This window comes from Enoplosus armatus, chromosome 6, assembly GCF_043641665.1.
Source record: "Enoplosus armatus isolate fEnoArm2 chromosome 6, fEnoArm2.hap1, whole genome shotgun sequence".
NCBI classification, from domain to species: domain Eukaryota; kingdom Metazoa; phylum Chordata; class Actinopteri; order Centrarchiformes; family Enoplosidae; genus Enoplosus; species Enoplosus armatus.
Genome location: NC_092185.1, coordinates 18512977 through 18566074, shown reverse-complemented (window position 1 = coordinate 18566074; position 53098 = coordinate 18512977). Strand labels below are relative to the sequence as shown.

At 44.9% G+C, this 53098-nt stretch overlaps 1 protein-coding gene across 2 annotated transcripts; it reads right to left on the bottom strand.

Moving 5' to 3' along the window:
- Positions 1–12154: 12154 nt before the first annotated feature.
- Positions 12155–46479, bottom strand: dusp8a (dual specificity phosphatase 8a). 2 transcript variants are annotated; one of them, XM_070907698.1, is made up of 6 exons: positions 46243–46479; positions 36566–36704; positions 14761–14927; positions 14480–14639; positions 13995–14118; positions 12155–13627 (listed from the first exon to the last, which is right to left on the bottom strand). In XM_070907698.1, the coding sequence occupies exons 1-6, from the start codon at positions 46477–46479 to the stop codon at positions 12421–12423; spliced, it is 2034 nt and encodes a 677-aa protein (XP_070763799.1). In that variant the 3' UTR covers positions 12155–12420. The 2 variants fall into 2 exon arrangements, with proteins under 2 accessions (XP_070763799.1, XP_070763800.1); XM_070907699.1 differs by lacking the exons at positions 36566–36704; positions 46243–46479 and adding an exon at positions 20501–21296.
- Positions 46480–53098: the final 6619 nt, after the last annotated feature.

Below are 53098 nucleotides of genomic sequence, written 5' to 3'. Positions count from 1 at the left end.
GATTCCTCAGTCCACTTAAACACAAACTAAATGGCCCACTGAAAGCTTGTAGCCATGTAGTATCACTCCAGCATGGGGGTACTGTTAGGTCTCAGGGTCTGTGGGCATATAATGAAGCTGCCATGGTCAGTATGCTGTGTGCCATTGTACTTTATGGGAATCTAAGGCGACACAATGTACGTAGACAATGCACAGAGGGTGATGGGTTGGGGGTCAAAAGGGGCCCAATAGCAAGTTTTTGCTCTAGGGCCCACCAGTTAATCTCCCCGTGTCTTTGCCTTTAGTGAGCCACCTGTAGTTTTCATCATTATAACTTATAGATTAGAAAGAGCCCTCCAAAATAAAACCCAGAGAAATGTCATTGGAGGCCATAAATCTCCACAGGAAGGTGTTCAAGTGCACTGACCCCTCCCTGTGAACCTGTACAGGCAGGGCAGTTACAGTAATGACCAATGTATCACTGACTAAATGATTATATACTCTCAGCTACGATGTCCAGAGGCAGAAGAACCCAATTTTTATGTCCTCACCCACTCAAAAGTCGTTAGTTAACTGAGGACCCCGTCTGCCATTCAACTCTCAGTCAGGCCAGATGACATTTGAGCAGTTAGTGTAGATTAACATGACACTTGTTCTGCTTCACTGGTCCTACTGTTTTTATGCCACTTTATCAGCCACTCTCTGTGGACAGAGAAATAGTGCTGAAACAGTTGATTAATTGATCAAGAGAAAATTAATTTCCAACCGCTTTGATGATTGATTAATCTTTCAAGTAATGTATCAAGAAAAATAGCAGAACAGTGCTGGTTTCAGCTCATCAAAAGTGAGGACAACAAAACAAGACATTTGAAGACCCGTTTTTCACTATTCTGACTCTGACATTTTATCGACTAAGTGATGAGTGAAAAACATAATTGACAGATTAATGGAATGAAAGCTGCAGCCCTACAGCTAAATATGTACAAAAGACACAGGACCAGAACATTGGAAAATACAAAATGTGATTTAGTGACCCCACACTGGTCTTTATTGTTTGCCTTTTTTTTCGGTTTGGGTTCTATTTTGGTACAGGAGTACATTTAATCACATAATTCATCATGTACCCCTGCCTTAACCTCAACCCTTGACCATTCACTATATATAGCTTTTAATAGCTCTTTCCCTTCCACCATTCCCTCTTCTCTTTTCACTCATTTTCCTCTGTAAGAAAAAACATCAATCAGATGGATGCAGTTTGCAAAGAAGGGATCAATATGTACTTTGCCCTGCAAAAATGACTGGTCTCTCTTCCTGTCTGCCTCTCTCTGAGAGACCATTAGAGCAAGACGTATGGTCGTCATCAAGTCCCAACACTCCTCTCTTCCTTCTCCTTTTTCTGTCTCACCCTCTCCTCTCTAGTTCCTCCTCCTTCCCTTCCTCTTCCTCTTCCATGCTCCGCTCTGCATCCTCAGGCTTCTATAAATAACAGTAGCACACAGGTGACAGAGAGGGCATTCAGAATAGGAGCCCTGTTAACAAGAGGCAGAGCCACACGATTGGCTCGTTGACACTCCAGCGCCCTGCTGGCCTCCAATCAGTTCACTGAGAGGCGGAGTTACAGTGATGACTGACAGGAAGCTGGTGGAGCAGTAAAGCCTGATGTAATGCTGTTAAAAGCCACACGGGGGCGGTGTGGGATGTTTGTTGACACAGGCCTGTGCAGACGCCACACTGCATCAAGTCTCTTCCAATCCAGTTGTGTTGTAAATACTGGACGAATCAGCTGGTCCTGGATCTGTGGCAGAAGACATCAGCCTTCCTTTTTTGGCTTGTGTAAATTTGAATTATATTACCACAGACAGTTTAGAAAATTGAATTCTTACTGTTTCATAATTTTTGTTTAGTTTCTACAGTTCCTCAAAAGTAAAAAAGAAAGTCTAGGAATTATCAAATTTAGGCCAATTATTAAAGTATCTTTGCATTTATCTGCATGTTAATAGCTTCACAACTTTGATTAGCTGTGTTTGGGCAGAAATAGACCGCTTTTGACAGTATCTGATTCTTTTTCAAAGTCAAATCTAGTCATGCAGACAGTTTTCGCTTTGAGATATGTATTTCAGAAATTTCTGTCCCCACTAAAGTACACTGGAAGTCAATGGGATCTCATTTGTGATGCTCAAAACAATCACAAATCTAACTAATTAAATTGTTATTATTTGAAATTATTGTTATCTGCAGACTTCACTGTGAACGGTTTTCATCAGAACTACTTTCGACATAAGAAATAGTCCCTTTGAAAACTAGTGACAAAGTGTTCTGGGATTACTGGGGTGGAAGCAGAAATCTCAGAGTCCGATATCTCAAAACCTGAGCAAATTAAAACGAAACGATTTGCATGGCAGAAAAATGTTCCTGTAATTTGGGTGAAGTGACCCTTTAATGTTGTGACGGCTCACTGAGACAATGTAAAGTTATATCTGATCTGTTTGATAAGGTCAGTATTGGTACATCCAGTATATTACGTCTGTGCTCATAAGCAGCTGGTACATGTCTCCTTACCTATGCACATAAGCAGATATGGGCCTTTTTACTGAAGACACAGTACAGGTGTAAATAATAAAATTTATGATCTCGGATTCCATTTAGCGGCTTACTGGGACACTTGACTAGAACGGAGCCATTGTTACGGCCTATTACTGTTAGCAGTTACAAATGTCCTCCACCCTCTCCATTAACTCTTTTTGACACCCACGCTTCATGACACACTCCTTTCACCAAATGCATTTCAGCATGACGACAATGACCTATGTCCAGTCTGCAATGACCTAAGATCAGTCTAGGGAGCTTTGTTTACCTCTCACAAGGATATGACCGCGGTGTGTTTTCAGAAGGCCGGCTGGTGCCAGAGATGTGCTCTGTGGGAAAATGAGCTGGCCTCTGGTCAGGTGCTCGTCTGAGTTAGCCAAGGTCACTTCCTGAAATCCATCCACTCGTCAATACTGAGCCATCCAGAGGTCGATATGTTCCCATTCCACATCATCCCAGCCGGAGCAGTGCATGAGAGAGATCTGCGTCATGTCCATCCTGTATCCCACGTACCTGATCTGAGAGATGCAATAAAAAAACAACTACACAATGTCATGTAATCTAACAGGCCTCCATTTAATACTGTTTAAACAACAAACTGTTTTATGTACAGAAGTCATGGAGAGAGCAAGATATTACATTAAGATAGTTTTTTCTTTGTGTAAATCTTTTAAAACTTTTTAAACAGAAAGATTCTGTGAAAACCAAACACAGACACACCACATACCTATAGATCAGCTCTGTGCTGCCAGGGTGAGTGAGGTTTTGGCTGCAACATGACTGATATGATTTATTCATAGCTGGCAGCAGTAACTCAAAAAGCCATTAGGAGGCATTAAAACGGAGACACCTCACATTACTCTCGCATGAATAATAAATGTTTAATAGACGCAATGAGGAGTGTGTGCGCGCATGTGTGTTTGTGTGTTTACATAAATTACACAGTAACTAGATGTGACATGTGTTTTGTAGATTTAAAAGTTGTCTGCCCTCATAAAACTAAAACTATGTTTTGATTCCCGAATCCTAAAAGATATTATATATATTATATATATATAAAAACACAAATGTTTAGACAACGACCTGAAAACAAAGCTGAAGATCAGCTCGTTACCTGAATAAGTGTGAGATAATGATGATAATAAACTCACATATTAAATATTATTGAAGTAACACATTAAGTGCATTAACCTAGCTGGCGTCATGCACTCAGGCAGATTTGTGTGTGTGTCATAGACATGTTTACTGTTAGCTGTCTGATCTCATCACTGATGGATTCATTTTCAGTTTCTCAATAATGATCACATAATATAAGGTGATGATAATGGCCACTTGCATGACTGGGTTTCATACTGTCGGCACCGCCAAGTCTGTCTGCCTGTGTGTCGATTCAGTATATAATGCGTATGTGTGTGTGTGTGTGTGTGTGTGTGTGTGTGTGTGTGTGTGAGTTTGTTCTTGTGCTTGTGTCATTGCTGGCTCCACACTGACGGCTGATGTCTTGGTATATGAGTCAGTCTCAGCCACATTACTCATGTCTGCAGACGTTACCTGGCTCCAGCGCTCCCATCCTAGAGAGAAGGGGAGAGGTGGAGGAAAGAAGGGGATGGATTTGAGACTGCAGATGGAGGGTGAATCCTGTGTTGTAGTGAGAAAGATGGGATGCTTGTGGGGCGAAGGAGAAGAAGAGGGGGGCTGAGAAGAGATGTAACAGATTTAAGAAAAGAGGAAGTGAAACCAGAAGGATTAGTAGAACAAAGGCATTGAGAAGCATTTGGGATTTTCAAAAGGGGAAGCAGGAAAAGAGTCTTGCCTCTGGTGCATCAAACCGAAACCAACTACAGCAGTCTACAGAACAGTCAAAGCATCCTGTTTTAATGCAGTAAAATGTCCAAGCACAACAGTGATACAGCCCCCCCCAACCTCCCTTTGTGTTTCAAGCAAATCAGACATGAAGTCATTTTCAGCCAGAAGCAACTCAACAGAAATAGCTTGCATGTGGCTCTGAGGTCATGGGCAGAGAGAGGAGAAATGATAACAGAGCGGCAGCCACAGACACTGTGTGTCAGCAGCAAGCCGTCTGCTTTGAGTGAGATTCAGTCTTTGTCTTAGCAACATACTCATCATGTCCTTGTGCTTGTTTACAGTGGAAATGGATGTTTGTTTTCCATAATAGGTCTGTTTTAAGGCATTATCATATTTTGTGTCTATAACTTCAAATATATGCATATATTTTATTAACATTTGGTACCTGCTCCAATTTTGATATTAGAGTTGGATATTAGATGTTTATATTTGCTTTATTCTCTTAATGAAAATAATTGTAGCAACATACATTTTATGTACAAAACGTTGTTCAAAAATTGGTTTTGGACACTGTGTGACAAATGTAAAAATAACCGCCATATTACCCTTTCACATCAGGTACTGTATGTTATCAGAAGCAAAGTTTGATGCCTGATCCTGAGTAATAATAACTGTGTGATACTCCATTCCACAGTATCCACAAATTACAGCTCGATATTATTGAATCAGTCAGGAATACCTTCATGCTCAATGCCAGTGTCACCAGAAAAAGATGTTTTAAATAGCTCACAACTGATCATTCTAATGGATTACCTTCAATTTAAAGCAGTAAGAAGAGGAAACTATTAATTGAGACAACAATGCAATAGTTGCAGGCTTTCCCACGGGACCTAAACACTGAAAAGGGGACAGTTATGGTACTTAACTGGCCTTTAAATGGTTGCTTCATAAAGTCTTGTGCTGCAGCCTGAGGGTAACTGCTAACACTTACATATGTGTCAAAGTCAAACCTGTGGTTACGGTAGTCTAGTTTTAATGCTGGCCTTGATCATTTAGAGAGATGAGGCATTGTCTGACCTTGTGTCAGCAGGACCACATCCACCTGAAGCTCCGTCTTCTTCAGTGGTGGTCCGGGATGTGGTTTTGGAGTTGCAGACGCTGAGATATGGGATATGCACTGCTGTGTGCTGTGTGTTGCCGACTACAGCGTGTGTGTTTATGTGTGTGTGTGTGTGTGTTGTCGCATTGATGGGGTTTGGACCTGTGGAAAGAGAGTGCTGATGGGGCTGGTGCAGTGTGCGAGACAGATGTCAGCACCACCAGCTGCTTTAGTCAGCACTTTGAACATACATACACACACACATGCACACACTCATTGACAGTGTAGCGGGGGTGCCTCGCTGTTACATACAGTACGCAGAGAGGAAATAAAGATACACACACATTCTCTGTCTTTCTCTTCGTCCATTCATTTTGTTTCTTGGCTGAAAACAGAAGCTAAGCGAAACCTGAGGACTGACAGACTGATGCACATTCAATCTGCCGCTGGCTCGACTCGTGGAACAAAAGTATCGATCGCCTCTCACCTTCCTGACAGGGGATAAACAGGAGCTGCTGAGTTTGACTGGGAGCCAGCAGTAGGTGGCAGCAGTCAGTTACACAACACCTGCCTGAGTAATCAGAATGACTGTCTGTCTACTTTCTGCTGCTGCCCTGTGTACAAACCAAACACCCACATACTCCAAATTATATTTAACCTGTTTATAAAAACCAAGCAGGTGGGTCCCTGATTGTTACTGTAACCCATTTCTTTTGCTGTTGTTCATATCAAAGGTTCCAGACAGCACAACGCGCCCCTCACAGCCTTTCTTTGTTTTCCAGTGATTTGCCAGTCTAGACACCCCCTCTTGTCTTGCTGTAACGCTGTGGTGTGTAACACACAGGTGGCCATGACAACACTAAATGCATTAAACTGGATTACCTGAGGCCTGCTGAGCCTAAGAGCCAGGGATTCCTCCTCAACACGGGCCTCACACGCACACACAAACACACATACACAAACTCTGGCCTGCTGCTGCAGAAAAAAGCACTAATGATCTCCCTGCGTTCATTCATTTAGTTCATTTCACTGCGGTGAGTTGTAATCCATGTTGAAATGAAGATGGACTCATGAATGTGCATATGACTGCACGAGGGCAGCAGCAGGAAGAGAATATTGGACACGTGTTTGTACCAAGGTTCTTGTTGGCCTGGGATAGAGAGGGGAACTACCACAGGCTGCCCGGCCTCCCAGCCCGCAGAGCTCAAGCCTTTGCCCGCTTGCGTGAGAGATGGATTGGGATGAGGGAGAGGTTAGAGAGAGGGAGACAGACAGAGAGAAATAGTAGGACGAGCAGGCTGCCAGACTACAGGGTTATATAAGGATAAGAGTTTTCCATGGAAAAAAAGGGCAAGAAATGCTGTTGGGAGTCAGTCATCCTTGGTGACGCGTGGAAAAGTGTGGAATGCTGTGCTGACGCAACTTTCGAGCACTGAACGAGTGTAATGAGTGCGTGCTTGAGATGAAAGAGTGTGAAAAGGAGCAACACAGAGAGAAGAAAGAGTGGAAGAGAACGTGGGCATGTTCTGTGAAAATGTGTGTGTGTGTGTGTGTGTGTGTGTGTGTGTGCACATGTGTGCGAGTGGAAAAGCAGAGAGAGAGAGAGAGAGAGAGAGAGAGAGAGAGAGAGAGGGAGAGAGAGAGAGAGAGAGAGAGAGAGAGAGCGAGAGAGAGTGCCGTAGCCTGCTGACGTAACAGTTCATAACTGTTTCCATATAGAAGGCCTGGGACCAGGCGCCAGGCAGCCCCTCAGCATGGATACGTCTGGTACCCATCAGCCGATGTGAGAGGCACTCACGCACACGCACACTTACACACATGCAACACACATTCATGCACATACAAACGCAGCAGACTTTCAGTTCAATTCAAATGAGCTTTACTGGCACGAAAGGACAACATGCCAACACTAAACACGACCGTTCATTCATTCACGTACACACAAATGCACACACACGTACATGCAAACACACACATGCTGTATGGACAAGCAGCAAACAGTACATTCATACAAACATGCACATACAGACAGGTGACAGGTCAGTCAATGCAAGACATTTGATCTTTGCATTCTGGCTGGCTTTAACCTTCCCATATATTTGTTTTAGTGAACAAACAACATGTGAAATAAAGAAGCACTGATAAAGATGTACTGTAAAGATATAAATGAAAACTAAAAAAAGTGACAACTATGAGTAATTGCATCAGAAAGCTATTTCAGACCACTGAATGAGGACAGTACATTGGCAACAAGAAACCTGCTCTGAAGTGCAAACTTCAGCACAGCGGAGGGGGAGACTGCAGACGGGCAGGTTACCCGAGATGCAGATCCATATAATACGAGCTGAGGGCACCTTGAAAAACAAACACACACACACTCACACACACACACACACACATACATACAGAGGAAGCATATTGTGAAAGGATTATCTGTTATGATCCAGATGATAAATACACACACACCAACATGCCGGGCAGGCCTCTCATGTTAGAGAGAATGAAAGTGAGAAAGTGGGATTTACTGTGTATTCCATTACCGCGGTGGTCTTGTCATGGGGAATTCCCATGATGGCCATAAAATAAAGACACACACATAGAAGAGCAGAGGGACTCAGCTGGAGATGCTGGTAATGCCATTACCTCTGCCTGTCCCCTATTGGACTCAGTGAAACGCTCATTAAGATGGCATTGTGCTCACTGAAAAAGGCTAAGGGCCATCTGTTTTTTTGCATGTGTGTGTGTGTGTTTGAGTTGAAAGGATTTGCTCCATCGTCTTTGCTGCTCCTCCTTACCTCACTCGTCCGTCCCAGAACAACAAACTGGTTGTTCTGGCTAGATTGAACCAAATGGTGGGGCTTTGGGAGGGATGCTTTGTTTGGGAAGAGATGTTGTTTGATTGTGCGAGGTGAAATTCCACCATGACATCATGAAACCAAAACTGCCTTTGTTGTCGAGCCCCCATTGAGGGGAGTCGATGAATTGGCCCCCCGCTGGATTTGGATGCTGTTTTTTTTTTGTAACATTGGTGTACTCTGTGTCCTCTGGGGGCAAATACCTCTCTTTGTCTTTGTCTTTCTCACACACACCACTACCTTACCTCATTCTCTCATCCCCTGCAGGTAAGCACTGTTCAAACACATCACATCATTGGCAAACACTGCACCCTCGCCAGCCGCCCTCCCTCTCCTGTGCCCACAGACGGTCGGATAAGGAAGAGGTGGAGCAGGGAAGGGGGTGTTTGAAGACCTGAAATCCATGTGTATGTTGGGCGTGAGAAGAGGAAGCAGAGGGATAATACCAGACGTTGAGTCAATCTGAGAGAAGACAGGGAACAACAGGGTGACGTTCCTCGGAGGTGTGGCTAACAGGTTCCTTCTCTATTCCCAGACACACACATATCTATATTCTTCCATATTTCTCCTGGGAAGATGTGCCTCGGGGTCCCTCTTTCTCTTGTGGGACTGTCTCACTGATGGAGGCACAGACCAGTTGTTAGCCTTCATGTACTGAAGTGAAGTATTAAAGTACAAATGCAAGGTACTTTATTTGAGTAATTTGATTTTATGTTACTTGTACTCCACCTTTCACTTGACCTTTTTGGGAAAAATGCTTATTTTCTTTCTTGTCCAAAGTTTGACGATTGATACCACTCCCGTATTTGTATGGTAAATATGAAGCCAGCAGCAGGTTAGCTTAGCTCAGATTAAATACTGGAAACAAGGAAACAGCTAACCTGTCTCTGTAAAATCCCCACTTTTTACACTTTAGTTCTTGTACAGCTTAAACAGATAACATATAATGTGCTAATTCGTGAGCTTCACGGGTGCTTGTTGATAGATTTAGTGACTTTTGGATGGACACGACACAGCTATGTTTCCAGTCTTTAAGCTAACCTAAACTAAGCTAACCTTCTCCTGGTTGTAGTTTCATATTTAAGTACATTTAGCTGAAGACACTTTTGTGCTTTTAGTAGTATGATTTTGAATGCAGGGATTCTTATTTATAGTATTTTTACGTTGTGGTATTGTTACTTTTACCATCTTCCTTTCTTCCACCACGGTTAACATTTGTGTTGAACTGTCTTCCAATCTTATAAACAATAATTTGGTGTAAACTTCATAATAAGGCGGGCGTGCCTTTCTAGAACGCTATTTTGAACACATCTTCTCCGATAAATAATTCACCATCCCATCAGCATAAAAAAGCATGTGGCACAGTCTGAGAAAAAAAAAAAATCAATGAAGCTGTGTTGTGTGGTCAGAGTGGAGTTGGTTAAACACAAAATCAATAGCAAGACTCCAGGACTCGGGATGTCGTAATGTGTTGTTGGTCTGTTCTGTGGAATTCCCTTCGCTGCCCTGTTCATCCCCCATGCAGGCACACAACAAGAAGAAGAAGCAGAGAAGAGTTTGTATTTTGTCATGTCTGTATTTTTGTCTCATTTTCACAAAACATGTACAGGGGAAGGAAAAGCCTTTCAATAGAACCTGAGGTATTTTTGCGTCAAGCAGCCTAAGGTATCAGGATTTTCTTTTAAAAACTCATCTAAATTCATCAGTGTTCTTAGATGCGTTGCTATTTACACAACATATTAATAATAATAATAATAATAATAATAATAATAATAATAATTCGATAATGACAATTTTAGCAAATGGGACAGCCTGCATCATCTTTGTTACATATCATAAATAATTCTAACAATGTTTCTTAAAAATATAGGGAGGAGAGTGAGGAGAGGAGAAGTTGCTTGAGCCTCGGGGGAATCTATCTGAACTTACTGTAGCTGCAGCAGCCCAAGGTCAAAGGTCAGAGATCAGCAGAGAGAAAAGCTAATCAAGGGTCAAAAGGAAAAACAAACACATTTTACATTATAAATAAATAACCATCTCGCACCAGGAGAGCAAAGTTTTCAATTTCTTTCACCTCAAGATATGAAGATCTTCTTTTTTTTCCTTTCTGTTTTGTTATGTTGTTTTTATCAAAGCTTTGGAAAATAAGAAATAAGAGCAAAAAAAGACAGAGAGAGAGAGAGAGAGAGAGAGAGAGAGAGAGCGCGAGCGAGGGAGCTTTTTACGGACATGCATTGTGCTGATGTACCAGCAGCGGTGTACCCTGTGTCGGGTTTGGCTCACTGAAAGATCCCCTGAGAATGAACAAAAGGGTGTGTGTAGGGCCTACGCTTTATGTGTGTGAAAATAAGTGCATACAGTATCGGGTGTGTGTGTGTGTTGGTTTCAGCTTTTTCAGCTTTGGTGGGACGCGCTGTGATGATGATGATGAACTGGTGCTGGCTCGGAGAGGACACGCGGTGCAAGTCTTTAAATCTCAAACTTGTGTAAGAGCGTGCTTCTGTTTTGCATATAGTTGTTGTTATGCAAGGCCTCATGACACTGGCAGAAAATGTTTTACTGTATACGACTGATCAGTGTGTGTGTGTGTGTGTGGTTACTTTGTCTTTCTATAGTTAACGCTTGAGCCCTCGATTGTGATAAATCCATGAATAGATCAGAGTGCAGATCCAAACACAAAATAGAGGCTCTGTATTTGTACTATCAAGACTCAAGACTTGGCTTTCAGAGTGTCATGTTGCCAGGGTGTGAGGGGTAACTGAACTCAGTTATCAGAAAGCAGAAAAGTGCATTTCAAAGTCATACATCACTCTCCCCAAAGAAGGAACAGCACATATTGCTCACTTGAATTTGTTGAATGTGTGTATTTGTTTGAGTGTGTGTTCATAAATACCATACAGCAAATAATAATAATAATAATAATAATAATAATAATAATTCAACAAAAGAAAAAAGAAATAAAATCCACAAAACATTATATTATTTCTCATTACCAGAATGAACCAATACAATAAATTAAAACTATAACTGAACAAAAAAGTCCATTAGAAGTCCATTAAAATTGCTATATATATTCATATTGTATATATAGTATTTGTCTGTCTGTAGTCAGCCTTTCTGGTGCATGCTCAGTGGTGACTGGGAACTGTGAGAGGGGTTGGGGGGGGCCTATAAAGGAGCTGAAGGGCCATTAAACCCTCGCCCGCCACCATCCCGAAAACCTCAGTCCCATCACGCTGTTAACACTGGAAACAAGGGAGCCAAAATCAGGAAAGACACACTGTGCTTTGGGGTGGGGGGGCACTGCCCATCGCTAAGAGCCTTCAACTCAAAGTCTTTTCAGCAACAAAAAGCTGAGGATCCTTCATTGTTTCGGACACAGTACCGCCTTTAGATTGAGTCTCTCTGCCTTGTGCTGTGGTGACGTGAGGAGACGGTGCTGTTAAGGAGTCTGTTATTGTTGTTGATGTTGTTATGCATGAGTCTGTAGCAGGCAGAGCCACTGGGAACGGGGGTGGACGTAGCCGTGCGAGGTTCTGAGGCTTTCTGACACTGGGGTGAAGCTTTGGGAGGAAACATGGGACTTGGTTCAAATCACAAGCTATACACCCACTGAAGCACACTACATTGGACCGCAGGCAAGCAAGTTTGTGTCCGAACTCTGTCAAAATAAGGATATTCTATATAGGAAGGATGCAACATGACACTTGTCCTGGGTCGTTTCTTTTTATCGGTGACAGAGCTCAGAAAAATGTAAAGTTTCAGTACCTAGAGTCACCCCCTTTACCCCCCCCGCCCCCCAAGACTTTTCTTTAGATTTGTATGAGAGTTCAGGATAGTTCTGGTCTGCTAAGCACCACATCACAGGCTCTGTCTGTCCAGGTGCGAATGCTAGCTCGCTTGCTAACCTTTTCACATTAACGCTCTGCTTGTGTGTCTATTTGTCCTTCTCTCAGTTGGAGTCTTTAACACTGTCTGTGAGGGGAGCACAAAAAAAGCCTCTTGTGCTTCCCATCATATGTCCTCTTCTTGCACTCCCTCTAACCAGGTCCATTTTTGCCCCCAAGGGACAGCTCTGATCATGTCCATTATCTGTCAGGATACCTCGATGATCTCCATGCTCCCAGAGAAGCTTGACTGCTTCCCAATCTTCCCCAGTTCTTCTCGGGAACGCGTCTCGGAGATGCCTTCCTCGAACTCCATCTGACAGCTGCGACGCTTGAATTGCTTCTCCGACGCAGGCCCGCTGTTGTTCACACTGTTGGACATGGTCACTGTGGACGATGATGTGGAGTCCCGGTGGTCTCTCTGTGTCTCCCTCTGGGATTTGTCTCGTAACCGCACACCTTCGCTGCACCCAAATGCCACATACGCCGAACTACTCCCAAACCTCACCGACGACTCCTCTCCCCGTCCACCCCCTCTTCCCAGCTCCATCTCCCCCTTACTGCCCTCCTCTGCCCCAAAGTACCAGGGGGCATCTGTGGTGGGGGTGACGGGGGTGACAGGAGTGGTGGCCTGCACAGTGTCTCTGTGTTTGGTCCACATGGCCCCAGACCCCATGGTGGGCAGGGATGGTAGTGACAGGAGCAGGGAGCCCTTTAGGTTCTCGTCTAGGCTGGGGCTCTTGTGGTCCAGCGACAAGCTGAGGGACTGTGGAGGTTGGTGTGGTTGGGAGTGGACTGGGGAACTGCCAGAGCAGTGCTTGGGTTTTCTCCTGGGTCTGGATGAGGAAGAACCAGACCGATGGACTCCTTCACCCAAACCTCCAATACTGCCACCGCTGCCTGGTGAGGGGAACGGTGAATCAGAGGAGCTGGGGCTGTCTAGGACGGGAGACTGGGAGCAGACACCATTGGAGGTGCCTGTTCCTGGGCTGTCAAGCTTGCACAGCTTGGGGACGTCTTCAGAGTGTGTGGGTGCCAGGCTGGGGCAGCGGGGACTGTTAGGGGAGTAGACAGACTTAATGTCCAGGGAGAAGGAGCGTTTAAGCCGGTTAGTGTCCATAATCCTCTCTGCGGAGAGGTGTAGGCCATTGAAGCCTTGCTGGAGGGAGGTGGGTGATGGTAGCTTGGGTTCTGGTGTGATGTATGGCTCTGCCACAGATGAGTCGTAGTTGCTGCGGTGACCGTTCATCTCAACTCCATTAACCTCTGAGCTTTGCTTAGTGTTGTTTTCAGAGATCTTTTCATCAGAGGTTGACGTTAAAGCTTGCAGTAATCGCAGGCCCTTCTCAAACTCTAGCAGCTGACCCAGGAAGTTGAAGTTGGGGGATATGGACGGTCTTCGGTCCTTTACAAACCTTTAACGAGGAAAAGAGTTGGAAAATATTAGTTACAGGAAAGCAATTTTGACAAGGCCACTCTGGTAGACAGTTTGAGTACTATCCGTGGCCAAGATTTACAGTAAATCATTCTTGAGACATAATGATGTTTTTTTCTAAGTTCAGAATTACCCTAGATGAACTAGGCGACATAATCCTGTGCCAGTGTTGTCCAGACAAGGCAAAGCAAAGTCTTTTGTACACACTCGGTTCCCTGGCAGCCATCTAACAATTTAATTTCTCACGAGTGGGGGGGGATCATCTAGCGTTACTTTCAACAGTAAGTTGCTTTTTACTGGCCTGACACCTTAGCTCAGCTGGTGTTAGATGGGAGGAGCAAGCGTACCTGTAGGCATCATCTGATGACAAGCCCATTGTCTTCATGATGTATGCAATGGCGATGGTTGCTGAACGCGAGATTCCAGCCAAGCAGTGCACAATGACTCTGCAGTTTGACACCTTAGCTTTGTCTGTTGGAGGAGGGGGGGGGGGGTGAACAGGTATGAATACACATCTTTAACACAAAGTCTCTGGAGACAATCAACATCTATTGAAAGCAAACTGACGTTTCCTGGAAGAGTACAGGGGGTCATCTGAACGGACGAGTTATACCTGGTGCTATTGTTACCTAAGCTGCACGTGAACAGTTATTAACTGTGGCAATGTGCGGATATGTTGTATTGAATAACATGGCATTCTTCAACACATAACTTGAGATGAATTCTCTTCCTCCCCTTAGTGGCTATTGTGCTTCATACTGCTAATCTTCAAACTTCAATCCAACCACAATCCCAAAACATTTTTGTTTCTTTAAATTTTCCTCCCTCTTACCTATGAATTCATTAGTTTTGTCCAACCAGGGAAGCAATTTCTCGCAATAGTTGTCGTTGACTGGGATGCGCATAAAGTGGCTCTCGCTGATAAAGTCTGGCTTGGGGCAGGTGTTGCTGGCATTCAGCACATAGGTGATCCCATTCTGAGCCATCAGATCCTGCAGAAGTAGAGATACAATGAGTTTAAGGCCATGTTTTGTTGCCAGGTAACAATAACAAAGTTAGTTATCTTTCAATGGCGGTGATAAAATGAATGGCAAGATGCAAAACAAATTCTACCTTGTTGAGGACGTCCTTCTGTGAGCCCAGGTAGAGGTGTGGCAGGATGCGAGTGGGTCCTACATTAGCCACAGGCAAGCAGGGCTGGGACAAGCTCATAGGCAGAGCAGTGGCAGGTTTCCCTTCACACAGGCCGGGGAAACAGGAGGAGAAAGCAGCAAAACCTCCTGCAGAGAAAGAAGAGAAGGAGAGAACTGGTTAGGTACGCTAATGGTTTTCCACAGAGCAGTCACGCAGCACACTGGGAACTCTGCAAGGACTCCCATGAACTCATCAAGAACATTGTACCACCATTAGCAGAGCATACAGACGCTGCATATGCCTTCAGATGTGAATCTGGGCTACAATGTCTGGGTCCTGCTAAGTGCAACAGGAGCAAAAAAGAGGCTCTCTGTGCTTCTGTGTGCGAGTTAGGTTAACTGCCGGGGCGGCAAGGAATGTGCGCGTCTGGCCCTTTAAGAGGCAGGCGGCTCCACTTTTGGCATATGTGTAAATGTGTGTGTGTGTGGCTCTGTTTCCTGCATGAGCTCATGTCCTGTAGCAGTGCATTGCGTCAGGCTGGGGGAATGAGAGAGGCCACAGGTGCAGGGCCAGGACAGAGGCCCAGTAACATCCCCCTGACAACTGCACGGCACACACACACACACACGCACGGTCACACATATGCACCCACACAAATCAACAAGATGATACACTCCAATAAGACTCAATCTGAAGATATGATCACATAATCTTGCAGTCAACACATGCTCAATATTCACTCTCACTGTCTGTAATTCTGTCCACACACACAACATAAGCACAGCTTGCCCCCACTCCTGCACAAACACACACACACAAATAGCCACACTCATCATTACTCTGCAGTACTGCGGTTGTATAACTACAGGGTGGGGGCCAACAAGAAGGGGGGGGTGGAGTGAAGTGTGTGTGTGTGTGTGTGTGTGTGTTGAAGAGTGGGTAATGACCTCGCTGAGGAGTGTGTAGAAGGGAGGGGAGTGCTTCAAGGAAACCCTGAGCCCCAGAAAGGAGATTAGAACCTAATCTAGGTTCAGCCCTGCCTGACCCAATCTGGGTCGGGGCGCACACACACACACACGGTCACAGAGTGAGAGTGAGTGAGACATGACATCACTGGTCTAAAGTAGCGCACACAGCACAGCGCAGGCAGGACATTGCCTTCCGTTGTAACACACACCCAGCTGCACTACTCATGTAGCAACGGCTGGCCAACACACACAAAGAGCACACAGTGTCAGCAGCATGGACTGTGTACTCAACAGATATGAGATCTAAAAAGTAGCACAATAAAGTCGTGCAAACGGCCAGACGAGAGCAGCTTTTGGTATTCCGTGCTATTTCACAACACCACAGCTCCTGAGGCTGGCTGAAATCTCATGACCAAAATGCTATTCTGGGTGCACTGTCTCTTTAAGAGCAAAGTGAAGAAGGGTTGTCTGTTTCCAGCTATTAATGGCAACCGGCGGAGCAATGACATCAGCGCTCCACATGGGGGGTGGAGAGGAGGGAAGGATTGATGCAGAAAGAGCGATCAGATAACTCACAAGATGCAGGAAGGAAAGCTTAATGCAAAGAAGCAGCGGCTGAGGGATAGCTGCTGCACTAGCATGTGTCTAGACCAAACAGTAGATTAAACAGCCATTTGTAGTTCACAGTTTGGCTTTAGACTGCGCTGGCATGGTACAATTTCCACCAGAGTCTCTTTCTAGTGATCCTATGGGCGGTGCTACGGTGTCGCTAATTGATAAAACAGAGGGAGGAAGGGTAGTTCTTTGAAGGGTTTCTTCCTGGTTTCTCTGTTCCCAAGCTGCTGATGTGTAGCCTGTGCACACACACACAAAGAAAATAAATGGTGCTACATATAGCTCCCACCACAGGCATATACTGTATCTGTGTGAGGAAGTTCCTGGAGACAGTTAAATCAACAGGAAAAGCCTCACGTCACACAGCAACCATTTCCCTTTCTATGCGAGGACATTGTTAGAGAGTTGTTAGAAGGACAGAAGACAGGACGTTTTCCACAGCGGAGACAGGGCTTGTGTGTGTGTATTTCACACTGAAGAGAGAGTGTGTTTGTGTGTATGAAGGGAAGTGAACACATGAATGAAAACACTAAAAATATTCTTTTTATCTCGTGTGTGTCTGGTTTAATAATTACAGCCATGATTACTGTAGCTGACCTCATCTCGTGTTAAATAAACACTGAAACGGCATGAAGACTGGCGAGTGTGACTGGGAGCGTGAGTAAGGGGTTACTGGCATGAAGGGAGACTGAAGTCAGAGATAAGAGAGCAGGACTGAGTGTGCCTGCCTGTTTTTTAAGGGCTATTACATTACAGTGACATTACGTCAACACAATTACAGACACCTCCCTTGTAGTCAAAGCTTTACATGGTCGGCGCTAATGGACGTTAGTCACACAGGAGATAGCGTGTTATTGTCACCTCGTCACCTGACCCCTCTCTACTTAAGGTTGCCATGTGGACGAGGACGGGCAGTGATGTTGATGACAGTTGGCTCATCTTGTCACCCTGAGTGCTGTCAAGATGCAATAAAACACACACACACACACACACACACACACACACACACACACACACTGAGCATCCAAAGGCCACACAAATACAGTCACACAACAGCAAGTACCAAAAAACCCAAAGAGACATGGCCTCACATTCTCCAAAAGACAGGGATGACACATCCGTCCATTCCAATCTAAGCACACAAAGCACACATAAACACACTCTACAGTCACACTGAGGTCACTGAAAATACCCTGTGACACACACCAGCCCAGCTGTCCATGAAGATGACATCAGAAAGTCAACTGGGAGAGATGAGTTCACCTTCAGCGCAGCGTGATAATCAGCAGAGACTAACACACTGCTACATTAAACTCAAGGGATGAACCGAGCTGGCAGCAGAAATTGGGTTGCTCTAATATGTTTTTTTGTCAAAAGGCTTCATGTTTGCTTGAATCCTACAGTTTAGTTTGATAATTAAAAGAAACACATTTTCCCTTTTCAATCACATGCTGATGAGATGATGTCATGCCACACAAAATTACTCTTCAAACTTTTTTTTGGGGGGGGGGGCTAAATCACCTTTTGCACAGCGCTGCCTCATGTATCTTTAACTTCTGGAAAATGTACTTGGACAGGATGTGACTAACCCAGTTCTGAACACACACACAAAAAAGAAAATGTTCGGGTAGAAAGAAAACACACAGCCGGGAAAGAGGGCACTGTGTCGCCATCGGCAACACGAGCCAGCGGTGACTTCCTTTTTCCGTTTTCCTTTGCCATTTCATCACTTATGCAACTGCTTATTTTCCCCTCTTGCCCTGTCAGAGCCGAGCACTCAGGCCTCCTTTGTTCGCTGGTAGTGAGCAGTGGTCCCCCTCCTCATCACTTATTTCCTACTAACTCATTTAATATTCACATTTCCATTTTAAAAAGGTGCAAGTTATTATCCCACAGAAAAGTACGTGTTCAGCAGAAGATATTTGGATCAAATTCTGGCTCTTTGGAGTCGTGCTGAAGTGGAATCCCGGAGATATTGAGTGGACGGACAGAGACACCCAACACCTGCCTGGCTCTTATGGTTAATGGGAGCTCTGCTGTTACATCACTGCTGTTGGTACAATTGACTGCCTCGTCAATACAAGCTCACCCCCTCCCTCTGCCTCTGTGTGTGTTGCAGTCTCTGTGTAGCTTTCAGTTGCCCTCTTTAACTCGTCTGTTAATGGAGAGGGGGGAAACACACAAGACAGGCGTGTACATACACATACATACACACACACACACACACACACACACACACACACACACACACAACCATCCACAGCCTGGGGGCATTGATCTGCCTGAATGAGTACCCCGCTCCCCTCCATCGCTCTCTTCTGTGGTTCATATCGGGGGAGACATGACGCCATCCTCTGTGCCCCTCCAGCTGTCCCCTCCACTATGAGGGGACATTAGCATCTCAATGTGACCCCTCCCCCCTCCACCACCACCATCCCTCACCCTCCCAACATGACATCATTGCACACATGTCCCACTCAGCTCCACAAAGGCTGTGCTGCAGCCTGGAGAAGCCATGGGAGTGTGTGTGTGTTTTTTTTGGGGGGGCATGTCTGTCAGAAATGTGTAGATTGACAGAGCATAGATGAGCTAGAGGGATGAGGTCATCGCTTTTCACGCAGGGCGTCAGGATGATGACGGCTGGGAATGACTGTATGATTAGCATGTCATCCTGGCTGATGGTTAAACTGTGTATTGTTCCTCTATCTTAGCAGACAGATAGCGGGAGTATGTCACTTTGATCAACTGCTGTTTCAGCAGTACCGTGTTATTGCAATACAGGACTATAAACCCGCCTGTAATTCAGCCTGCATTCACAAGTCTATTTCCACAGAGTCGGGTCCAAGTGCCTCAAAATAACCTGTGACAGACACAATTCTATTTTCACCTGCTGATGGAAAATGTGTGATTCTTTTGCTAGCTTTCTCTGAGCTAACGAGTTTGACACTTGCAGCAGCAAAACCTGGCTGAGATGAACTGTACATGCACATGTGCACATACACACACACACACACACACACACACACACAAAGAAACACACACCTAACAGTGTGAAGTGTGGCAGGTGTGGAGAGCTGCTGTGCTAACTGCTTTGAACCGGCTTTCTGATATGCTCTAATATGCACACAGCATCTACAGTACATTAGTATACAAACTTTACACTCAAATAAATTTATGACCCCAAGGATCCAACTATAAACCTAGCAGATTGTGTGCAATGTGCAAATAAGTGTGGTGTGTATATAAAAAGGATTTTTCCACAGCACCATTGCTCTGCATTGCCTCATCGCTCTGTGTGAAAGGTGTTATGTTAAACACCTGCAGTGCACACTGCACACATATTGATAACATAATCTCCACAAGACACCATTCTGCAGAGAGAGTGAGCAGGAGCGAGAGAAAAGCCAAGAGCAGAGGAGAAGAAAGAGAAAGAGAAAGAGCCTTTGTGATAGTTTTACATCTCAATGACCACAGGCTGAGAGAGCATGAGCACTATGTCATACCGTGGGTCACGGCTCTCATTCCCCCCCCAGAGCCCTTTTTCTCTAGTCTCTTTCCTCTTCATCGCTTCTCGTCTTCATAATGTCATCCTCTTAATCCTCCTCCTTCCTATTCTCTCTCTCTAAACACATTAACTGTGCAAACAAAAAGGTGGGGAAACAATTAGCGGGTTTGGCTGGGTCGTATTCTTCTGTTGTAGCAGTAAATCTCACTATTGATCCAGAATACGTCCTTAAAATTTGATGCACATCTATCTTTCATTTGCAGTACGCCTGGACTGGAATACCTCAGTACCTGAGAGCCCACTGTGCCTTTGTACTCGTCTGCAGTGCACAAGCCATTATCAGGGGCTTTCCCCTCATACACATCAGCAACAGTGGTGTATTTTACAGCCAAATCACAAGCAACTTGTGTATCACATTAAATCATACTCTTCTCTATGTATAATAGCTCTGTAACCTCTGTACACAAAGGCCTACATCCTCAATATGTTACTTGCCAGAAAGGGATGTTCTCATACCCTTATGCACACACACACGCACGCACGCATGCACGCACGCACACACACACACACACACACTCACAGAAACACACACACATCACTTCTCCTGCTCTAAATCCAGGTGGATACACACCTCGTAGCTCTCTCCCTTCCTTCATTCGGCGGACCCTGATCTTCAGCCTCATGTCTGTGTCCTGCAGGTCCGGCCAAAAACAGTCCTCCGCTGGGGTAATCACCACATCCAGAGGCATCCCCCAGAACACACTCTGTCTCACGCACACACACACACACACACACGAATGGAAATGTTCTGGTGCTCCTTCCTTCAGAGATGGAGCGAGCCCTCGCCACACAAAAATGTCAGAACAAACAAACAGAAGTGTTCTCCTTAGAGGGCTGATTACAGCGAGCCACACAGTCTGAGTGTAAAAATCCAAAGTAGACAAAACTCCTGCTGTTGCTCAAGTCCACTGCTCCAGTGTCCAGGTGGTGACCCTCAAAGGACAGACCCAGAACAACAAAAACTAGTCCAAAATGTGACACGCTGCTCAAGTCCACCTATGGCCAAAATCCCATGCAATGACCACAAGAATTCCTAAAATGCTCCTGCATCAATATGTAGTAATTCTGCGTTTTTTTGAAGAACGGTCGCCACGCAGAGAGCAAGAGCAAAAACAAAAGTGAGTAGTCTGTATTGCCTGGACATAAAAGCCAGCTGTAATCAGCCTGCAGCTGGTTTACAGAGCGTCTGTGTGTCTCTCCGAGCGCTCTCTCGGTCTCTGTGAGTCCACAGCCAGAAGAGCAGCCCACTATTGTTGTGCTGCTCCACTCTCCCTGCCTCTCATTCGCTCAGTCGCTGGCTTACACTCCTCCCTCTCCCTCCCTCTCTCTCTCTCTCTCTCTCTCTCTCTGCAAAGAGGATGACGGAGCTGCACTCTCTCCTCAAGCTCTGGGGGTGAATGAGCTCACTTGCCGTGAGCTCAGACTCTACCCTCCCTCCCTCCTCCCTCCTCCTCCTCCTCCTCTGCTACCTCCCTTGCACCCTCCCTCTCTAGTGGAGCCAGCACTCCGTCATAGCTAATGTCTAAGGCATGTAACCACATTCCTTACTCACCCAACAAATATGCGGCCACCTCAGGGGCCTAGCTGCGGAGCAGGGCTCTATCAGGGAAGGATGAAGGCTAAGACACAGCTATCGGGCTGGTTAGCAGATACATACTCACTGCTAAAAGAGGCATAGTCTCTATGTTGTTGATTACAGGGAAGAGAGGAAAATGCTGGGCTTATAGAAAGAGGCTTGTGTTGATGCTGAATGTTTGCTGAGGGTTTGTGAACTTGACGGTTTCAAAGGAATAATAAATACATGAGATGCAGAATTATGCTTTTCAAATGTCCTAGTTTGTTTTCCTATTCTATTCATATCAGATGCCAATTATACATTTTCAAAACTAAAGCTTCTGCACCTCTAATAAAGTAAGGAGAGGCTGAATACCTACATTAGGTTGATTACCTTAAATGTACTGCAGCTGCAAAGTGCAGGGGGGGATTAAGACTGTGTCAGTGTGTTGAAAGCTGATTTGTCTCTGAAGGTGAGGGAATGCGTGTGACTTCACCATGTTTCCTGCACTGGCTCATGTCTAACGCGCCTGTGTTTGGACACTGTGTTCCTGTGTTTGAGGATGAAAAGGTAGGGAGGAGAGGAGAGGAGAGAGAAAGAAAGTAAAGCTGTAGAGATGGGAGGAGTAGGGGGAAAAAAAGAAATGAAAGCAGACAAAAGAGGAAGGGACGACTAGAGGTGATGAGAAGACCAAACAAGCTTGTGGTCGGCAGCCATCATCCATTTGACAGGCCACAGACTCCCGGTACTTTACTATGGAATGACAAACATGTAGGCCACAAGTCCAGCTATGGAAACAAAGCAGCTCAGGACATAACATAACGGCTGGAGGAGACTGAATGGTAACTGAAAGTTAACTAATTATCATACACATACAGCTGTTTTAAATACATTTGAAAGCCCAAAACGCAAAATTATGCATGTTAACATAGGAGACCAATTTATCTCAGTGTGTATAATCGATACATTTAACAACCATTTTGTGTCACGCAACTTCTTGCTGGTGAAAAATAGCACAGACTTTTTAAAACAGCACCTGCCATGAGCAGGCCAGTCAAATGCTCTGTCTGACTGTCTGCTCAGTCTCAGGTTGAGGCATCACGGTACACTGATTATATTCAAACCAGGTCAGATGGGCTTCAAGTACATTAAGTCATCGCCACAGTTGAGCTCCAAAAAAAGGCAAATAGGCTTATACACGCTGTCTAGTTAGGGGGCCAGCTGCATGCTGACTGACTGACCTCATCTCATCACTGTAGACCCCTGAATGATCACACACGGGTGAGAGCAGCCTTACGTCACCCTCTGTTCAACTGCGGGTCACTGATAGAGGGAGCGGGAGAGGAAATAGGTCACTTGGAGATGATGAGCTTCGTGAAAAATGCAGACATCGGTTTCGGGGGGATGTCGAACCAAGAACACACACACACACATTCAGAGTACACACACACATTTTGTTCCTCATCTGCAGCTGGTTGAAGCAGGTGTGGCACTCCACAGTGGTCAACTGGGGTCACTACACTTCAAACACACCGGTTTGAATTCACACCACGGTTTGGTTGTTCTGTCTGTGTGGCTCGAAGCCGTAAAAACCAGCTTTGAAACACACGGCTTCCTAACACCTGCAAACCCACAGCAGTGGAAGCCAGCAGCAACAAAACAAAGGAAGCGCTGATGTTTTAATGGTCAAACTCTTTTTGAGTTCCTAAAGCAAACACCATGCCCTCACTCTCTTTATGCCCCTTTCCTCCTCCTCTAGTCCTCAGCAGGGTAACAAGGCTCAGAATAGAAGGTGTGTTAATTAGAGGATTATAGCCAAGATGCTATAAATGACAGCCAGGCCTTCTTTATTGACTGCACATGTGCGCGACAGAAATAGGTAGGACGGTCACTCCGGGCACCCCCATCTCTCTGACATCTCTTAGATTTAGAGCATGCTTTTATGGTAGGGGGCTTGTTACTGGGACAACGCACAGTTTACACACACACACACACATAGAGACCAGCCAAAACAGACAGGGAGAGAAGTGGAGATGAGTATGAGATAGTGGTGTAAGACAGAAAGAGAGAAGGTGTGTAAAGGCCAAAGGGGCCTTGGAGACCGGAGCAACATGGCGCAGTGCCTCTGCACTAGAAGGTGAGTTGTGAATGGTGCAAATAGAAATGGAGGACGAATGTCGCTCATGTACAAGCAATGGTAGTCAAGACTGTTAGATGGTAGATGAACATATGAAAGACTTTATCTGCACCTAACTACTGTAGAGAAAACAAGGAAATACATGTTTGGATTAAATGTTCACATTAAGATCTAGTTTTGTGTTTGAGAAGTTGTATCCATTGTCTTTTAACACTGCCTGCAAATCTGTAACTTACTACACTAAATATTTACTTAATATTATACATTATTAACTTAATTGTATTTTTTTTTACTTCATATTGCATGTTTTTCTGTCCTAGAGGAGGAATTCCTGTTGTTCTTCCTGAGGGTTCCCACCTTTATTTCCTGTTATATGTATATATATCTGTTTTAACATGCATAACCAGTTGCCCTTTGGGTACAAATAAAGTTATTGATTGATGTGTGGAATTTAGTTTCTAAGGATATAAATTGAGGTGAAACACTTTTCAGTTTTTGGGAAACTGCGCCTCATTTTCACCAATCAGCTCTACAACGACCAATGCAAACTACAATTCCTAAAAAGTCTATCTAGATTCATATTATATTCGATGTGAAAAAAAAATCTGTGTACGTTTGTACTTATGTATCATAATATAAATAAAATACTTTTCATTTAAAACATTTTGTCAGTGCCTGTACCCCCTCCCCTCCCTCCCCAGTGAGACAGGCAGCGACAGGAGCGTCATCCTACACCACAGATCATCTGTCAGGATATCACAGGAAAGAGAGACGTCATTCTCCGGACAGGGCAGGTTAGGGTGATGAAGACTGTGAGTTAATGTGTGTGTGTGAGTTCATCTTTGTGTGTGTGTGTGTGTGTGTGTGTGTGTGAGTGAGCGAGTGTGTGTTGCAACCATGTGTGACGAGGATGAACGGAGGAAGGTGAGAGGAAGACAGAGAGGACATTGCAGCAGGGGTTAGGGACGGGGTAGACAGCTATTTGCTCCAATATGTGCAAACACAAGCACATGTGCCCATGCACAAGTGTGTACTGGTGTGTGTACATGTGTGTGTATTGGTAGTGCTGGTTGTCAGGGGATCAGTAACAAGGCTGCTCTTGCAGTGATGTAATGCCTACAGGAGAACACAGCTGCCATGCCTGGGGGGTGAGGTAGTCACCAAGGGAGGGAGAGGGGAGGATGGATGGAGCAATTGATGGAGGGGGAGATTAGGTAGCTGGGGGTGCTGGAAGTGATGAGAGGAGGGGGGGGGGGGTTGAATCCATAGGGAGATGGTAGCTGAAATGATGTGGTCATATCACAAAGGGACATTAGTGGTGCAGTGGGTGATGGGGTGTGTGTGTGTGTGTGTGTGTGTGTGTGTGTGTGTGTGTGTGTGTGTGTGTGTGTGTGTGTGTGTGTGTGTGTGTGTTTGGGGCTCGGGATTGAACCTTAATACTTTTTGAATGCAGACTGAAATGTATTCGTGGCATAAAGTACATCAGGAAGTGTCAAGTATTGACTCTAAGGCTAGTTAATTTATTCTTCTATTAGATATTTATTGATCTAAATCAGGAAATGTTTTCTAATTTAAGAGCAAATGTCTTAATTGAACACTGATGCATTGAGCTGTTTGGCATACTTTTTTACGGAAAAAAAAAAATGTTAAAACACGTTTATGCTTCGATTATATTATATTATATTGAAACTCAGCTATCGCACTGCACCAATATCAAACATTTCAAAGATATCCAGAACGAGTGTAAGTGTGTCAATATTCTCTCCTAATCCATGCACCTGCCCACCTACTTCCTCAGCTTACACTTCTGTTTTCAGACATAACGGCAGCTGGTAACTTCAAAAAGAAAGGCTGAGGAGGTGAAAACGTGGAGGAAACCAGAGGAAGATGGAGGGAAGTGCTTCTTATAAGAGCAGGCGGGAGGAGGGTGTATGAGATTAAGCGAGCACTGATGCACTTCTTGGTCATGTGTGTGTGTGCTCGCACATGAGCTAGTTTCATCTCTATCTGTGCAGCCTGGAGGGAGGCCTGCTTGCATCAGTCATGCAGCAGACCCCCTGCCCTCCAAACAACTTAACCCCCTGGAGGAGCTCAGCAACCCAGGGCTACTGCACTAGTAAATCTATCTCACTGGCAAGAAATTAGTTTACACACACACACACACACACACACAGATATATAAACTCAAGCACATTTACAAAAGACACACATATAGGAGAGAAGCTATCAAACACACCAAGGGGGGCTTTCAAGACCAGACGGGCCCTCATAAACCAGATGAACTACTTAAAAATCCCAGTTGGAGATGTGTGTGCGGTGTGTGTGTGTGTGGAGAAAAAGGGGGGCTGTTAAGCCTCAATATGAAATGCTGCTGGCCACTGCAGGCATGTGCTTACAGTGTGTTTGCATGCACATGAAGCCTGTGCATTCACTTTGTCTAAAGGTGGGAGTGTATACAGCGAATATTAATTTCTGCCGAGAGCGAGACGGCTCACAGCTGTTTTCAGAGGTTGTATACAGTATAGATGAGTTTGTGTGTGTGTGTGTGTGTGTGTGCGTGCGCGGAGGGAGTGAGAATAAAGGATAAATATGAGCAGGAACCATGCACATCAGTCTGCAGGAATGAAAAGATGAAGAGTGTGTGTGTGTGTAAAAAGAGAGTGCACACTCTGCCCTCGTCTGATTTCCCCAGGGGTGAGTTTGTCTACACAGGTTCACTTGAGCATAACGGATGGTTGTTTCATTCTAAATGCTAATGGCCTGAACTGGGACGCACAGGGTTTCCTCGCAGCACTTGAAGGCAACAACACGCTGAAAGCACACCTCACTTTTCTCTCTCTCTCTGTCTCTCGCATGTAGGTAGTACACTTGGTAGCAGTGTAATAGCTGCGTTGCTCCGACAGAGAGGAGCTGACAGTGGATCAGTTGATTTTTAATGAGCTTGCACCGCTGCTACATGTGGACTGACAGGCAGGTCTCAGATCAGTTCAGTGTTAATTAGCTCCTACCGGCGCAGCAGGCAGGCTGACAGACACACTGTCCTAACACCAGTGCTGGAAGCCACGCCATCTGGTCCTCTGTTGGTTACACACACACATACACACACACACACACACACACACACACACACACACACACACACACACTCCTCAGTGTCTACCAGTGTCTAGTCTACCTGTCTCACAATTAGCTCAAACACTCTCAGACTGCACCAGGGTGTTTCTCTGTAGTCTCTCCAGAGTGTCTGTCTGTGCCTGTCGCCGGGCGGTATGATCAGTTTCCCCCAATATTCTTTTACACAACAACTCCTATTATCTCATCAGCACACGCAGCATGACTCATGGCACAATGAAAGGCGTGAAATGTGTAAAAAGTCTCAGTTTTCAGTCCCAGTTTTTCCACTGACCACAAATGCGTATCAGTGCTGGAGGGAATAATTATTTTCAGATCATTCTTTTCCAAACAGAAATGGAAATGAAATATATTTCAGCTGATGTTCTAGTGAGATAACATTTTCCTGAATGAGTAGTTAAAGAAACTCGCACAAATACTGATACTAAATCAAAGCTTATGGAACAGATTTTTGTGAACTCTTAGTCGTTCATCCGTGCCCTCTTCCACACAGACACGCAACAGGACTAAGGCGTTACACCCTCTGGAGACTGTATTTGGGCGTACAGGACATGGTGACAGGGGCTATCGCAACACCCGCGGTCAGGGACGGCTTTCCTGCCATTAAAGGCCCTGGAGACGGCGTGTGTGTATGTGTGTGTGTGTGCGTGAATGTGTCACATCCACAACACTGCAGTGACATCACTCCACCAGCTACAGAAGAACAATAGAGAAGGAATGACGCAATGTTGTGAGAGGAACTGGGCAAGATGTTTCTGTGTGCGCCAACGCCTTCGTGATGCCTTTTAAATGATTTTTAAAGCTGATGGTGGGACTTCTGAGTTTTTGTTTTTGTTTTCCCTAAATCAAAAGACACTGTAGTACACTGTAAGTATAAATACACAAACAATCAAGACACGGATTTGTATACATACATGCTGAGTTCCCTAGGCGTCTCCCTCTTTCGCCCTGGGGAGCCCTGATGTCACTTTATCAGAAACAGGAAATTGTTACACAACAGAAGGGGAAGTGGCCTCTCTGTAGGCTGCCTTCATCTGTGCTTGTGTGTGTGTTTGTGTATGAGTGTGTTTATGTGTGTGCAGAGGGAGAGATATCAGGAGGAACAGGGATGATCACAAACTGCTGCATTCCTGAATCTGGGGCCTCGGGCTTGCCTGTAACTCCAAAATTAGCCTGTTGCCGTGGCGATGGAAAATCTCCCGCCTTTATCAGGAAGCAGCGGCAGCCCCAGGGGTTCAGCCCAAAAGTTTGTGTGTGGTCAGCATGTATTTACGGTAATAAGACCTCTGTTACAAGTCTGTGTACATACCAGGAAAAGTGTTAAACTCTCTGCTCTGCTAACAGGCAGCTAGTCTACTCCTGTGCCAGTGAGCCTGGAAAAGAAAATCCCTGTGTCTTTTTTTTGGAAAATGATTAGCAAACTGCACATTGAAATAGATTTTCTCATATTGTAACACACTTCAAAACGCTGCCAAGAAACAGAACCTCATCCACATGGCGTAGGTGCAGACTAAATCTGATTAAAAAAGCTGGAAAAAAAAGAAAAAACATGGCAACCAATTAGGTAAATAAGGAAGCAGCTCTGCGGCATGCCAGAGATAAAGTGCATCAAAGACAGCACGCTGATAAACAGGAATCCACCATTGTTCCAAGGAATGACGCTATGACAGGAGCGGCAGTGGGTAGTCCGAGCATGAATGGAATCTGGTGGATGCAGGCCAGCTCTGGGTAGGATTTAAGACTAGCATCGCTTTTAGCTACTCCTTTCCCTTTTCTTCTTTGGAAATTTCCACTCCACGTGTGTCAGAGTCATCAGGATAAATGCTGCAGCGGTAAACTGATGGCGCAGCAACCAAACTACGGAGGGCTTGGCCCAAATTCATGGTGAGGTTCGAGTTATGAGGTGCTGATGGGGGGCGTAGCGCGCAGAAACTGGCCTGGGTTAGCACGCTGCTCAACTTCAGCTCCTGTTGACCTGATGTGTTGACACTGCCTAGGTAACAGTTTAAACAAACTATTTTTATTCCATGCTGGATGAATGCACGACAGGGGTGTGTTGGGATGTTGAAGAGGCCTCTAGATAGATTTCAAATGCAGCAGGAGCCAGAAGGTATGCGCTGTGAAAGGACTGTATACACAAAGCAGCTTAAACAACTATGGTAGAAGTATTTAGGGCAGTGTGGTACAAGCAGCGTCCCACAGGATTCCTCCACAAGCTTTACTTATTGTAAAACAGGCAAAATGCATCTGCATCATAGGGAAATAAAGAAGGTTATTAGACATGACGCCATGTTTCTGTCTAGGTCTACACTTAAAAGTTCATTTTTGTTATTTTACAGGCATGTCCACAAGACACCATCTTTGTTTGTATCCTGTAACAAACTCAAGTATCCAATCCGATTTATGAACTTTGTCAAACAGAATTCACCTTTTCTGAATCTCACCTTTGGTCTTTCATAGTTATTTAGTTAATTTATTAACTTAATTGTGACATATTATACAAAAAGGTCAAGTTACACTTTCAGTAGACTTTCTTTTCGGTGCCTGTGAATTGTGAATTAAGATCATTGTCAAATTTTACGCTAATCTTGTGAGTTTGAGGACACGATAGTACATGCTGTTCATTCTGTATGCACACAATACAGTAAGAGATGAACATAAATGGTAGTCACTTTGCTGTTAAGCACATCTAAGCTTTAATGTTGTGTGTGTGTGTGTGTGTGTCTCTGTACTGACGTGCTCTAATCTTTATCTGCGCTACTTGGAATTTATGCACATCTCCTGTGCGTGCATCTGGGAGAAAATGTCTCTCTCTTTCTTTGCATGCTAGAGTATATACGTATGACTGTGTTTTACTTGTGTGCATGTGTGTGTGTGTGTGAGTGTGTGTGTGTGTGTGTGGCCCCTCCGAGCCAGCAAGGGACTGAGTGATGGAGGAGAAGGGGAAGAGGAGCAGGAGGCAAGCAGAGCAGTGAGATCACGTCATGCTGGAAACATTTGGCAACGGCTCACATAAACACACATAAACACACACACACACACACACACACAAAAAGACACGCATAAACACGCGCACATCAAACCGTGCATGCAGACACACACACGCTGGCCTGTTTTTGTTCTCTGGTTTTGAGGGAAAGAAGGGGAAAATGACATCAAGCTCATCATGTGAGGCCAATGAGACAGACGAGGGAGGGGGTGAGAACACTGGCAGAAACAGAACATTGTTACATAAAACTCTGTACAGGCCTCCTTTGGGCACTGTTACCGTGTGTGTGTGTGTGTGTGTGACCATATGTGCATGCAGTTGCTCGAATGCAGGAGTGTGTGCGAGTTAAAGCGTTTGCACAGTACTTGATCAAGGTGTGATCCTAAAAAAAGGAACTTGTTACATACCTGCAGAGTGACTGCATCATGTCACCGTGCAGCTCAAAGTCCGTAAGTCTTTTCAGAGCAGGGAGGGTGATGTCATAGATATTTTTGTAGCCCATTTTGGTTGACCTTTGTGCTCCCTTGGTGCTGGCTGGGGTGGGGCCGGTGTGTGTGTCCTTGTGTGTGTTTGTGTATCTACAGGCCAGGGTGAGAGCACCGAGGCCACTGGCGCCAGATGTGACGACCGCAGGAGTCTGGGCCTAAAAATAGAGCTCTGTTCTCAGCACCGTGAAACAGAAGAGAGGAGAGAGGGAGGAGGTAGAGGAGGGAAAAGAGAGGAAGAAATGGGGGGGGGGGGAGGTAATGGGGCTGAAGGGAGAGATGCAAGGAGGGGTGGAGAGGAAGGCGAGGTCATTGAGAATAATGTGTCCGATCTCCCCGGGGAAGGTGAGCTCACCTCCTAATGGCACCACTGGCTCCTTCTCAATGAAATCATTGATCTGCGGGAGCTCCCCACGGCGTAATGGAGAAGGGGTCAGATGGAGGGGGAGAAAGGGGGCAAGGAGGTGCGGAGAGGGCAGGTTAGGAGGTTAAGAGAGACGGGGAGAGAGGGGGATGACAGAGAAGGTGGAAAGAAGTAAAGGAGGGAGGAAGGGAGAGCGCGGCCCCTCAGGCAAACAACCACAATGAATGTGCGACCTATCTGACCTGCACTGTGGCCAATCACAACACACCTGGAGGCACAGAGTGGTGAACAAATATCCCTCAAACTTTGTTTACACAGCTCGATTGATCACGACAACCGGATCTCCAGCACGCAGGTATCTACGGTGATTTTCATGTTCCTGTCCAGCCCTAAAAAGGACTTGAGTTTGCGCTGTTGGCAGCTCTCTCTAAAAGCGTTTGGCTGTTTCTAATCACATAAAATTAGTGATCCGTGTCTGTCGGAGAACCCCGCACGCACTTGCACTTTACAACTCTGCAGGTGTGCATGCACATGTGTGTGTGTGTGTGTGTGTTTGTTCTGGCCGAGATTCTGGTGGCTTTCTCTCCTTCAGAAGGGATGTGGAGACTTCCTACTGGGCTCCAGAAGAAGAAGACGACGTAGAATAAGACGACGAAACCATAGAGCAAGACTTTCAGCTCCACGGAGGCTGACGAACACAGCGCAGGTCAGCACGATGGCCTGTCTCACTGAATGAGCTCTCCGACCACACACACACACACACACACACACACACACACACACACACACGCACACACACACACACACACACTAATGCACACAAATGTAGCCAACTGAACACTTGCGCACACACAAACACACACACACACACACACACACACACACACACACACACACACATTGACCTACATGAACACACACATTCAGGATGAAATGAGTAGTATTACCTCATCTCCTCAATAGCTCTCCTCCTTCAGTTTTGTCTTTTTCTTTTTCTCACACGTGCACTCTCAAACATTGCCTCATTCGCGTGCATGTACTACTTCATATGCACATATTCATGCAGACATGCGCGCAGACACAAAAACACACACACACACACTGATACAAACAGACCTCCTTATGTAGCTCATTGGAATGCCTCTGTGAACGGCTGCATTGTGAGATTCGGCCTCCCACGATTACCTCACTTCTTCAGCTTCTCTCTGATCCACACACATGCACACACGCACGCACGCACACACACACACACACACACACACACACACAGGGGCCACCGCTGCCCCATTGTATAATAGCACAGCAGAATGACACATAACTGAATTGACCTTTGTACCTCTGTCTGTGCAGTCACACCCTAACCTGATCTCATCAAAGCCTCGGGGGCACACAGCAGCTCCTGTGTGTGTTTTCAGTGTGTGTGAGAGAAAGAGAGAGCGAGTGAAAGAAAATGAGAGAGAGAGAGAGAGAGGGAGGCACCTTTCATCTCCTAATACCTCTCATCAGTATGTCATCGCCATGTCTCGTCCTGTGTGCTTTTGCATTGAGCTGGCAGGCTGACAGCGTGGGAGTCAGCATGCTAACCTATAAAAAACAAAACTGTGTCCCAGTTACATACTGCGCATTAATACTACAGGATGTGCCATAGATTAACCATCATGGTGTGCTGTTATTCAGAGAGATTTGAGAAAAGCTATTGCCAATAAAACTTGACCAAAAGAAAGCAAAAGATTGAATACTTTATTTTCTGTCTCACTTTTTTTTTGTCTAATTGTTTCTCAGTTGTGAGCATCTAGGGGAAAGTTTTACAGTGTACAATACTCAGAACTTAACTGAATGTAGCATGTTACTATCTGGATCACATCTTGTGGACATATCACCTGGTGAACAGCTAGTTCTGCAACCATCAATCGTTTTCATTATCAGTTTTATCAATGCAGATTTTATTTGTGATTAATCATTTGGTCTACAAGTGTTTGAAAACACTTGAAAATGCTCCACACACTTTCCAAGAGCCCATGGAGATGTCTTTAAATGGCTTGTGCTCAGATGTCATGTGCATGCTGCCTTCCGAGTCTCTCCATTTCAGAGACTCTCGATGTGTCTGGCCCGTGTCGTCATCTCCTCATCCCTGTCTCATTTCCATGTGCGGCCCTTTTCTCTCCATCTCTTTGACCCAGTCGTGTGACGCTTTAGTAAATCCCGCGAAAAACACTGGCAGATGGCGCTAGGGAAGATTAGGAGCAGCCTTGCACATCTGCAAACTCCACACACACACACATTAGATGGATGAAAATACACACCTGCCAACCTGCATCCCTGTCCCTACACCTTCATTTCCTCTTACATGATCTAACTCTGCTTCCTGTCAGCTCCTTCTGTAGTCTTTTTTTATGCATTTGTTCTATTTTCCTGTTGTACTAATGTCCAGTTATTTACAGCACTTCAACAAAACGTGTGCGCTATGAATAAAATGCATTTTTATCACCACCTTCCATCCTCTTAAAACCATTATCCAACTCTCTTTTCATCTGCAGAACACAAGTGCACATTCCACACTTCCTTTTCTCTCCCTCTCTTTTCCCTTTTTGATTGTTATTCTCTTTCTATTCTGTCTCTGCTGCTTCTTCTGCTAAAACTAGAACATGCGGTTCAGAGGCCAACATCAAAACATTTCATCCTGGCAGGCCCACATCAGAGCTGATCTGACGCATGACACAGCTACGCAGTTGGCATCAGCGAACATACCACCTAGCTACACACTAGCAGGCAGTGTTGTCTTTGGTTTGGCTGTGTGCTGCAGATTGGTGGGAAACATGCAAACTTTAGACCCACTGGGGAGGCAGCTGGCTCCAACCGAACGATGTTCTCCTCCTCTACAAAGAAACACACACACAAACACACGCACACACAAAGTCAGAACTCTGAAAAAGGCAAGACACATCAGCCTGAGCTCCAACTGGGTGAGATCATTGCTGTGGTAAAAATACGGCCGTCCTCAGGGAGACATGTTTCTCACAAACACTTTCACACGGTAGATGAAGTAATAACGCAAACATACACAACCCGCGCAAACACATGCATTCCCATATGCACATAAACATTTTCCAACTGCCACCACATCCGGCGTGAATATACATTTCAGAGTAAACACAGGGTGAAAGTCATTCGCTACCCGGATTACTTGTCTCATTCACAAATACAATGGCCCTATTGGGACAGGGCTTGCTCCATGACATCATCCACATGTAGGAAATGGTGTGCTTTCTGAGCCTGAGTTATTGATTATTTAGTGAATGGAGAGAAACACAAGAGGAGTCACCAATTGTTTTTTAGATCAATATGGTCCCAGTACATGCGCTTAGGTTGTGTAACATGTAATTCATGCAGCTTATCGACAATCTCCCATCTCTCCCCTAGTTTATGGAAAGTTTAGGCCATTGAAATTTAACTTTAAAATATGAAAAACATAAACCCACGTTGTGTCTCTGCAAACTATGCCCTAATCTCACTTTGGCAAGCTTCTGCGTAAGTAACAGTTAAGGCAGAAAATCCTCTTCCACCCAGACAGCAAGCTCAGTAATTATTCTTTTATTCACCCTGTCCATCCCATTTATGGGTTATTTTCTTTTCATCTCTCTATCTGACCCTCCCTCCCACCCGCATTACCCCTCGCTTGATTTGCAGCAATGTTACGGTGTGTACTGTGCACGTGTATGTGTGTGTGGTCTGCAAACGAGAGGCTGAAAATAAGTCGTCAGTCAGATATGAAGTCATCGCAGGAATTATTAGCATCATAAATCAGAGGTTCAATAGAGGGGCAGGGGAAGAGGTGGAGAAGAGGGAGGTCGGGGAGACGGAGGGCAGTGAATGAAGGGGAGAGAGAGGATTACTGTTTGCAACTTTAAAGTACCTTTAATCTTTAAGAATGTGAGAGGGGTAGTAAAGCAAAGTACAGCCAGGAATGAGGGGAAAGAAGAGAAAAAGGAAGGAAGAAAAAAGAGACACATTTTCTAGAGCCCATGTTGACGTCTTCAAATCACTTAGTTTAATAGTCTACAACCCAAATCCTATTCAATGTACAGTAAAATGGTAAAAAATAATATCCTTGTATGCTTGAAGTGGCTGGTGTGTGAGGACCAAGATACAACATGACCCCTGACCTCTGAGCCTGCTCACTGCTTGTCTCTCTGCTGTCAGCTGGCTGGTGTTGTCCCCAGTTCCGTCACACACACACACACACACACACACACACACACACACTTTGTACTGATGCAGGCTCTAAAGCTGCGTTCACAAATTCTTTGCACCCCAAATAGAAAGACAGACCCCCTTTTAGACCACGGGCTCCTTGCCTTTGTTGATTGTAAAACAAAGAACGTACAAAGAACTGAAGCCCATGATTAAAATAGTCTTCCCCTTACATTTCCTAATTAGCATCATGTCTCATGAATTAAAATGATTTAAGAAGCACTGTTCAAAAGCCTTAAAAATTCCCTGGCAACCAATTCCCATTCTTGTCTCTCACGCAATCTCTGCAGCTTACTTTGATACACTAACAGATCCTGCAGCACTCATCCACATGTTATCACGCACAGATGCATGCAGGCATGAATGCATGCACGCATACGTGTACACACAACGCCCCCCCCCCATCTGCCCACCCACATACTTGCATGAATATCATGTATGCACAGACACAGGCTGCTAGCTCCACTGACCCCAATAATACAACCACCCAAACAACAGCCAACGCCATTGGCTGGGGAATATTCTCTGCCACTGTTGTCGTGGAAACAGCAGAAAAGCGGACAGAAATGGAAGAAGTGTGATTCCTCTTTTTTTCCCTCCTGAAGATACGTAGCGAGAGTGAGCGGAGGAGACTGATAAAGAAGAGGAGGGAATCGCTGACAAGGGGTCTTTCATTAAGACGGGTATGATGTCTGATCAAAAAAAAGCTGAGGAGGAGAAATCCTGGCTTTCAGAGACAATCGGCAAGTGTGTGTGATATCGAACATGGTTGTGAGTGTGTGTATACAGTGTATGCGGGTGTGCCCAGCTTAAGCATGTGCTTAGTACATCTCTGTGACTAATTGTGGAGCCCGGGTGCTTTGAGGCAATCCTCAGCATGTATGAATGACTCAGGAAAAAGCGCTAATCTCCCAGCGGAGGGAGAGAACTGAGAGGAGGAGAAGAAGAATGAGGATGCGGGGATGCAGTGAAGAGAGACGAGATTTGCCCGAGCAGCATGCCTCTGCCCGCTCATTTCCAATCCTGACTGAGGCCGATTACGCTCTCCTTTCTGCGCTGACACATTGGGGACGGATTCGTAAGCCTCTGCTGGTGGATGTGTGTGCGTAATGTCGTCCCTTAAAAAGCTGCAGCCACCGCAATCGAGATGTTATTAACTCAACGAGGCTATTAACAGTCTTGCTGGGGCTCAATTATAAGTCTTAGTGTGCTTAGTGGACACTATGACAGGATAATAACTGTGGTAAATAAGGCCAGAGGATTGAAGTTAAGCTTCAGATTTATTTCAGTGATGCTGGGTAAGAGAACGACTCCAGCGAAGCTTAAACATCAAAGAGTCATCAGAGAGGCTTTGTATCCAGGCAGCATGCTTTCATACTTCCTCCTCTCCTTTCTACCTCCACATACACCTTTGGACCTGTGAATGTCTGATCACTGCCAGTTAAGAAATGAGGAACAACTAGTACAATGTGACTGAGGAGATGAACACTTGCTGTGCTCAGCAGTGACATCTGCTGACCAAACGGTGGAACGACAAACTACTCAAATCAAGCAGGAGTGGCGAGGTGAGGCACATCTGTACAATAGGAAGTGGGTAACAAATAGAGACAAAGGCATGTAGATGGAAATGTCCTCTCTGGATCAGGGAGAACATCTTTTGTTCACATACAAAAAAGAAAAACAACACCACCCATCATCACACTGCTCTTACACACTCGCATACCAGTGAGCAGGGAGACTTTGTGGAAGGTGCTCTCCAACTTTCCCATGAGGATGTGCACAAAGCCGTCTTTGGACAGGTGCCCCGCCTCTTTGGAACTCTGGTCATAAACCACCACTTCCTGCTTCCTGCCCAGCTCCACCTGCACAGAGTTGATAAACAACAAGGAAGAGAAGAGAGGTGATTTTTAATGCTAATACCAACAAGGATGACAGAGTTAGTTGATATGACTGGAATTATAAGAATCTAAGTGGCATGTTGGACAGTGTAATTTGCGTTTGGGATACACACACGTACAGGACAGTACTGTGTATTAAACATATATATTTCTAATATCTTATTTTACAATCTGACATTAAATACACATTAGCTGCTGCAACTGTCTGACCCTGGGACAGTTTCCCCAAACACTTCTGCTGCCCTGCAATACACCGGGAAGCAGTGATAAGGAAAACAAAATGAACTCACAAACACACCACTGGGAGTTATGACAATAAACACTGGCTTCATCGATGCCAGTGACTGCAGCAGTAAGCAGGATGAACTACAGGTGATTCTAGAGTTAGTTATGAGGTTATGAGGATGAAGCGTAGGATTATGAATAATGCATTAGGGCTGAGTGTTGCGCTGTGAAACTGTGACTGGAATATTTACTGCTCAGATACTGCTGAGACGGTTGTTTGCTGTAATGGGAGGTAATATCAGTCAAATCATAAAAGCTGCATACGTTGCGTTGGGTGTGTACATCCATCAGTGCATCAGTGTGATGCTGTTTGTATCAGATTGTGAGAAAGATGAGAGAGTATGAGCATGCGTCGGTGTGATGCCTGTGTGTGTGAGCATGTGCCTGCACACACACACACCAGCCAGGCTGTGTGTTGTTCCCCATGTTGTCAGGCAGGCTTTGGTCATGTGACCATCAGGGAGCGCCTACTGCAGCTATGAATCATTGCATCATTGAACCGCCACTGGACAGGAGAGGGGAGAGGGAGGAGGAAGGCAGGAGAGCGGAAGAGAGGGATGAAGAGGGTGGGGGTAGTGGAGAAGCGGGGCAGAGAGACGAGATGGGGAGAGATGCAAGAGGAAATGAAGGGAAGGAGAGGAAATTGAGGCGAGAAAAAAGAGGCAGGGGGAGAAACAGAAGATGGAAGGGACGAGGATGAGACATTTCTTTGTTTACGTGAACGCACAGTGCACCATCCTCATCTACGGTGTGCCATTGAAGAGCTACTAGCTTCCAGGCAGAACTGCACTTTCTCTAAGCGTGCCACCCATCCCGTATGCTGAAGGGCACACTAGTGACGACAGCTCATGGTATATGCAGCTACAGTGTGCCTGATTATGTTTCTGCTTGCAGAGCAGCTGGAGCACAGCGCCTGGGCAGACAGCCATGCAGGTGATTTAGACAGGACAAGGTCAGTCCCTGAAGTCTGGTAACAAGTAACTCTCTATTTTGGTGACACATCTATTAAGAGGTTACTACTAATGTCTTCAAAGTTTTATCTGTTCACTGGTTAGATTATTGTATCCCCATGTTTTCTGTTATTTCTGTACTGTCGACTATAAAATAAAGACATATCATAACCTCCCCTGTTAGAATGAATTTGTCAGTGAAAGGCGTCAATGCAGTGCTACAAATCTAAAATACACAGTGTTTACCCAATGTTTCCTCACTTTAGTCTTTATCTGTCCATAGCACTCATTTATCTGTTATTTTTCCTTCTCACATGTTCATCTTCAAGCCTCTCTTTCTTTGTGTTAAATCCTCCTACAACCTCCATCTTTACTAACCCTGGATCATTTTGGCTAATAATCCTAATGGGATCAGATCTAATTTGGGAGCCTGATCTGAACGACCGAGGATTACAGGCCTTTAACTATGCATACATGCACAGCACACACACACACACACACACACACACACACACACACACACACACACACACACACACACACACACACACACACACACACACACCCTGTACAGCATATTCAACAGTCTTGTTTGTCAGCTGCACGTTGCAAAAGGTTTCACTTCTAAGACGAAAACATAAAATTAGTGCTGCAGTAAAAATAGAATTGCTAGTCAGTCTGTTACTGTCGGACAAGCAGTGAGTCACTGATCCCTGTTCACAATATGTGTACTACATGTACTACATGTCTTCTGTGTATGCTGTCTGTTAAACTATTCTGTACTACTAAGTATTTTTCCTCAATATGCAGACAGACCTACTATCTAAATCTGTATTTAGTAACTAGCACTTCCTTGAGGTTCTTTACAGGGTTTATAAAGATGTGTTGATGTCATGTTACAAAAGGCAGATGAATATTCAAATTCAGCAGGAAAGGACAGAGTTAACAGACAGTTGTCATCTGTATTTTTCACATAATCCATAGTAAATGTGGAAGATTCATTCAGAGTTTCAGCTAAGAGGATGAAATTACACCTCCACTCATCCCATTTGAAAGTGATCCCTGCAAGTAAGGAAAAAACAGCAGCCTCTATATTTGATATAAGCGTATGAATGATAGTAGAAATAGTAAGACATCGGCTATACTTTAGATTCTGCTTAAATGATAAAGCTACATCTCCAGCTCAGTATGTGATATGCATAGAGTTTGCTGCAGTGTTAGAGGTCAACGACCCGAGGGAGCACGGGGCTGGCTGTCAGACTGCAGCAATGGTACAGATCTCTCATCCCTCTGCAGTGCTACAGCATCACTACTACTACTGTACTGGCTCAGGCGCTCTGATGCATGCACACTGCAGGTAAACAAGGAATGCCACTGGCAGAGACTCGGAGAAAAGACGGGCCACGGAAAGAGAGGTAAAAAGTAGGGGGGAAAACCAGGAAGATATAAGGGAGGAAGAAGGGGGAAAGGAAGCCCAAGAAGGGGATCAGAGGGAAAAGTTGAGGTAGGAGGACGGTGAGATGTAGAGAGAGGGATAAGAGGGAGGAGGAGGCTGCAGGGAGGGACAGAAGGTGGCACTGGCAGACCAAATGCTACGATCGTGCTGCACCCCAGCTTTCTCTAAAGGATCTGAAGGCTGGCACCCCGCAGGACATAAACAGGATTGGTCACATGGGGAGAGCATATTTTTCTTCCGTCACTTGCAGATGGAGACAGAAAGAAAGAGAGCAAGAGATAGTAAGGAAAGCAAGAGACAGAGAAGATGAGAAAAAAGAGAAAATGAGAGCGTAAAGGAGAAAGAATGAAGGTGTTGGGCAAGAAACAGAAGTCTCTTACTGACCCTGTGTTATAAAATATAAAAGGCGTGGGAGAAAAGGGCTGCGAGGGACAGTCTGTACACACACACAGACACACACAGACACACACAAACACACACACACACCATTAAACATAGATGACGGGTAGCTTGGGAACACAAAGGATATCTGTGGAATTGTGGAAACAGCCGCCGGCGTACGGTAAGTGCTTGTGTAAGAAAGTGAAACATGGTTTCCCCTGACCTCAGCAGTGCTACTGACCAACGACAAGGTCAGCGCTGAGCGGGACAGTATGCGTGTTTGTGTGTGAACTGGCCTGTGACACAACATCAGCACAAACAGTCTAAAAATGGCCCCACATTCCTGAAGTGCAGTCCGGGTCCTCTCAGCGAGTCCTCTCTGGGATGTCCCTGCAGTATGAACTCGCCTAAACTAACAGTGCTTTTCAGCTCGGACTGTGAATGTAAAGCTGTGTGGGGTCGACACCGGAGAATAAAACACACTGTGCATTTTGATGGCACAAGATGGCACTGTGTGCAAGATTTAAACCTTGTGCACTTCTATCAATCAATCAACTGCAGAAAGTACTGTACATATCAGTCTTTCATTCACTCATTATTGCTTGATTTGTAGGCACATCCTTACTTGGCTTATTATGTCAATGTGGCTACAAACCGGCTTCATGGTTAGGCACTCCCAAAACATACAACACCTGATGCTACATACAGTACATTACATACTAATAGAGGACCTGCTGCAACAGGCAGACATATATACCACTCGCTGCTGTAAAGACACCACCCCGGGGCTGATGTGATGTCATTGACTGGCACCGGCAGCTGCCACTTCCATGTATGCTTGTGTAGGTGTGATGTGTGTCACGGAGTCCCTGTGCTTCTACCCTTGTGAGGACCAAATACAAAGTAGTTTAGAGTTATGGGTTAAGGCGACAGGTTTAGGTTAGGGAATTAATATTATTGGTGTAAAGTCCTCGAAAGTACAGCAAAGTCTGTGTGTGTGTGTGTGTTTCATACAAGGATGTGAATATGTGGCAAGGTGGTGAAAGTCCCTGATGTTTCTGTGCCTGTGCAGCGTGAGGTCATCACTGATCAGTTCAGAGATGTGGTCACCTGATCTGGTCACACCCTCACACCGCTGAATGTCAGAGCACCTTTAAACACACACACACACACATACATATGCACACCAGGTCCCACATACTGTAGGTTACACATTCAGATGCAAGTAATGCCACTAGACATTTTCAATACACAATTTGTCTGTCTATATCTCCCTCTCTGTCTCACACACACACACACACACACACACACACACTAAATTGTAGTCTATAAAGAGCACATGCATGCTGTAGATCCGGTTATACCACACCATCCATACTTTGTATATAATGAAAGCCACATTTCATAGCTGCAAATCATCTCTGAACCATTCCCTCCATCTTTCAGTTTAGATCCATGAATTAAAAATACATTTTTGCTCCTACTTCATGGTGCAGGAGGTTATGTCTGAAACTCCATACAGCATGCAAGTGTGTGTCTATGTCAAACATTAGGATCTTTAAAGCAAACAATGATTCATGCCATGACCTCATCAAAGCACACATGACATATCCTGCTCTGTAGAAAAACCGCTGCCAGCTACAGCATCTTTGTTTGAACTTGGCAAAAAGGAAAAATGTGAATGAAACATACAAAAAAATTCCCTGAGTTTGCCCTCTGGGTAATCTGGGAAACAATCCACACAGTGAGTCATCAACCGAGTTCTCCGTTCTTCTGCTTCTGTCAAGGCGGATGACACATGAAACACTCATGTGTTGTCCTTCATTTTGAAATGCTGTGCTGTAGTTACTGGAAACTTCTGTGTCCAGTAAAACATTACTGCACGGTGTTTTCTAAAAAACATTGCCAGTGTCTTTGCCCTGTGTCTGACACTTGAAATTCATGTATCATTACAGCCAGCACCCTTCCAGGGAGAATAAACACAGCATATGGTGCATCATAAGTGGAATTGATGGAGATCTTCTTCATTGCATAAATGCATTAGTTGGTTACGTGCAGTCTCCCCCCTTGCTAGGCAGCAGGGCACTCAGCCAGTCCTCCCAGACCACAGATCACAGACCCATCGCCTGGCTCTCTTTAGTGCTACGTGGACATTATAGCCAAGAGCAATAATTGGGCTACTGTTCATTGTCATGACTAGTAAGTTGGTATCACAACACTTGAGGACATACTAGAGTGTAATTACAGGTGTAAACAACAGAGCAAATAATTAACTAACTAACTAACTATAAGAGCTATTCAACTGTCACAAAGGTCTGACTGGCAAAGTATAAGTATGGCTGCAACTAACAATCATCTTTCTTATCTATTAATATGCCGATTATCTTTTCAATGAATCTTTTAGTTTACAAAAACAACATAAGATTGTTCAAAATGCCTGTCACAATTTCCCTCAGTTTCCCTTGTTGATGAACTCAAATTGCTCTTTTATTCTGACCAACAGCACAGAAATCAAAAGTACTCACTTTACAATTTGACAAAATAGAGAGAAGCAGCAAATCATCACATTTACAGAGCTTGACACAAACACATGTTTGCCATTTTTTTCTTGATAAATTACCAAAAGCACTATGTTTTTTTTCAAAAACATTATTGGTTAATTTTCTGACGATTACTAACTTTTTTAGTAAATTGTCAAAGAGATCAGTCCTCAACTAGGAAATAGGGATGCACCGATCCAACTTTATCTTTCCCAGTACTGATTCTAGGATAGGGTCGATGTTTTCCCAAAATTTAAAATCTCTATACCACACACACATATATATATATATATATATATATATATATATATATATATATGTATATATATGTTAAATATTTATAACCACAAGCATGGTTCACTAATATATAAATAAAACCATATATTAGTGTCTTTGGCCACAAAAACTACAAAACAAACTGAACCATGCTTGTGGTTATAAATATTTAAGTTCCACCACACTCACGTCTGCCTCTGTGAGTAGGCTGCTGTCTAACCCTCTCTACTACTTCATTGGTCCCATTCATCAGAGGTCTCGCCTCCATGCCTGCATACAGGAGCATGGGTGCTTCCCCAGACTGGCTGCTGGTAGTGAAAACCTCTGGTCCATCTGTCAGGCCTGCCTGGCCGACTGTCCCCATCACAGCAGCAGGGATTAGCCAGACTTAAGCCAAGAAACCAGCCGTCTGCCCTCCAGCCAGTCAGAAGAGGCACGAGGAAGCCCCATTCTCGACTAAGCCTGTGCCATCCCTCTCCCAGCAGAGGTCCACCACCACCTAACCTACTGTATCCAGCTCTCTCTGACCTACATTAATAGAGAGCATTATAAAGAGGTTATGAAGGGATGGGATGTGAAAGGGAGAAGAAAGAGGACACCATTTTCAGTTAACTGAAGCGTTGGGAGCTCCTATGAAAGAGGGTGAGTGCAGCGCCTTGGGGGATGCAGGCTATTAGTGCTCAATGGGATGTGAGGCGGGAGGCAGCCGGGGAGGAGGCGGAGGCAGCAGCCCATCCATGAATACCCTCAGTGCTGCTCTCCCGCTTCCTGCATTCACTTCCCCAACAAAGAGCCACAATGGTGTCCTTTGCTGTCTTGGCTGGCTGAGGCAGCTCCTGGCGATGCTCAGAGCCATGTGGGGGGTAGAGACGATGGTGTGTGTGTGTGTGTGTGTGCGTGTGAGGGGTTAGCTGGGAGCCGGCTTTAACACCACACAGCCAGTCTGCACGTGCCCAGCCCGCGGCCTGCCAGTGGCCGCACAAAAGGGATGATGTCATGCTTAGCCAATAACAAAAGAGTCTGGGTCCGTCAGGCCCTCCTCTCTCACACGGCTAGTTCCAGCTTTATCCAGCCTAGCATTAATCGCAAGCCTTATCCTCTTTACTGGGGGTGGGGAATGGATAATAACAAACCAGCCATGGGGCAACAGCAGATAGGGAGAGGAAGAAGAGAGGAAAAAGGAATAAATGATGAAGGAACGGGTCGGTGTGGGGAGCTGCAGGCTGTGGTTGTGGGAGACAGACAGACAGAGCTGTCATGAGATTGAAAGTGAGAGAAATCAGGAGGAAGCATGGCTCGGTGGGGTGCCACAGTGTGAGTCCTGCCAACCACAGGGCCTCACACAGAGATGGACCCAACAGCACAGAAACACACTCAAGCTTGCAGCACTGATGAAAGTAATGAAACTCTGAGTCTGACTAGACCCAAAACCTCTCACACTCTTCAGCTCTCCAGCTTCAGCTTTTTCAACCTCTCCAGCTTTTCTTTTGTTCTTGTTTTTTCTTTTTTTTCTGCCTAAATCCGTAGACTGCAAGACTAGGTCATGCATCATCACAACCCGAAACAAAACCATTATCTGAGCAAAACTGGATCTTTTGGTCGGGATGAATCACACACTCTTAGATGCAGGATCTCCCGTGTGGCCTTCAGGCTCAGCAGCTTCTTTTATATCCAGGTACATGTAACTCCGACTGGCAGAATGCACTAATACAAGAGGTGTTATACAAGATCCTTGTCCAGTTAATAGTGGTACATTTTGAGTGAGAAGGAAGGCATGTGGGTTTCACTGCCAGAAGCTCTCGCAATAAAGCTGAATTAAAACTAATTGGTATAACAGAGAGTCAGTGAGAAACAGCAGGCACGTAGGGACTCTCGGCCAATGTACCAATTATGCAGGCGCTATTAGCTGAACTGAAGGTCATTTGACTTGAGAAAGTAACAGTAATTCACAGTTCTCCTCCATTTTACCATCTGACCATGAGGAAAGTGTCAGTCACCTACAAGCGTTAACTGTAATCCAACAGGAGCAGCAAAGCAATAATCTAAAGCAATAATGTGTAATTATTTGCCCGATTAAAGTTCTCTAGCTGTGTACCAAATGGAAATACAGAGTCAGTTTGTTCGCTACACCTCCAGGTCTGATACAGTATCCATAGGGCATAAAATGGGAGCAGGGCATAAATCACATTCATAAGTAGGTTCAACAGACTGAGATGCATTACAGGTCAGGACTCTCCGACCTGCTCCTGGCAACCAGGAAGTAAAATAACAAAAACAAAAGCAAGAGCATTTCATGGACTGCCATTCAAACCCAATGTGTCACACCTAAGAAAAACATTTCAATCACCTCTTATGTGTCATCGGCCTCTGTGAATCAACTTTTTATGGTATTGGGCGTGGTTAAAAGTGAATAAATAACTAAAATTAACATTTGGAGAACGAGTGCAGCCAGGAAGAGGACAAACACATTAACTGTGCAGTTAATGTGTTTGTCCAGTTGCGTAAAAACTATTGGGTTATGTATGCACATGCAAACTACATGAGGACACAAAACACATCCCACACATGAAACACACAAACTTCACCCCCATGTACCCCCCCCCCCCCCGCTTAGGTTTCCCCTCTCAGAGTTCCTTCAGTTTCACACAGTGACTAAAAATACAGGAGTTAGCGTGCCACGGGTGGACAGGCCATGGAAAAAAAAAAGGCTGTCATATTCGGAATAGAAGTCATGGAAAATGCGAGGATCCGATTTCAGGGCCACTGATAAGCAACAAACCTACAGTACGCCAAATATAGTGCCCACTGATGTGGTGCAGGCTTGGGCTAACACAGAGGAGGCCAGTCTAGAACCACAGCGGTACATGGGTCGCGCTGCTGGAAATGTTCGGGGAAACCAATGGAAATGTTAGGGAGTCCGTGTCTTGCTCAAGGACACTTCAGCCGGGGGAACAATTGTTGACATGGGAACTTGAATCTGAGATCACTGGTTGAAGAAAAGTCTTTGCTCCTGGTATCACAATTTGTTGCATCTACTGTATCTCTGAATAACAAAGAACGTATGCTGTACTTCCTCTCTTACATACATGACACACACAACATTGCTTTACAACTACAGTAAAGAGTATACCCTAAACTTTAACCCTCGAATAAGAGCTGTAGACCTACATATTTCCTCTTTGTTAATTCAAACAAAGAATTCCTCAACTGGATATTTTGTCACAGAAGTCTCTGTTGTAATCATGTTTTGCATTCCTGTGCTGCTTCTGCCGAAACAAGCAAGTTTATGCTGACTTGTCCCACTGCACTGTACTGTATTTCAACTCCCAACCCTCTTCCTAATTTGCAAGAAGAGTCACTAGGTTTTTCTTTGTATGCACAACATTTCATCACGACATGTAAAAACAACAATTCACCGTTTTACAGGGATTATGTGCTGGATTATCAAGGTGGTAGGGATCCAGTGTCTCGCCCTTATCAGCAAGGTGGAAGCTTGCCACACAGGCGCTTTGAATCCAGTCTGGCACTTGAAGGAAAGGCTCTCTCTAATCACTTGCATCACAGCCTACTACCCAAAAAGCTCCAACTGTCAGGTCTGCTGAGCTTCAACTCACCTTGACCTTTCCGTTGGGTTGCAGCAGCTCAGTGACAGACACCTTGTCCTGCTGCAGTCGCCTCTTCACCAGCTTGGAGCAGCAGACGTTGACCGCGCCTTGCACGTGCGACGCATTGTACTCAGAAAACGTCCGGCTGTCAATCACCAGCAAACGGCCCGTTCCTCTCTGGATGAGGCTCGCCAGGCGCTTGATGTCCATGGCGCTTCGCTTGGTCGGCCCTTTCTCCCCTGCCATGATGTAGGAGGGGCGGAGTGATCACAGACGTGAGGTTGCAAAGGACGGGGCGTGGAGGAAGAGGGGAAGATGAGCGAGGGAAAGGTGGAGGAAGAGATGAGGAGGAGGTGAGGTCAGTGGAGGAGGGCTACCACTGGAGCAGGCGCTGAGAGATCCATGGTGCCTGAAAAAGAGGAGAAAATGTACAGTTAGAAAAGAAGCACACTGGTGTAAGAAAGCATGGTGTTCAATGGTTTATTTCAATGCTATTATCAGCCAGCAGTGACATTCAAAACTGCCACTGTCAGTTTGGAGATGCTGATGACGTCAAGGGCATGATCACCTCTCATCCTGAGCTTCAGTCCACTCATGCCAGCGCAACAAATAAAATCATTCAAACCCCACTGCTACAAAGCGACAATGACTGACTGATTGTTTTCGCATTAATTTCCAAACCACAGTCAAGTGCACATTGTATTTTTATGCACTTGTATTATCTTTTCTTGGCAGACTTTGAGCACCTTCAATATTAAAATAGCCACAATGCTAAACATGAATATAAAAGTTATTTAAAGGCTTAAAAGCCAACTGGATCATCCGCCGGGATTTGAGATCTGAGGGAATATCACACGTCCAAATACAAAGCCAAAGACTCAAGTTAGACATGCACAACGTGTGTGTGTGCGTGTCTGTATATGTGTGTGTGTGTGTGTGTGTGTGTGTGTGAGAGAAGGTTGGTTGTTGTTGATCGAGGGTCTCTTGTGCGGTAGCTCATGAAACAGGAAACTGAGGGCGTGAGATAAATTAAGCCAGGGGAATTCAGAGAGCAGGTCTGGACACAAGCAAACAGCCTGTGTGACATCCTGTGTATGTGTGCGTGTGAATGTGTGTGTGTGTGTGTGTGTGTTACAGAGAGCCATCCATAAACTTGATGAACTGCCTCCTCCCATCTATCACTACTAATCACTCTGATCTCCTGCCTGCTCACGTTCACCACAGCATTTGTACATTTAGCATGAGACACACACAAACATTCATGAGGGTTGAGAGATCAATAACTGCACGTGTGTTCGGCTACATATGACCATTAGAAAAAGTGCCATTTGTTTTGAGAGAACATGTAAAAAAACTGTTTAGATTGAGGACCATTTCCTCGGTTAACCAGGTGTCATGCGACAAGTGAGAAGGTCAGAATGTGAATGAAGTCGCGTTGTTTTATTCATCAATAGGCACACGGTGTCATGAAAAATGAATGGGCCTCCTCTCATTTACCCCAAAGCCTAAATGGAGGTTTAAACCTCAGTCGAAAAGGGAGAGTGCGACAAATAGAGGTGTAGAAACAGATAGTGGAGGGAGAAGAACACGAAAGTCTTGGAATAATTTAACAGCAGAGAGACACTATCAAATGAATCATCAGCAACGCGAATGCCCTCTTCATAAAGAAAACAATTTAAGATGGGGAAGCGACAGAGGGAAATGGCAAAATAGCAAGCAAAAAATAATGTGTCATGTTATGATAACAACACTTTATGTAGAATACAAGAAACAGAAGAGAACTGTCTATGTGCAGCGGAAAAAGAAAAACATTTTGCACACCACACAACAGTGGCGAGAAGGTGGGCGAGCAAACAGAGACGGAGATAGAGAGAGGAGATGTGGAGAAACTGTGTCCTCTGATCGGTAGTGTCTTGGGAAGACGTCCAGGCAGCTCTGCTCTGCAACTTTTCACCTCTGTTCTGACACCACCGCCGTGGAGGGAGGGGAGAGAGGAGGGAGGAGGGGAGAGGCAATGAAGGATGTTATTCAGAGAGGATCTCTCCAGCCTAGCAACTCAGCCAGCTCAAGGTAAGGGACGGGACAATGGTGACGATAGAGCGGGGGAGGAAAGAGATGGAGAGAAAGAGACTGCTTGAAAGAGGGGGGAAACATAAAGAGTGACAGAGAGAGAGAAAGGAGAGACAAATCACTAATCACTAACAGTCTCATAAACTAACCTGCAGAAAACCTACGACGTGGATGTGGAGTAGACAATGTAACCACATGTGACAAACACCTTTGCAGTGTCATTCATAACAGCAAAGGCCATGCATCATTCCTCAAGTGATAATTTTCCGTCAGCTACGCTTAGGCCTATGCGTCCTATAGGCTGCTGGCCAAGCCTGAACATAGCATGTACCCATGCTGTTGCTTCCTGGCAACCTGCCTGATGCAAGAGCAGCAGCAAAGGAACATGGAAGAAAATCTAGATAGACGGGAGCAACTGCCTGCACTGTAAACACGGCCAAACTGCTGCTGTATCAGAAAGTAGCTACAGTGAAGGCATGTGCAGACACAAACAAGCCATAACAGAGCAATCCCTGGTTAAATAAAATATATGATAGTCAAGTCAATGGAGACTGGAGGTAGTACACACAGTACTCTGCACATACATAATGCAGCTTATATTGTATCTGAAGAAAGCAACACAGACAAATAAATCTAATCCAGTTAATCTAATCTAATCTGTCTGTGTCACAGTGATGACCGAGTACGGATTTCTGCATTAATACTTTAAGCAAAGCACAATTTTGTGACCTGCTGCAGCACAGCACATAAGCATACTGACAAAGTGACATTTCCCCACTTTTCCCATGATGTGTACCCCAGCTGCAATGCCAGCGCTCCCCCGCCACAAACAACCAGATTATGACCTGCCCCATCACCTGCTATACCATACCTTATATGGCGCGGAGCCCTTTAGCCGAGCAGCTTCCAGGGGTGTGTGAATCTTTCTCTCCCCTTTTTCTGTCTCCCTGCTGCTGAGCACAACATCTGACGCTGCATATGTCTAATGGCGACTGTTCTCCCACCCGCCCAGCCTCTCTCACTTTTTCTCTCTGAATCCCTCCTTCCTCCTCTATCACTCTCTTTCTTGCTCTTGTGCTGAGAGAACGGGGACGGGGAGGGGAGGAGTGAGCAGGTTTACATGTGTGGCGGTAGCGAGAGGGAGAGACTGATGCTCTGCATCTTTATACACCGCCAGACAATCATCCTACGGCAACCTGGCTCTCAGTGGACCCCTGGACGAGAAGGGGAATGCAGAGAGGAGATAATAGCAGAAAGCACAGGAAACAGAGAGAAAGCTAGAGACAGGAACATATCAGAATATGGAAAGGGAGAGAAATAAGATGAATGATAGAGAGAGGGAGCACAAACATCAGTGTGCTTACTCAGCATAACAACCACAACCACGACTCCCTTATGCAAAACCATCTTCCCCCCTCCATCTTGCATCCAGACAGGAACAATAAGGAGCAAAAACAAACAAAGCTCCTCAAACTAAAATAGGCAGCAGCCAGGAGCTTGCTGCGAGGCTCTGGCTTGAACAGAGGAAAACAAGCCGAGAGGAGAGAAAGCGCAGAGACAGAGACAGCGTGTACAGGCCCGGAGCAGATTCTGTTGTTGCCATAGAAACAGCCCGGTTGGGGTGAGCAGGGGGCACGGGGAGGGTGATGGTGATGGGATGCTACTGGTGCTGATCAGGATACGAGAAGGGAGAGAGCTGAAACTGACAGTGCTACATACACTTGTAAAATAAGATTCTTCCAACTTTGGCTGCATTGAAGTTACCATGTTCCCTTAAATAACTAATGATGACATTTCACAGTGCGGCAGTCTACAAGATTCGTACTCTCTGATGTGATCTCTGCAGGTTTGGTCTTACCCGTTCTACTCTAGTCTGATCAGCAAATTTAGCATAGCGTTTTTTCCTGTATCTGTCCCGAGCTGGTTGAAAAACAACACCTTTCTGACTGCTTTTCAAAAAAAATGTAGTCCAAGTGCAAACAAGTGCACACGGTCAAAAGATGTAGGCAGACAAGGTTGTGCACCTCCTTAAAGTTGAAGCCATGCAGTTACACATTGTCTACAGGCTGAAGGCAGAAGAACCAGATCAACTGGTCCATTCTGAAGGATTCTTTTTATCTTGTTGGCTAATTTGAATGTCTAAATTTAACTACAGTAAAGCCACTGGGAGAGTACTGGAAATTTCAGTTGTGTGTCATTAAAAGCATGAGAACCATGAACGCTGAGGTACAAGGATGACAAAGCTGCCTTTATACAGCGCTTACGCATGTATCAACCCTAACCACAGAAAACGTGTGACGCAAGCATAACCTGCCCTACAAAACAGGTGCAATACTTTTTCTTATTGACTTTTCTAACACTAACTGATTCAATTATTTGTCGTACACTACTCAACAGCTGACTTGATGATCCAAATAATTATTCATTACATATTTATATTATGTTGAAAAATGACTGCACTACTTTGTTTTGTAACTAGAGAGGGAAGAGGAAATCCCAGAGATCCATTCATTTTCCCCCTGACGTGTCAAGTGGAACACAGTCACACAAATCATCAACAGACTTTACTGTTACTCTCTGTACAGCTGATAACAAAATACAGATAAGAAAAAAAGCTTCTTTGTAATAGCTCAATAAAGCAAAGTTGGGTAAGTAACTTTATCTCCATGAAATGGCTCCATGCAGACATATTCATAGGCCCTTCATACAAAACCATGAGCTAAACATGATGGGTCAGCTCAATAATGCCATATCAGACATCAGCGAGAGAGAGGCACACACAAAGAGAGCAACTGGAGGGCAACCAACGCTGATGTAATACCATCCAGGTTATTCATTAGCTCCCTGCATAACGTCACCTGTGGCCACCGATAACGCTGGCTCTTGGTTTGACACAATGACAGACGTGACTTGTTTGTTTAGACCACAAACAATTACATCATCGTGCCCTTTACTCTGTGCCACAGGCTCTCTCATGAACTAAAAGTTTGCATCTGCGTGGTTTTACACACCATCTCTTTCAAGTGTTTGTGTCATTTACACTTTAAAAATGCAACCACAGCAGGAGACTCTGCAGGTATTCAGGCCAACACGCCATCAACATGGGGCTGCAGGATTATAGGGTGACATGCCTTGAAAACACTGCCGGATTAGTTATTAGTTATTAGATAACTAGTCTGATAAGAGCATTTCTAACCTATTTCCTGACAGTTTTTGGTTCCATTAGCTGATTTGTAAGACAAATTAAATCATATTTCTTTGAAATAAAGGAAGAATACCTTGAGTGTGGGGCTGCAACTAAAAATCCTTTTCATTATCATTTAATTTGTTCATTATTTTCTTGACTAGTAGATTAATCACTTTGTCCATAAAATGTCAGAAAATAGTGAAAAAATGTCTCAATTTCCTCAAACCCTAGGAGCCGTGTTAAAATTGCCTTTTTTGTCTGACTCACAGTCCAGAACCCAAAGATACTTAGTTCACTATCACATCAGGCAAAGAAAAGCAGCAAATCCTCACAACTGTGAAGCTGAAACTAGAGTAAGCCAGAGGAATTCAGTTTGGTGAGTTTATCGGTTTAGCGATTATCAAAATAGTTGCAAATTAATTTTATGTCATTATACTGATCGATTAATTATTTCAGCTCTACTTGAGTGTTTCGATTCCCTGACTAAAACTTAACTATGATCCTGACAACAACTGCCATGCCCTGTCACTGCATCTCCAGGTACAACAATTAGACAATGTTTGTCGCACTGGAACTCATCTTACATTTATCTAAAAACACTTCTGTTTGTTCTGGATGCCTACTATATATTCAAGCGGCTGGATGTAAATAATAAATGTGTTCATCACAAACAGGGTTAGTAAAAGTCAGAAGCTTGGGGTTTGATGCAGAAAAGGCATACATGAAAAAAAAACAGTGCAACATGAGCGGATCATGTAATTTGGAAAAATCAATTCCTGGTCGGTCCTGGTGGAGCAGAAGCATCTTCATACTGTAAACAACATAACCAGGTATAAAGCCTTCTGGTGCCTTTTAATCAATACTCTCTCAAATTGCGGGGGTCATATAACAAACGGGGACTACCCCGGACTCTACCATAACAGTAATCACGACATGGATACTGATCCAAACAATACCAACAATACCTGTATGGCCTATAAATAGTATATAAATAAAAATGTGGGAAATCGTTCCTCTGAAACTGCACATCTTCAGATTTTGCGACCAATAGAGGGATGGGGCGCACAAAGAAAGATATGGACACTGTGGCCTGTTTGATAGCGTTAATAACAATGATGGAGGGTGAGCGGTCGTAGCGCACTATAATAAACCGACCCAGATTAGAAATAAGAATAGAACACAATGCGGACAGCGGCCATTGCCTTTAAAACACGCTGCAAAATTAGCGCCAAGTGATGTTAAACTACATGTTTATGGAAAGGTTCAATGCGCGTTGCTCGGGTGGGAAACCTGCCCTGTGTTGTTGTGACGCGTGGATATGTCCGCATGCGAAAATGAACCACTCCATTGATCAGACAGGCTGTGATGATTATAAAGCAGCAGCGCGCAAATTAAACAGAACATGTAGAAAGACATGTATTGTACCTACCTTCAAATGCTCGGACGGCGAACAATCGGGTGTTTATCAAAATAAAGGAATCGATAACTTCAGCCTGGACGGGTTTAATTCCCTTTATGAGACGGGCGCGCACATATAAAAGGGGGAGTGCGCACTGACCGACTCGCCGCAGCAGCGGAGGGGGGGGGGGGGGGGGTGGGGGGGTGGCA

Excerpts from the sequence above, each read along its gene's own strand:
- dusp8a (XM_070907698.1), bottom strand. The coding sequence starts at position 46,479 with ATGGCAGGGGAGAAAGGGCCGACCAAGCGAAGCGCCATGGACATCAAG. Across the intron at positions 14,928-36,565 it reads CAAAGTCTCCCTGCTCACTG|GAGGTTTTGCTGCTTTCTCC; the intron begins GTATGCGAGTGT and ends CTTTCTCTGCAG. Across the intron at positions 14,119-14,479 it reads CAAAACTAATGAATTCATAG|ACAAAGCTAAGGTGTCAAAC; the intron begins GTAAGAGGGAGG and ends CTCCTCCAACAG.